The following is a 72089-nucleotide window of genomic DNA, read 5'->3' as shown; positions in this document are numbered from 1 at the left end:
CTTGTGGCTTCTTTTCCTTCTTGGGGATCTTGTGAGCCACGTAGGTCTCCTTGTAGCCAGTACGCTCGTCAAACGGGTTCTCAGACTTCACATACGCATTATCCGGTTTGTAGCTTTCACGAGGTCGTATCTGGTGTTGGGGATAATCGGACCGGGAGGTTGTCTGTCCGTCAAATTCGTCTTCTGGCGCTGTCCATGTGTCTTTTTCTCTAGCTTGACGTTCTGGTAGCTTCCAATGAGGATAGTCACCTAAAAAAAAAGTAAACGATCAGAAAACGATGTCATTTCAAATAATCCAAATTTCTAATTTAAGATTTAGCATAGTATGTCTTTTGGTGAATATTATTTCCTAGTCATTTAAAAAAAATTTTAAAAGCTAAGAGGTTGTTTAAATAGTAGTTTAATTGCCAAAAGCAGTACTGTTACCTATCTGTAATTTTATATGTACTGATCAGTGCGGAAAAAACATACAGTTAATTAAACATACAATTAGTTACAAATATATAGATACAGATATATAGATACAGATAGAGAGTTAAAGTATGTTTTGTTTAACAACACCACTAGAGCACACTGATTTATTAATCATCGGCTATTGGATGTCAGACATTTTGACAAACAGTCTTAGAGAGGAAACCCGCTACATTTTCCCCCATTATTAGCAAAGGATCTTTTATATGCACTACCAGAATAGCACATATCACAGCCTTTGATATACCAGTCGTTGTGCACTGGCTGGAACGAGAAATAGCCAAAGGTGCCCACCGACGAGGATCGATCCCAAACCGGCCACACATCAAGCGAGAGCTTTACCACTGATCTACGTCTCGCACCAGATAGGTAGATAGAGAAACCTACATAGGCTACTCATAACGATAAAGCAGCAAGGAACCTTTTATATGCATTTTCCCATAGCCAGGACAGTACATACCACAGGCTTTGAAGTACCAGTCGTGTGGTACCTATCTGTATTTACTATTAGAGCTTGAACAAAAAGAATAAAGACAGAGAAAAGAAATACAACCGAAAACGACAAGAGAATTCCCCGTATGTACTTTTGTAAGACGGTTCTCCCTCGAATTTCCCAGGATCTGTTCGCTCATTGTGTCTCTTTATAGGTCGCACTCGTTCTCCGCGCTTCCCTGAAAGACAGAGGGTGAAAAAAGTTAATAGTAAATTGGATTGTTTTAGATACCTCAAAACACTTACGAGCATAAACTTACGAGCATAAACATTCTAGTAATAATGGAGAGTACCGAATGAAGTGATGTTTATTCGTGAAATGAGAGAGAGAGAGAGAGAGAGAGAGAGAGAGAGAGAGAGAGAGAGAGAGAGAGAGAGAGAGAGAGAGAGAGAGCGAGAGAGTGTGTGTGTGTGTGAGAGAAGAGAGATAGAGACAGACAGAGAGAGAGAGAGAGAGAGAGAGAGAGAGAGAGAGAGAGAGAGAGAGAGAGAGAGAGAGAGATGTAGCTCGATGAGAGAGTGCTAGCCTGGGGGAGGGCAACCGCTCCCTGTTACCGCCTCTCGGCACATGGTGCTGCCCTGCAGATCATGATAACAATGGACTAAAATGACAAAGAAACTAGAAAAAATGTAAATAGAATAGTCCTGGCTGTTTAGTGTTCTGTAATGAGTTTTGTTTTAGGTAGGAGCTGGGTTGGAACACTTGGTATGCCACTGACCTGGATACTCCTTGGAGTAGGAGCTCGTCAGGTCATGTTCTCCTTCTGGTTTCAGGCTGGAGTCAACCGGCTTGATTGGCGCGGTTCTGCCCACCTTGTGCTGCACAAAGTCTTTCCTGAAAGAGAACAACAAACGACACGTTTATAAGTAAAATAGCATGTATACATTGACATAGATGCTGACCTCATCTGAGATTTTATAGTGCGAACATGGTCGTCTGTGGGATTTTAGGGAGGTGATGCAACATCAAGCACGGCACCTACGGCACTCCAAGTGCGCTAACATGCATTGTGTAAAGGCAATGCTTATCCAGGAAACCCCAACCGACAAAGATAGTATGTGTTTCCCACTAAAACGAAATAAATCCATTATATGTATTAGGAAGGAAATGTTTTATTTAACGATGCACTCAACACATTGTATTTACAGTTATATGGCGTCGGACATATGGTTAAAGACCACACAGATATTGAGAGAGGAAACCCGCTGTCGCCATTTCATGGGCTACTCTTTTCGATTAACAGCAAGGGATCTTTTATATGCACCATCCCATAGACAGGATAACACATACCACGGCTTTTGATATACCAGTCGTGGTGCAATTGCTGGAACGAGAAATAGCCCAATGGGCACACCGACGTGGATCGATCCCACACCGACCGCGCATAGAGCGAGCGCTGTACCACTGGGCTACGTCCCGCCCACTTCTGCTTTGAAATGCATGCGTACGATATGACTACCCTATCACGTGCATTTAGAACGTTACGGACAATAAGCTAGTTTGCGAGTGACGTCAAGAGTTCAGTTTCCTTAACACATTCAGGCGATCCACAAAGAGGTAAAATCCTGGCTCCGTATTCATAAACGTACTTAAGTCAATGTATGATACCTAAATACATACTTAAAGTACATAAATAAGTATCATACATTGACTTAAGTACGTTTATGAATACGGAGCCTGGTTTCCATAAAACATGTAGCCCGTCGCCGGCCGATGTAGACTTGACACAGATCGACGCAGACGAAACGAAATTTCAATGGGAACACAAATTCACCCTGACACGGAAGCCCTGCGACAGATCGGCAAAGATGAACACGTTTCAATGTCCATGCTTTGTTGCCGACCCATCTCTGCAGTAGCGGATCCTGGGGTGGGGGGAGTCCAGGGATTCGGACCCCCCCCCCCCCCCCTCCTTGAAAACCGACCATAACCTTTAAGGGGAAACGTGATTATATTAACTGTTCCGCGTAAAAGGAGAGATCAGTCATCACATTTGGACATCCCCTCCCCCCCCCCCCCCCCATTCAGAAATCCTGCATCCGCGCCTGCTCTGATTGTCTGCATCTGTGTTCCCGTGAGCGGAATGTAGCCCATTGGTAAAGCGCTCGCATGATGCGCGGTCGATCTTGGAACGATCCCTGTCATTGGACCACTGGGCTATTTCTCGTTCCAGCCAGCGTCCACAGCTGATGTAGCAAAGGCCGTAGTATGTATTACCCTGTCTGTTTGATTTTGCATATAAAATATCCTTTGCTGCTTATTGGAAAGAGAGTAGCCCAGTGTGTAGCGCTAACGGGTTTCTTGTCTCATTATCTGTGTTGGACATAACCATATGTTCGACGCCATATAGCCGTAATTAAAAGATGTTTGAGTGCGTCATTAAATAAAACATTCCTCTCTGTGTTCCCGTAGAAAGTTTGGTCTACGTCGACCTGTGTCAGTCCGTGCTGGGCTGCGTCTGTTACATATTTTATGAGAACCAGTGTTAACAATGGTGACGTACTTGCTGGTTGTGACGTCGTCGATGGGGCCGTCTGCGCGCACCGACTCCTGCGGCGGCTTGAAGTTCTGGCGGGGCTGGAGAGGGTGTTTCTTGTAGCGCTTCTTGTACTCCGACACCAGCTTGGAGTTGTCGTCGATGGTGACCACGTCGAGAGGTCTGAAAACCAAGTAGACAACATTTAATAAAATGTCACTTTAATGCAATTCATTATAGATCGGTCGGGACGTAGCCCAGTGGTAAATCGCACGCATGAGGCGCGGTCGGTCCAGGATCGATTCCCGTCGATGGGTCCATTGGGTTATTTTTCAAAGGCCATAGTATGTGATATCCTGTCTGTGAGATGGTGCATATAAAAGATCCCTTGTACTAATGGAAAAATGTAGCCGGTTTGCTCTCTATGGCTGTATTAAAATTACCATACGTATGACATCCAATAGGCGATGATTAATAAACCAATGTGCTCTAGTGGTGTCATTAAACAAATCAAACATGAGTATTATAGACTTTTTAAAACAAAATAAACTGGTTTTTGAAAGGTATTTGTGAACGTGAGTAAAATACAAAAAATTGCTTTGTTTAACGACACTACTAGAGCGCACCGATTTATTTATCATCGCCTAATGGATGTCAAACATTTGGTAATTTTGAAATATAGTATTAGAAAGGAAACCCGCTACATGTTTCCATTAGTAGCAAGGGATCCCTTATATGCATCATTACATAGACAGGATAGCAGATGCCACGGCCTTTGATATACCAGTCGTGGGGCAGTAGCTGGAGCGATTAAAATACAAAGTTATAGCAAAACCCAGAACACTGTGTAAAGTGGTATACACCGTTTCTATATACATGCACATGTATGTATTACAAAACTAAAGTTTAAAACAAGTAGCTGGGGTAATAAATAGAATGACAAACTCGGTGCCAGTTATTATCAAATTTATGTCCCTCGTGATATACATTTAATAATAACGGGTAACTCGTTTATTATCCTCGCATGCACTCGAATGACGTCATGTCCCTAGTTCCTAGCCAGCGTTCTGTCAATTCCACAAAATTCAACTAACTTTCCAGATGAAGTAAGCTGTGTTATTTAATTAAACTTTTATTAATCATAATATAGAAAGGTGATATGTAATAAATACAGAACCACATACTAATTGCGTTCCCATGTTATTGATTGCACTCATTTATAGTTCGCACGACTTATACTACACCACTTGGCCGGAGAAAATATACTGGTAAGTAGTTCTGTATATTTATGTAACCATTTAGATGTAGACCACCAACATTAAAGCTATAGTCTCGAGTATATATATATTTTTTTAATTAGTTAACCATTTAGATGTAGACCACCAACATTAAAGCTATAGTCTCGAGTATATATATATATTTTTAATTAGTTAACCATTTAGATGTAGACCACCAACATTAAAGCTATAGTCTCGAGTATATATATATTTTTAATTAGTTAACCATTTAGATGTAGACCACCAACATTAAAACTATAGTCTCGAGTATATATATATTTTTAATTAGTTAACCATTTAGATGTAGACCACCAACATTAAAACTATAGTCTCGAGTATATATATATTTTTAATTAGTTAACCATTTAGATGTAGACCACCAACATTAAAGCTATAGTCTCGAGTATATATATATTTTTAATTAGTTAACCATTTAGATGTAGACCACCAACATTAAAGCTATAGTCTCGAGTATATATATATTTTTAATTAGTTAACCATTTAGATGTAGACCACCAACATTAAAACTATAGTCTCGAGTATATATATATTTTTAATTAGTTAACCATTTAGATGTAGACCACCAACATTAAAACTATAGTCTCGAGTATATATATATTTTTAATTAGTTAACCATTTAGATGTAGACCACCAACATTAAAACTAAAGTCTCGAGTATATTTTTATTATCTAACCATTTAGATGTATACCACCAGCATTAAAGCTATAGTCTCGAGTATATATTTTTTTAAATTATTTAACCATTTAGATATATAACATCAACATTAAAGCTACAGTCTCGAGTATATATTGTTTTTTTATTAGTTAACCATTTAGATGTATACCATCAACATTAAAGCTATAGTCTCGAGTATATTTTTATTATCTAACCATTTAGATGTATAACATCAACATTAAAGCTACAGTATCGAGTATATTTTTTATTATTTAACCATTTAGATGTATACCACCAACATTAAAGCTACAGTATCGAGTATATTTTTATTATTTAACCATTTAGATGTATACCATCAACATTAAAGCTACAGTCTCGAGTATATTTTTATTATCTAACCATTTAGATGTATACCACCAACATTAAAGCTACAGTCTCGAGTATATTTTTATTATCTAACCATTTAGATGTATAACATCAGCATTAAAGCTATAGTCTCGAGTATATATATATTTTTAATTATTTAACCATTTAGATGTAGACCACCAACACTAAAGCTAAAGTCTCGAGTATATTTTTATTGGTTAAACATTTAGAATTTACCATCAGCATAAAAGTTGAAGTATGTAGAATATTTTTATTACTTAACCATTTAGAATGGATCATCAACATTAAAACTACAGTATCGAGTACATTTTTATTAATTAACCGTTTAGAATAGACTATCAACTTTAAAGGTGAAGTATGTGGAATATTTTTATTATTTAACTATTTAAAATAGACCATCAACATTGATTTTTCTCACCGTCGAACGCCATTCTTCGACAAATGTTTCTCCTTTCCTGCTTCTCGTTTTTATAATCCTCTATTATAAAAGCGAGAAGCAGGCTGTTATTCCATTGCGTTGTGTTACAAGGTATTTAGAAAATCGAGACAATGCTTGGATATGATCATTGTCAAGCACCAAAAGGTGAATAGCAGAGAGCTTTTAAAATTGCTTTTAGAAATACAACCTTTTAATAGATAAAAATAAAAACTCAATATTTTGTTTTACCCAGTCCATTTAATTGTAAATAATAACAACAACAATAATAACCCCTCCAAACAATAATATACTCTTCAAAAGAAGAAACGCAAAACCACATTGTCGTAACATTTGGCGAATTGATTTAATTATTGAATGGTGAGTCCGATAATTACCAAATGTTGCAGGATTGTTCACAATTCACTCTAGTCCATTGTGAGTAAGTGATAGGACACACCACCAAGGTCAAGGTCATCTGGAGTCAATACCGGGTGTGGCCTCCGCGTGTGTTGACAACTGCCTGGCACCGCCTGCCCATTGAAGCAACCAGAGTACGGATGACGTCCCGAGGGATGGTGGCCCACTCGGCCTGCAAGGCTGCTGCCAGCTCGGGCAGGGTCTGGGGCTGTGGTTGTCGCTGTCGGAGGCGTCGGTCCAACTCGTCCCATAGATGCTCAATTGGGTTCAAATCCGGTGATATCGATGGCCAAGGAAGGACATTAATGTTGTTGTTCTGTAGGAAAGCCGTTGTGAGACGTGCTGTGTGAGGCCTGGCGTTGTCATGTTGGAACAATGCGTTGGCGTTGGCCATAACTGGAACGATGTGTGGCCGGAGGATCTGGTCAATGTAGCCCTGTGCATTCAGGTTGCCCTGCACGTGGACCAGGTCAGTTCTGCCAGTGTGTGAGATGGCTGCCCACACCATGACACTACCCCCGCCGAATCTGTCCACTTCCTGCACGCAGTTTGCCGCATAACGTTCACCACGACGCCTATACACGTGACATCTTCCATCATGACGTCAGAGCAGAAATCGGGACTCGTCACTGAACCACACCTGTCTCCATCGCAGTTGAGGCCATTCTCGATGAATCTGGCACCACTGCAGTCAGAGTCGACGGTGTTGTGGTGTTAAGATGACACCTCGAACTGGACGTCTGGCACGAATTCCTACCTCACGTAGGCGGTTCCGTACGGTCTGGTCGGATATCCTGCGCAAACCTGGTATTGCTGCGGCTGTGGAGGTGGCAGTAGTCAATCGTTCCCGAAGGTGGCGTACCCGGATGTAGCGGTCCTGCCCGGGGGTAGTGACCCGTGGTCGACCGGATCTAGGGAGGTCACGTGTTGATCCATGTTGCTGGTAACGGTCCCACAGTCTGGAGATGGTGCTTGGGGACACATGGAATGCCCTGGCAACGGCCGTTCTGGATTCGCCTGCGTCTAGTCGGCCGATGGCATTGTTTCTCTGCGGTTCACTGAGACGTGGCATGTCCTGGATTGTCAACTGTCGGCCAGATACAGAGGCCAGGCAAGCGAACACCCTGCACTTTTATACTGTCGGTGTTCATGTTGCACGTGCAGACAACGCACGTGCAGTGGTGACATGGTTTGCACGTGGCTGCGTTTTTGCGAATATTCACATTTTGGAACTTTATTGTACAGTAGCTGCGTTTTATCGAATGTAACCGTGGGAATGTGTTTGGGACATGCAATGACCTTATATTCACAAAGCATGAACCGGTAGGAAACATAAAATCGGAGTTATAACCCATTTGTACCCTTTTGCGTTTCTTTTTTTGAAGAGTATATTATAATATGCACTGCTTTGACATGCTAATAAGTGACCCAAGTGGGTGTAACTGGAAAATGTTAACAATGTCCCCGGTGAAGATCGATAGGGCGTTAGGCACTCTGGAGACAGTGGCGCAATAATAATTGTATCTTCTTCCTTGTTTGTTTCTCCTTTGTTCTAGTATTTATCGCCACATCAATCGTGCTATGACAACGACAATTGTGGCATGAGTATTTATTCGCAACGTTTTATTTACGAAAACAGACCAATACAGCAACAAAAAACTATTCGATAGTGATGGAATAGCTACATGCATAATACATGGCGATTTGTTGGTTTTATTTATAGTCTTGTCTAGTCAAAGAGTTTCGTGTTTTCGCTCAGTTATGTTGAACAATTTAACACTGAACACGTGATGGCGTTTCCAGAAATGATTATATGGGAGAACAGTTTTTTATATGTTGTTTTGTGTTGTTTTATAAATAATAAACCCCCCACAAAAAACCCCCAAACAAAACAAAAATCAAGAAAAAAGAGAGTGAGACAGGGTGAAACACACACACACACACACAGAGAGAGAGAGAGAGAGAGAGAGAGAGAGAGAGAGAGAGAGAGAGAGAGAGAGAGAGAGAGAGAGAGAGAGAGAGAGAGAGAGAGAGAGACAGAGAGAGAGAGAGAGAGACAGACAGACAGACAGACAGATATAGGTCTTACTTATAGTTTCCAGAAATTATTATATGGGAGAACAGTGCTTTCTATGTTGTTTTGTGTTGTTTTATAAATAATAAACAAAACCCAAATAAACAAACAAACAAACAAAACAAAAATCAAGAAAAAGAGAGAGAGAGACAGGGTAAAACAGAGAGAGAGAGAGAGAGAGAGAGAGAGAGAGAGAGAGAGAGAGAGAGAGAGAGAGAGAGAGAGAGAGAGAGAGAGAGAGACAGAGTCAGTCAGCAGGAAACAACTGTTTTACTATAACCCCCATCCTCTGTGTGATCCATTTAAGAGTGTTAATTCACTTTACTTGTTAAAGGTAAAGATTGTACATTGAATTGCATACAAACAATAAATAATAAGAATAATAATAATACATTCCGTTAATTTCATTTCCTATCATGTAATAAATTAATATTACTGCAAAATCTAGTAAGGGTGACCAACAGGTTAATATGTGACATCACAGTATATTTCTCTCCAGGGACTTTTGAGGAAGCCCCCATTTACGCCGAGTGGTAGCATATTTCAATTATGCAAAGATTATAATTATGTGGGATCGACAATTGTTTTGTTATTTATCACAATAATCACAATTAAATTTACTTATGAAATGTAAAGATTACACATTGAATTAAAAACCAGCATGTTTCGTTGTTTATTTACGCTTATGTTTGCGGCTAATTAACGTTTGTGTTTGCGGCTAATTAACGTTAAAGCATGTTCATCTGGGCCCGTGCTTATAAAACTTAAAGTCTAGACTTTTAATAAAGTCCAGACTTTAACGTAATGCTATTTGAATGGCGTTGCCGTCACGTTAAAGTCTAGACTTTAAGGTTTATAAGCACGGGGCCTGGTCATATAACTCGGCGATATGTATTCTCTGGTTAATGCACAGAGATTAGTAAAGGAGCAGGTGCGGATCCAGGGGGAGGGTGCTAGAAGTGCGCCCCTCCTCATTTGATGATCAAATTATCACGAAAGTCATCCACATAATACATTATACTGTACCCTGGATACCGTAGGTGCCGGTTTTTTTTACCTTACACCCCTCCTAGACAGTGGGTGGTGATTTGTAAGGCCGAATTTACTAAGTCCGTTTTTGACTTACACACGTGTAACTACATACAGTTATACAGAAAACGACTTCATCATTTCGGCCCTTACTGTACGTGTACGCAGTTTCTTGATCAATACGAACAGCGATTGAGTAAGAACTGATATCGATATAGCTGGTTTTCTTCCGGTTCAAAAAGGTGAAGGAAGGAAGGAAATGTTTTATTCATGGGCTACAAATTTTGATTAGCAGCAAGGGATCTTTAATATGCACCATCCCACAGACAGGGTAGTACATACCACGGCCTTTGATATACCAGTCGTGGTGCACTGGCTGGAATGAGAAATAGCCCAGTGGGCCCACCGATGGGGATCGATCCCACACCGACCGCGCATCGAGCGAGCGCCTTACCACTGGGTTACGTCCCGCCCATGTGCAGCAAGGAAGGAAATGTTTTATTTAACGACGCACTCAACACATTTTATTTACGGTTATATGGCGTCGGACATATGGTTACGGACCACACAGATATTGAGAAAGGAAACCAGCTGTCGCCACTTCATGGGCTACTCTTTTCGATTAGCAGCAAGGGATCTTTTATATGCACCATCCCACAGACAGCATAGCACATACCACGGCCGTTGATATACCAGTCGTGGTGCACTGGCTGGAGCGAGAAATGGCAACAGACAGAGAGATCAGAAAAAAAGTCAGAAAATCATGTTTTATTAACGAAGAGTTACGATCGACAACGCGACTCGCTGAGGAAGGAAGGAAATGTTTTATTTAACGACGCACTCAACACATTTTATTTACGGTTATATGGCATCGGACATATGGTTACGGACCACACAGATATTGAGAAAGGAAACCAGCTGTCGCCACTTCATGGGCTACTCTTTTCGATTAGCAGCAAGGGATCTTTTATATGCACCATCCCACAGACAGCATAGCACATACCACGGCCGTTGATATACCAGTCGTGGTGCACTGGCTGGAGCGAGAAATGGCAACAGACAGAGAGATCAGAAAAAAAGTCAGAAAATCATGTTTTATTAACGAAGAGTTACGATCGACAACGCGACTCGCTGAGGAAGGAAGGAAGGAAATGTTTTATTTAACGACGCACTCAACACATTTTATTTACGGTTATATGGCGTCGGACATATGGTTACGGACCACACAGATATTGAGAAAGGAAACCAGCTGTCGCCACTTCATGGGCTACTCTTTTCGATTAGCAGCAAGGGATCTTTTATATGCACCATCCCACAGACAGCATAGCACATACCACGGCCGTTGATATACCAGTCGTGGTGCACTGGCTGGAGCGAGAAATGGCAACAGACAGAGAGATCAGAAAAAAAGTCAGAAAATCATGTTTTATTAACGAAGAGTTACGATCGACAACGCGACTCGCTGAGGAAGGAAGGAAGGAAATGTTTTATTTAACGACGCACTCAACACATTTTATTTACGGTTATATGGCGTCGGACATATGGTTACGGACCACACAGATATTGAGAAAGGAAACCAGCTGTCGCCACTTCATGGGCTACTCTTTTCGATTAGCAGCAAGGGATCTTTTATATGCACCATCCCACAGACAGCATAGCACATACCACGGCCGTTGATATACCAGTCGTGGTGCACTGGCTGGAGCGAGAAATGGCAACAGACAGAGAGATCAGAAAAAAAGTCAGAAAATCATGTTTTATTAACGAAGAGTTACGATCGACAACGCGACTCGCTGAGGAAGGAAGGAAATGTTTTATTTAACGACGCACTCAACACATTTTATTTACGGTTATATGGCGTCGGAACTCGTTGAAGAGGGACACGATCAAGCAAACTGAAATAATGAGGTCAGTTTATTGGCTGAAAAACGATTACAATGTCATGTAATTTGTATTGTTTACCGCCCGATCCTAAAGTCTTCCAGGGAATATGGACTCTGTTCCGAGAATGCGAACTGTTAATAATTCAGTGTCTACGTGACACTGGTCGCAGTAACACACGTCTCAGTGGTTTGAGGCGGGTAGTTAATTACAGGTAAACCGGGATGGTGCGGAACTCATTACGTGGCCATGGGGACAGAGGAACATTTACAGTTGAGTGTGTGCCATTTAACAATACCACAGTCCCACTAGAGCACATTCATTTGATAATCATCGGTTATTAGATATCGACAATTTGGCCATTTCAACATGTAGTTTTATAGAAAACGTTTCTATGCACGGTTCCACGGAAAGGGCAGCACATAATCACAACATTTGATATACCAGTCGTGGAGATTTCATCCCACGACCTAAGCAAGTCGGGATACATTCTACCGATTGAACTAAATCCAGACCCCTAGAGAGTGACACAGATTTTGTTTGTTTAATGACATAACTAGAGCACATTGATTTATTAATCATTGACTATTGGATGTCAAACATACGGTCATTTTTACACAATAGAGAGGAAACCTACTACATTTTTTTTCATTAGTAGTAAGGGATCTTTTAAATGCACCATCCCACAGACATGTTAGCACATACCACGGCCTTTGATATACCAATCGTGGTGCATTGACTGGAACGAGAAATAGCCTAATGGGCCCACCAACGGGGATCGATCCTAGACCGACCGCGCATAAAGCCAGCGCTATACCACTGGGCTACATCCCGCCCCAAAGAGAGTGACAAAAGCCTGCTTCAGACGGGATCTTTTGTGTACTCTTTTTAACAGACAGGGCAACACATACCACGGCCTTTGACATGTATACAAGTCGAGAAGCGGTGCTTGGGACGAGAGAAAACATCAAAAATATCTACCGAGGGCGACCGACCCTGCGACCTATCACAGAAGTGTGTTTGTTTTAGTTTAACGACACCACTAAAGCACATTGAATAATTAATCACCGGCTATTGGATGTCAAACAATTGGTAATTCTGATTCATAGTCATCAGAGGAAACCCGCTACATTTGTTCCTAATGCAGAAAGCGATCTTCTATATGCACTTCCCCACAGACAGGAAAGCACACACCACGGCCTTTGACCAGTTGTGGTGCACTGGTAATAACGAGAAACAAAATACAATCAGTTGAATGGATCCACCGAGGTGGTTCGATCCTGCGACGTAAGCACCTCAAGCGAGCACTTAACCGATTGAGCTAAATCCTGCCCCCCCCCCCCCCCCCCCCCCACACACACACAAGAGACGAGTGCTCTACCATTGAGCAACAGTGCACCTCGTGTATCAAGTGGTTGAGTGGTGTTTGTTTACAGGACACTTCTTGTTTTACCTTATCGTATCATCGTATGTGTATGCTGGGTACTTCATACACAACATCAAGTACTTGTCTTATCACTGGCTCAGTATAATATCGTGGGTGTTCCAGTAAAGGCCGTAATAGCACGGGGATATACAATGGTCGACCGTTTATAATTTTATAAAATAATCGATCATTATTAAGGTTATAAGACAATTCCAACTGACACTTTATGCTCGCAGCGCTTAATCTACTTCGCATCTAGCCCGTAGGAAGTGTGAGCAAAACCAAAGTCATTGTACCAATCAAAATACTAGAACACATTGATTTATTAATCATCGGCTTTTGGATGTCAAATGTTTGGCAATTCTGACACTTAGTCTTAGAGAGGAAACTTGCTACCTTTTCCCATTAGTAGCAAGGAATCTTTTATGTGCACCATCCCACAAACATGATAGCACGTACCATATCCTTTGATATACCAGTCGTTGTGTACTGCTGGTGTGTACGTAACACTTCCAGCAGATTCAGGCATTCGGGATTCACAGTCAAAGGTCATTTGGACGTGTCCGAAATGATGTTGGAAATGAGTAATTTTGCATGCATGCATGCATAATTTAAACTCAGCAATTTATTTATGTTTAAATTTAATTATTCATTATTAAGTATGCATGCATTTTAAGTAGGTGTAGTTGTTAAATGAAGAAACATAAATTCAGAAATAAATAATATATATATAATTAAAGCAACCATTTAGTAAATTAATTTTAAATTGGTTTCTAAATTTCAAAATTGGTGTACCTTAAAGCTTACTTATCTTACATCGCGTGTAGGTCTCTACTGCCTGGATGTTTATGTATACCGGAATGATCCGAAACACAGTCAGGTTTTGTGACTCGGATTAAACACGTTATACCGGCAGCTTTACAACACGCACCGTAACAGGATACCCACATGTAATACCTTGTTTATAATTAATTAACACTTCTAGGTCAGTTCCAAATAATCATACGTTTAAGCCGTCGTTAGGAATATAATACATGTATGTGCATATGGATTTTACTAGTTTCGGTAATCAACACTAATTCCAGTTTATAAGGGCTGTTTTCAATGTTCGCGATTTTTGACGTCGCGCAGGCTCGGTTAAGAAAACGCTGCTTATAATAAACAAGAATCGATTGGTGATGCGTCTTTTGTTTTTTGTATATGGCTAAACGGGCGGATAGGAGGGATTAAGGTTGTGGTAGCATATTTTATGCTGTAGGGGTCTTACTATTTTAACCACGGGTTGATTTGTTATACCTGCTGGTGCACATGTTAGGTTGAAAAGGTAATATAGAATACAGCTCGACTATTTTCCTTAATGTTTAACAGATTTAGGTGATTTTGGATTTATTGAAAACATATTTTGTTGCAAAAAGAATAGGTATAAGTTTGCCAGCTTACTTAGCCTTCTCATATATAAAATGAATCGCGACAATTATATAGCATACATATATGTACATGTAAGTACAAAGGTATTTCAGTAATAACAATCACACCGAGGAAAGGAGAATATTGTATAGATGTATGTACTTCATCACCGTTAGTGGCTGGTTGTGTGTTATTTCCAGGCCCGTAGGAACGATATCTGAAGTGGAGGGGACAATCTGTAGTGAAGGGGCCACAATATCTAGTGGAGGACGGGCTAGATTTTCATCTTTATTTATGTAGAGTAGGACCTGATTTTAATTAATTCTTTGAGTGGTATATTTCAACATTTCATTTCATTTCAACTTATCTTCGTGCTTATATCAAATTAAGGTTCAAGCACGCTGTCATGGGCACACACACATCAGTTATCTGGTCTGTCTGTCCAGGACAGTAGGTTAGTTGTTAGTGGTTAGTGAGAGAGAAGAGGGCGTAGTGGTCTTACACCTACCCATTGAGTCGTGAATAATCGCTCTAGCTGGGAGCTGGTCCCGGGCTGCGAACCCAGTACCTACCAGCCTTATGTTCGATGGCTTAACCACGACACCACCGAGGCCGGTTGTTTCAACAACACACCCTCACCGCACCTGTTCGTCTCTTGTGAGTTATTTCTTCAACAGCCCTTTACCTGTGTTTCTAGTTTCGTGCCTATTTCAATTACTTTTCGCAAGGTTCTAAGATTTTAACTGTAACTCGAGTCAGGTGGCAATAAACGTGGTTTCTGGCACCATTCCAAAAGACTTAATATCCAGCCGTATATCAACAGAGTGCTGACAATGTTATTCATTTGCGATGGCATACAAAGATAATTTAATAAACTCGGATACCCCGGGCAGGTTAGAACAAACTACTCGCTGTGTACTTTGACATCAGGTGTATACTGGTAGAAATCATTAACAGTTCTGGTGTTCATTTATTTGGTTTTATTGATATGCTTGACATGAGCACAAAGACTTTTTTCTTATCAGCGTGAATGTTTATTTAAAGATGCAATCTCGGGTATATTAGTTTTAATATTTATGTATTTAGAATATATAATAAACCTTTATTCCCTGACGCGCTGTTCTTCGATTTAACTTAGATTTTCTTTACAATATGAGTCACAGCCAAGCGCTATTTTAGCTACTCGTTGCATAACACACATTTATACAATTGAATAACTTGTAGCTTATTCGGTTGAGCGCTCGCCTGAAGTGCTTGCGTCGCAAGATCGAACCACCTCGGTGGATCCATTCAATTGATTGTTTTCTCATTTCTACCAAAAAAAGAAGAAAGAAATGTTTTATTTAACGACGCATTCAACACATTTTATTTACGGTTATATGGCGTCAGACATATGGTTAAGGACCACACAGATTTTGAGAGGAAACCCGCTGTCGCCACTTCATGGGCTACTCTTTCCGATTAGCAGCAAGGGATCTTTTATTTGCACTTCCCACAGGCAGGATAGCACAAACCATGGCCTTTGTTGAACCAGTTATGGATCACTGGTCGGTGCAAGTGGTTTACACCCACCCATTGAGCCTTGCGGAGCACTCACTCAGGGTTTGGAGTCGGTATCTGGATTAAAAATCCCATGCCTCGACTGGGATCCGAACCCAGTACCTACCAGCCTGTAGACCGATGGCCTAACCACGACGCCACCGAGGCCGGTCACAACTGGTCAAATGCCGTGGTATGTGTGTTCCTGACTGTCGGAAAGCGCATTTAAAAGATCCCTCTGATGAACACGAGTCATAATTACCAAATATTTGACAGCGAGCCGATGATTAATTAATCAATGCCCCCTCCCCCCCCCCCCCCCCCCCCCCAGTGTTGCCCTGAAACCTTTTTGCTTTGTATTTCCATTATTCTACCTCAAAATTAGTTGTAATCTATGACAAAATGCGTAGTCCTCGTTTGTAACTCCATATAGCTGTTTGGTAGTAATGCTAATATGAATAAATGTTGTCATATAGATTCGGGCATTTTCGTTTAATTCTGGCAAAAGCCAGCCTATTTCCCCTACAAAAATGGAAACACGTACACCTATGTCCACTAGAATACGTGCAGTTATTTTAAAAATCAGTTAATGTATTGTTTTTTCTTCTCATATTAACGTTTTTCACAACTACAAATCTGATTTGTTCGTTTTAAGTGGGGTTCGGTGTATACTATACGCAATAAAATATGTTGCAATCAATCAATCAGTTTATCAATCACTCAATCAGTTTATCAATCAATCAATCAGTTTATCATAAATAAATAAATAAATAAATAAATAAATAAATATAAATAAATAAATAAATAAATAAAATAAATATACAAATAAATAAATAAATAAATAAATAAATGTAAGTAAATGATAGACTTCATGTATTTGACGTATTTCCGGATATAATTTATAAAAAACTATATATTATACCTTAATCCGTTGTTCAGAATTGCTGAACATAGACATGTTTTTCATTATTCTGTAGCCCATGTACTTATATTATATTTTTATTATTGCCTAAAATAAATATTTAATTCTTAAAACGTCAGTGTACTTTTTTTAAAGCTGGAATCATGCACTGGAATACAGTAATACGCCCACAGAAAACGTGTTGTTTTGTTTTTATTTGTTTTTTAATTATGTTTTTACTGTTATTATTAATATATCTATTATTATTGTTGTTACATTTTTCTATTTGCAATTTAATCTGATTAAAATTAGTTCTACTGGTCTACCCATGTAATAGTGGAGTTAATTTTAATTAGATTGTAGGCACATTAATATGTTATCCAATCCAATCCAATCCAATAATTAATTTAAAGCACAACAGCACACATAATAGCAGCAGCAGTAACATCCATTGCAATACCAAATAAATACATGAAAATAGAAATAATAAATAAATAAATAAATAAATAAACAAACAAATAAATAAATAGATTTTAATATACCATCTCATACAAAATCGCGCACCAGCGCCCATTCCTTAAAATAGTTTTCGCCCAAAGGTTACAGCGGTCATCCATAGCACGCGCGATGCCGCAAACCCGTTACAAACGACAACATGCACGCTGTCACAACATCACGCGACGTCACTGACACACACACACACACACACACACACACACATCGTACATATACAACACCAACATTATACTCACTGTCTCGACATGTTGTCGAAGAGCGGCTAGACCGGTGTACAAACGATGTTGTCGCTACAGATATGTCCTAACATTGCCGTCCTATTGTTACCAGTCTACTGTCGGCGGATCGTTGTCAAGCACGCTCAGTTTTGTTTGCTTTTGACGCCCTAGCGACGAACGGTATGGTTGGGCTAAAGAGAAAAGCGGCTTAAAATATTATCCGATAAAAAATAAAGTTATCCATACAAGACTGGCAGGAAACATCGGTTTGTTGTGGATAATATTTGATAATGATCGATGGACCGATAACATATGGTGAGTGAATGACTGAAAGAATAAGTGACAGAGTGATTGCTTGAAGGAAGGAAGGAATGGTTGAAAGAATAAGTGAGTGAGTGAGATAGTGACGAAGATACTAATTAAATGAATGAATAAATAAACGAGTAAATGAATGAATGAAAGCATGAGAAAATATAAAGAAAGGAAAACATGACGGAACAGTGAAATGAGTGGTGAATATTGAATGATGTACATTTCTTACAACCTTCCTTGAAAACCTGGTAGGAAGGTACTAACAAGAATGAAAACAGCTGTAATGTAAGGTAATGATGATAATGATGATAATGATGATGATGATGATGGTAATGACGATGATAGCGTTGATGATGATAGCGCTGATGATGATGATGATGATAGCGGTGATGATAATGATGATAGTGATGGTGATTATGTTGATGTTGATGGTAATGATGATGATGATGATGATGATAATTATAATAATTATGGTGATGATGCTGATGTTAGTGATGGTGTTTATGTTGATTTTGATGGTAATGATGGTGATGATGGTGATGCTGATGATGGTGATAGCGGTGATAATAATGATGCTAGCGATGGTGATTATGTTGATGGTGGTGGTGGTTATGATGATGATGATGATAATGGTGATGATGCTGATGGTGATGATAATAATTATGGTGATGATCCTGGTGATGATGACGATGACGATGATAATTCATTTTCAAACATACATCTACAAGTGCTAGGTACGTTGTTGATAATATTGTGGATCAGCCCCTTGATCACTTTTAAAAGAAAAGGGCACATTTCTATATTGTTTACTTCATCTGCCTCCTTGGGTCCTAACCCTCCATGCTAGGTATGTCCTTAACGAACCCGCGGACCCGTTCCTAACCATAATAACTCTCCTAATTCTCGTTATGTCACACAGACAGACAGACAGATTCTTTATTGACGTCTCGCCTTGTGTACCGATTACAAATATTGTTTAACAACAATAATTATATAACAACACCTCAATAAAGAGTACACAAGCCACTCCCGTGGACTATTAAACTATATACTACCAGAAATAAGTGCATGAAAAAGCCGTTATAAATCTCAGTATCACAAACACTATTGATCGAGGTTATCGAGACTTATCTCGCTTTAAGTCGCATGGGTCGTTAACTAAATCCTGGAATATATAATCATCGGGTTTATTTGTTCAATGGCGCACTGTTTACAAAGAACCGCGGGTTAAAGATTATCAGGCACTGGGATCTTGTCCAGGTATTTGCTCCTACTCAGACAGTCCACAGCTTGTTGTGAAGATGTAAGAGCACGCTTGTTTTGATTGTTTGGTTTAACAACACCACTAGAGCACACGGATTTATTAATCATCGGCTATTGGATGTCAAACATTTGGTAATTTTGACATATAGTCTTAAGAGAGGAAACACCTTACATGTTTTAATTAGTAGCAAGGGATCTTTTATATGCACCATCCCATAGACATGATAGCACATACCACGGCCTTTGATATACCAGTCTTGGTGCACTAGCTGAAGCGAGAAATAGCCCAATGGGCCCACCGTTGTGGATCGATTCCAGACCGACCTCGCATCAAGCGAGCACTTTACCACTGGGCTATGTCCTTCCATTCGTTCTGACCATGTCTCTGTTCTGATGGGCACATTATACAACGAACCCGTTAAAGGGTCTGTCCTCAGTTTGATGACTAAAATTACACGTAAGAGCTATTTTCCTGTTTATAATATCAGCATCTGTATAAACAAGGTATTTGTTGTCCTAATGTCTGTAGTTACCCATACCAGATTTTACCTTCCGACAATTTCATACGTACGAAAAATAAAATATATTACGAAGTAAAATGAACAATGGCTTCTACAAACATTAGCACACACATTGGATATACAGACACTGGTATTCTAAACAAGAAAATGTATTTAATATGTAATTTAGTATTTAAAAAGCTCTCTGTTAGTAGGAAACTTTTAACAATGGCTGCAAACTCATGACAGTCCCTTTAAAAGTAGGTTATATGACAGCGGTCTCTCTCTCTCTGTACATGTCTGTCTTTCTGTCTCTCCATCCATCGCTCTCTTTCATTTTCTCTCTGTCTCTCTGTCTGTCTGTCTCTGTCTGTCTGTCTCTGTCTCTCTGTCTCTCTGTCTCTCTCTCTCTCTCGTTTATCTCTGTCTATCAGTCTCTCTTTCTGTGTGTGTGTGTGTCTGTCATTCTCTGTCTCTCTTTCTCTGTATGTGTGTGTGTTACTTAACTATATGTTCCAAGCGATATATAACCGTAAATTAAAAATATAATAATGTTGTGAGTGCGTTGATCAATAAAACATTTCTTTCTAGAGTTTTTTCTCTCCTGTAAATTAGATATATGCACGCGCACACGTCATGTAACTAGAGAGAACAAACAAAACTAAAAAGTTCACGACAATCAATAAAGCTCGAGTTGTACTTAAAGGTTTGTCAAGCCACTTCACCCATGACAACGTACAAATATTATGTCCGCCATGAGTTCGTTCTCAGTTATGTTCGAAACAGATCTATAAGCTAGATAACTGCAATTGTCATGTTTAACAATGCAGTCAGCCTTTGTATACAAGATAAATAACAAATAGACAGTTTAAAGAGAAAAACCCCGGAGTGAATCATATACACAATAAAACTAAGTAAGAGTCAGTAGATTTATTGGGGTTAGTTTTTGTGTCAGCAAGTTAGCAGATGATTTCTAATTGTTGTCTGAGGAAACTTTGACCAGTGATGCAAGCTTTGTCAGGGCCCGTGTTTATAAAACTTAAAGTCTAGACTTTTATTAAAGTCTAGACTTTAACGTAGTGCTATTTGAATGGCGTTGCCACGACGTTAAAGTCTAGACTTTATTAAAGTCTAGACTTTAAGGTTTATAAGCACGGGGCCTGCTCTGCAAAACCAAAAACAAATGTATTTACAAATATCATATATAAAGAAAAAAGCCTAAAATATCTACCAGCTCTTAACTAGTTTTGTTTAGTATACATTAAATTGAATAATCAGTATTATTATCAGTATTTTGTTTGGGTTTTCTTTTAAGGTTTATTACTTTACAGAAAATCCAGACATCATCTTACGCAGACTCTGACATAAAAAAAAGAGAGTGTTTATAAATTTTGCGACTTGATATACGGCGCGAACAATGCGAAATTTATACGCACGCATCTTTTTCCCGGTTTACAATATATATACCAAATAAAAACAAACTCCCAGGAAAAAAAGAAACACTAACATACGCGTACATAAAGACCGGTAGTTTAAAAGTTAAAGTTTGTTTTGTTTAACGACACTGCTAGATCATATTGAGTTATTAACCATGAGCTATTGCATGTCAAACATTTGGTAAAAGTTTGTTTTGTTTAACAACACCACTAGAACATACTGAATTATCAATCATCAGCATTGTATGTCAAACATTTGGTAATTTTTGACGTATAATCTTAGAGAAAAAACCCACTACTTTTTTATATTAGGAAGGAAGGAAATGTTTTATTTAACAACGCACTCAACACATTTGTTTACGGTTATATGGCGTCAGACATGGTTAAGGACCACATAGCTATTGAGACATGAAACCCGCTGTCGCCACTTCGTGGGCTACTCTGTTCGATTTGCAGCAAGGGATATTTTATATGCACCATCCCACAGAAAGGGTAGCACATACCACGACCTTTGATAGACCAGTCGTGGTGCACTGGCTGGAACGAGAAATAGCTCAATTGGTCCACTGACGGGGATCGATCCTAGACCGACCGCGCATCAAGCGAGCGCTTTACTACTGGGCTATGTCACGCCCCTTTTTTATATTAATACCAAGGAATCTTTTGTATGCACCACCCCACAGACCGGATAGCATATACCACAGCCATTGATATACCAGTCGTTGTGCAGTGGCTGGAACGAGAAATAGCCCAATGAGCCCACCAACGGAGATCGATCTCAGACCGACGGCGCATCATGCGGGCTATTTACCACTGCCTGTGCTATACGTCTCGTCCCAACCATTTGGTAATTCTGACATATTATAGTCTTAAGCTAGATTCATACTTCACCGCAGACTCTTGTCGGCGAGTAGCTGACTCGCCCAGGGCCCCGTTCCACGAAGCGGTCTTAGCCCTAAGATCAACTTAAGTGCATAGGGTAGCTATGCGCTTAAGGTAATCTTAGGACTAAGATCGCTTCGTGGAACGGGGCCCTGTACTCCTTCTATTTATACCTAATTTTAATTTCTTAGTGAATTCAGTATGGTTTTAACACAGTTCATATTAAATTTTAGCGCGCGTTCGTTCAACGCTTTTCAGTTTACCCAATAAAACATTTAAGTTCAATTTCACATGAGGTCGCCAATCAAAGTATGAACTGACCTTTAGAGATTAACCCCGCTACATTTTTCCATTAGTATTACACCCCTTCCCCCCTCCACCCCTTTTTCTTGCAGGTACATTAAAAGCGAGGTGCCACGCTTTTTGTTGGTGTACTCCCTGGGTGTGTTGAAACGCTGCTTATACCAGTTTTATTAGTGAACGTTAACATTATCGGTAATGGAACCATAAAGCATTTAGATCGATACCCAGATTTGAGCTTTCGAAAAACTGTTACTTTTGTTAGTTGCAACGATGCTTTTAACACGAGTACAATGTTCTTAACAGACTGAGTCACTGAAGCTAAAGGTTGGAGTACACCAAATATAATCCTATAGGTGACCATTTTGACGTATTTGACTAAAAATATTATATCGGTATGCATTATATCAACCAAATTATGACTCATAAATATGAATACTGTAACCCCTCCCCCAACCCAAAGTACTAAGTAAAAAACGTTGTATCTTCCATGGTTCATTTTAGATACAACGTTTTTAGTTTTTTTTACAACACACCACGTTCTGTATAAAGATTTTAGTTCGTTCTTAGTGTTGCAGGTGCCATATACGTGTTCTAAGCACAAGGCTACTTGCCACACTGCCACAGTGATACTGGATGAAATAAAGTCACATACATTTATTGCCAAGATGAAACTACATTTCCTGACAACAAACTGTCATTTATTACCAATGGTAGGACTGGTAGTTTTAACTGCTCTATTAAATGTCAAATTGACTCAACCGGATAAAATTTAGTATAGTGCTGCCTAAAAGGTTTACATTTATGTCTAACACCAATCCCAGAATATTTTCATGTTTTTTGTTGTTGTTTTTTGTTTTTTGTTTGTTGTTGTTGTTGTTTGTTTGTTTGTGTGTTCTTGGTTGTTTTGTTTGGATTTTTTCTTTATGTTTTTTTTTCTTATGTTCTCAAATATATAATGGATGTTAGAAAAAAACACCTACAAAGCTGTAAAATATGTTTCTTGTTCAGTGTGTATCTGTCAGTGCAGACGTCAAGGGCGGATCCAAATTTAGAGAACAAATAGGTGGCGTGCTAAAACTGGTATATAACTGTACTTGAAAGAATGTTGTGATCGTTCCTTTACAAAATCTTGTATCACCCTTGACCAAACACCAAATTACGTTGTTATGATATTTTATATATTATGCACTGTCAGTACATACCAGTTGGTTTGATGTAATAATCGAGTGGCACTAATTAGGACAGGGGAGAGTTGGCCAACTTCGTCGTGGCAGTTGGTAGTCTGAACCTAACATTAAGTAGTTTTGTGGTTTATATGTTTCACTGGGGTTTGTTTTCTCTTTAAAATGTTATTTATCTTGAATACAAGAAGCTAAATGCATTGTTAAACACGACAATTGCAGTTATCCGTCGTAAGTCAGGGGTTGGGGACATTACAACGCAACCGTCGAGTTGGCCAACTTTCTGCTGGCAGTTGGTAGTCGGAGCCTAGCATTGTGTGCCTCCGATCGACTGACGAGGTCCAGCATATTCATAATAATCTGTCTGCGACAACCAAGAATTGACATTGTATGTATATTCACGGACCATACGTCTCCGGGGCGACCGGGCGGCAAGAAAGCCGAAAATCAATGAGAACGCGGTTCACACATCGATGAGATCACCATGTGTAATATAAATTCTAATTACAGATCGATACAGCCTCAATCACTCGGTCGTCGTGTTATTCACGTTTAGATAATGATCGATTCCTCGGGGGCGGATGAAGACTTTTCGAGGAGGGTACAACTTTACAAAATCAAATACAGTATTCACCGAGAACACTAAGAAGAAGAATGGTTACAAAATATGTTGGCGCAAAATGTGACATCAAGGGCCTAATTCACTAAACTCTCGCAACTTTGCGATCTCTCATTGTAATGCTAAAAGACTTGCTCTGTTGTCTAGCAGAGCCAAAGAGACCTTTGTGAATTAGGCCCCAGATCTTTAATCTATCAATAAAAGATAAAAATTAGTTTTGTTTAATGACACGACTAGAGCACATTGCTAAATATTAATCATCGGCTATTGGATGTCAAACATTTGGTAATTTTGACATATACTCTTAGAGGAAACTCGCTACATCTTTCCATTAGTAGCAAGGGATCTTTTACATGTATATGCACCATTTCGTAGACAGGATAGCACATGTCACGGCCTTTTATATACCAGTCGTGGTGCACTGGCTGGAACGAAAAGAATTGCCACCATCGGCGGCGGAGATGGGGGTGCAACTTTATCACAGGCAAATACACTATTCCCGAAGACACTAAGAAGAATTATAGTTGCAAAAAATGCTGGCGATAAATGAGATGAGGGGTTTTTCTTAGAGGTTTACCCGCGTGTATTTCGGTGTCGTCAGTGACATATTTTAGGAATAAAATCTGTTATACGAGGCTCTGCCTGGCGAGCATAACACGTTATTTTTATTCTTAACATATTCTGCAGCATATACTTTATAAATGCTAGCCAATTGTTAACAAATTGTTCGTTGATTTATAAGGCGAATATCCCTTGTTAATTTAATATTTGTTCATAAAAAATATATATTCGTTTGTTGACAGATAATGTGATGGTGACGTCTTATGCTTTTTGCTATGATATATATATATATATATATATATATATATATATATATATATATATATATATATGATGTTTTTCCATCATACTACCCGTAAAATGAGTTGTAATCCATATTAAAATGCGTAGTGATTTTTTCAACAATATATAGCTGTCTGGCAGTAATGTTAACAAGAAAAACTATTTTATCCAGATTCGGGCATCTTTGTTTAATTCGGGCAAACAAAATCTAGCCCCCACCCCCCTGCAGAAATTATGGGAGTCCGTACGCCTACGCTTACAATACTTTCTGTATTTTGTAGTTCAGTTATGAATATTTTCAAATCCTCTGGCTGATGTTCTGTATAATTTTGTCCCATCATCTTATGATAATAGTTATATTGCTTGCTGTATGTAAATATCCCATGTCTTAGATTAGTAACGGCCTGCGTATGAATAAAGTTCTGTTTAGTTCAGGTCACTTCAGTTTAGTTCAATTCAGTGTGCGTTGTTTTGTAACAGGACAGCTCTTACTACATTCTTTGATAAACCAGTTACAAAGCACTGATTAAACGAAACAATTTTTTTTAGGTATCCCAACACCATTTTCCGTACCGTTACTGAAGACCCTTTCTTCCTGTCTTTACATGGTGACAGTGTACATGCATTCGGGTTTAGGAAATAGGAAATGTCTTTTCAAATCTTCCTTTGATTACAAGTAGGTTGACATCTACAGTATTTAAATAACCAATTGGTTTGAAGTTACTTGTCATTTTCAGTACTAAATTATAACAACAGGGCAAATGGCCTCAGATTACTGTTATCTTCCAATTTGGTTGTCCAAAATCCGGAAATTTGTCCGCGCAAGTAATTTGCTGTTTGACTGTGATTATTTTATGGCAGACAGCTTTGACGTGGCAACTATTTCACTGAAGTTAACAGGGGAGAGCATGTAGTTTGTAAACATGTGTAACTTGTTGACATTGAAGACTTGTTTGTGGTAATTCCGGCCCATGCAAAAGTACTGTTCTTTGTGTCAGCCAGGTTTAGTGGGTGTGCATGTTTAAACAAATATCCTGGGAGAAAGAGCTGCACAACGGGGGTTGTCCTTTTCAGAGTATGTGTCCCTCAGGCAGGCAAAGGTACATGGGAAAACCCATGGGTCTGCTGACATTAATAAAAATGTTATAGCCACTAACGCTATATAGAAACATATAGCGTAATTAATGGTGGTTCTTGACCAAATGGTATGCTGCCGCTGTAGGCAAACCAAATAACGTTTGGCTAGGTCAAAGTTGGAGGTGCACGTAGGCAATTTTACTTCATCAAGTACCACTGTGTCAAGTAACCTTGTGCTTGAAACATGTATGGGGTACATGTACAAAGAAGTACTCACATTTTGTGCGGAACCAGTTATCCCGTTATCTCTGAAATGAGCAGCTTGACTCCCAATTTTTTTCTGATTAACTTCAAGGGTGAGGGGTGGTAGTATTTATATCCGTGGTGTTTATGCTGACTGATACGCTGCAGGTATGAGTTTTAGCCGCATATGTTACTATTGTCGTCTATGGGATTTGATTTGATAGTATACACCCTGTAACGGTAAAATGAGGCGGTTCTCATAAGGGTGGGTGATTAAAAACGTTCGGTGTCAAGCAGTGTTGATTTCTTCGACCGATCTCGGTTGCGACGTGGTTAAGCCATCGGACATAAAAGTTGTAGGTACAGGGTTCGTAGCCCGGTACCGGCTCTCACACAAAGCGAGTTTTAATGACTAAATGGGTAGGCGTAAGACCACTACACTCTCTTCTCTCTCATTAACCACTAACCAATTAACAGCGTGTTTGGCCCTTAATTGGATATAAGCACGAAAATAAGTTGAAATGAATAAATGAATGAATGATTTTTTGCATTGTAGTTATCAAGGTAGATTACTTTCTATAAATAGCATTCACATAGCCCTCTGGATACGGTTGTTTTAAAATGCATGCAAAAGTTAATGGTGATGTGCAACCTTTCGTTACAGTATGATAGTTATATACATGGAAGAAGAAGGAAATATTTTATTTAACGACGCATTCAACACATTTTAGTTACGGTTATATGGCGTCAGACATATGGTTAAGGACCACACAGATATTGAGAGAGGAAACCCGCTGTCACCACTTCGTGGGCTACTCTATTCGATTAGCAGCAAGAGATCTTTTATATGCACCATCCCAGGATAGAACATACCACGGCCTTTGATGTACCAGTCGTGGTGCACTGGCTGGAGCGAGAAATAGCTCAATGGGCCCACCGACGGGGATCGATCCCAAACCGACCGCGCATCAAGCGAGCGCTTTACCACTGGGCTACGTCTCGCCCCTACATACATGGATACACAGAATAACGGATCCAATGTTTTGTAGAAGATCCCAATAACTGGATTGGCCACATTTTAGCTAAGGAGGGGTGCATAATATTCAGTTTACCATGGGTGGGGTAATGCAACCACCCTGTTTTGACATACTATTTGTTTTGTTTAACGACACAGGATCACATTGATTAATTAATCATCGACTATTGAATGTCAAACATTTGGTAATTCTGACAAGTAGTCATCAGAGGAAACCCGCTACATTTTTCCTAATGCAGCAAGGGATCTTTTATATGCACATTCCCACAGACAGGAAAGCACATACCAGGACCGTTGTCCAATTGTGGTGCACTGGTTGGAACTAGAGAAAAAAAATCAGTTGAATGGATCCACCTAGGTGGTTCGATCCTGTGACGCAATCACCTCCGGCGATAACTCAACCGACTGAGCTAACTTCCTGTATTGAATTACCCCCTCCCCTAGTCACCTCCCGCCCTAACCCTTTATCTTGATATTAATAAATAAGGGGTAGGGCTGGAGGTGACTCGAGCTACCCCTACCCCAAATTACCCTCCCCCATCTGCTCAAACAATTTCACATCTGCAGGTCAAGGTTTGTTATGGTTTTAATGCAGGGCGAGAGGATTTAAGCTTGGTCACAAGACATTACAGATTAAACACTGCACAGCGCATGGGGAACAGCTGGGAGTAGCGTTACAGCTCGTTTTAGGTTGCACTATACCAATTAATTTCCGGCTGGGTCGAAGTTCGAGGTGTACCGAACTTGTGATAGAGAAGTTAACACCACAAGTCCTGTGATTGGTTATAAATGTGAGTGTGTTGGTTGTAAAAAAAATTAGTTTCATCTGGGCTAAAAATGTATGCAATTTTATTTGATGTAGTACCACCGTGTCAAGTAGCCTTGTGCTTGGAACATGTATGGGGTACCTGTAAAAAAAAGTACTAAAATTTTGTGCGAAACTAGGGGTGTTGCAGAAACATCTGGTTATACCGAAAATGAGCCATGAAAGGTACCATTTTCTGCAGTTAATACTTTGAGGTAGGGGTTGTAGTACTGATATTTATGGGTCACAGTTTGGTTGATATATTGCATATAGTGTTTTTAAACACAAACGTTAACATGGTCGCCTATGGGATTTGAATTGGTATAGTCCAACCTTTACAACCGTACGGGAAGTGACGAGCTACAATGGCGTTCCCAACCCCACCGATAGCGCCAGTGAGAAATCCTGAAATCAAGTTTACCAAGGTAAGAGATTGATTATTTTACAACACAGGAATAACAAACATGGCGCACAATCCAGTGTGGCTAAACAGCTGGCTGTCAAAACGGACGTAGCTGATACTAGTACGGATAGTTATAAATAGAAATGTACGCCTTTCAATACATCGTCTGCAGTCATTCAGTCGCAAATCGTAATCGTTTCGACTGTGTGTGTGTGTATGTGTGTGTAGGAGGTGGGTGTTAAAGGGCAATGGATAAACTTTATTGCATATAAACATTCCACATTTGGAACTGGTTGCAAAACATGTATGTTATTTACAAGATATATTTATAAAGGCATGGCACAGACAAACGGGAAGGGGGTGGGGAGTAGCCCAGTGGTAAAGCGCTCGCTTGATGCGCTATTTCTCGTTCACGCCAGTACACCACGACTGGTATATCAAAGGTCGTGGTATGTGCTATCCTGTTTGTGGGATGGTGATATAAAAGCCTTAGTTTCCTTGCTACTACTGAAAAAAAAAAATGTAGCGGGTTTTCTCTCTGAGACTATATCAAAATGACCAAATGTTTGACATCCAATAGCCGATTATTAATAAATCAATGTACTCTAGTGGTATCGTTAAACAAAACAGATTTTACAGACAAACGGGATACTAAACTAATTATTGGTTAATACATGTATGATGAAAAACAAGTTTACAGAAGCAGGATCACGGTTTTGCTTAATAAATATAAATGTTTCATACATAGACATCATTTTGTAACGTAAAGTTAAATATTCATATAGTGTAGAGCGTGGAGTAGTATATTTCACACATATTATGATGTGATGATATTCATCTTCAGTCAGACTGCACTGATTATATAATCGTTCTTCTACTGGAGTACAGGATTTGTGTATTCAATGAATGGGTGCTTAACGACGCCCCAGCAAACACACGTGCATATTCGTTTAATTTGTTAGACATGTAGTGCGGTCGAAAAGAAACTGTAAAAGACATTAAATATAAGATATAAATATAAAATAGACAAATCATTAAAAAAATAAATATAAAACATGAAATAAAGCTTTACAGAGACAGAAATATTCGGTCTAGTGTTGGCCCAACTGTTAAAATTACCATATTATGACAATATATACGAGCCTGATGAAATTGATATTTTAACACCACCATTCAGCACACAACATAACCTGGTTCTGTGCTAATTGTACCCGTACCAATTTTAAATAATGGAACGTGTTTTTTGCGAGTGTGTTTATTTATTTATTTATTTATTTATTTATTTATTAGTTTTGTTTAGTTTGGTTTTTGTTTATGAATCACCTGATGTATTATAAACCGACTAAAATCCACACTAAGCCTGCTATATACCTTGCACTCATCCAAAAGAACATAAAACAATATTGAGTTCAACTCTTTCCTGTTCCAAGGCTTGAAATAGCCGGCTGCGAAATGCAAAGAGCAAAGAAAGAAATAAATGTTTTATTTAACGACGCACTCGTCAAATTGTATTTACGGTTATATGGCGTCAGACATATGGTTAAGGACCACGCAGATATTAAGAGAGGAAACCTGCTGTCACCACTTCATGGGCTACTCTTTTCGATCCCACAGACAGGGTAGTACATAACACGGCCTTTGATATACCGGTCGTGGTGCACTGGCTGGAACGAGAAATAGCTCAATGGGCCCACCGACGGGGATCGATCCCAGACCGACCGCGCGCTATACCACTGGGCTAGGTCCCGCCCGTGTAAATGAGCAATCCATTTTCTAGATCTAGCAGATGAGATGAATTTTCACTTGCTAAAACCACACAAAACAATCGCCGGCCATTTTGTCAAGAGGCAGATGTAAAACCCACAATTGTGAGAACAATTGTGGGTACCGAACTGCAAGGTTACGTGCCCTGCTAAACAGACTACTATAAATGTATCTTGTGATTCTGCAATATTGTAATTCCATAATGCTCGAAATACATTTCGGAGGTCCAAAAATTTCGCACACTATCCCAAACTTTCCCCTCACTCTGATTCTGTCTTATTTCCAGCAGGCTATTTTTGTTACTAGAAGTATAAGCGTATGAGACGGGGAATCTTTAGGGCAATTGTCCCCCTAGTGTTGGATCAAATCCTCAAATTCGGGCAAAAACAATAGAAATATCCTGGCAAAATTAACTGGTCTGAAACCTTTTCACCGTGTATTTCTATCATTCTAACCCACAATATTAGTTGTAATCCATGCAAAAATGCGTAGTGATTCGTTTACAACCTTATATAGCCGTGTTACTATTTTTGCACTGGACCATGGACAAGGCCCACATTTTGTGGTCGTGCAGCTAGATGATGATAACAGGCTTATTTTAATAGTATGACTATACACATTCTTTGACCGAAATTTAACAACCAAAACAACACACATATCTTGTTTTTAAGGGTCATACTATGACAACGAATGGCGTTCTATATTATTATATGCATGCTGCTAACTGATATAGATGGTCATATACATTTTTACCAGACTAACATTATTATTGTAATTCATCTTGTTTTCTTTTTGTTTTTGCTGTTTTGTTTTTTGTTTAATTTTTTTGTAACGGGGGAGGGGGGGGGGGGGTGTGTGTCGAACAAAGCGTATTGTTTTGGGGGGTTACATTGTTGTTTTTCTTGCAGCTGTTTATCAACAATGAGTTTGTGGACTCTGTGAGCGGCAAGACGTTCCCGACCATTAACCCAGTAAACGGAGAGAAAATAGCAGACGTCCAGGAGGGCGACAAGGTCAGAACTCGGCGTACCGTACTTCTTTAAATAAACATACCGTACTTCTTTAAATAAACATAGCGTACTTCTTTAAATAAACATAACGTATTTCTTTAAATAAACATACCGTACTTCTCTAAATAAACATACCGTATTTCTTTAAATAAACATACCGTACTTCTTTAAATAAACATACCGTATTTCTTTAAGTGTAGGTTTGGTTTTAACTAGACCAACATACCGTACTTCATTAAGTATAAGACTGGTTTTAAATAGAGCAACATACCGTACTATATCAAGTATAAGACTGGTTTTAAATGGAGCAACATACCATACTTCATTAAGTATAAGACTGGTTTTAAATAGAGCAACATACCTTACTATATTAAGTATAAGTCTGGTTTTAAATAGAGCAACATACCAGACTTCATTAAGTATAAGTCTGGTTTTAAATAGAGCAACATACCAGACTTCATTAAGTATAAGTCTGGTTTTAAATAGACCACTGTACCGTACTTTAATAAGTATAAGTCTGGTTTTAAATAGAACACTGTACCGTACTTCATTAAGTGTAAGTCTGGTTTTAAATAGAACAACATACTGTACTTCATCTAGTGTAAGTCTGGTTTTAAATAGAACAACATACTGTACTTCATTAAGTATAAGTCTGGTTATAAATAGAACACTGTACCATACTTCATTAAGTATAAGTCTGGTTATAAATAGAACACTGTACCGTACTTAATTAAGTATAAGTCTGGTTATAAATAGAACACTGTACCATACTTCATTAAGTATAAGTCTGGTTATAAATAGAACACTGTACCGTACTTAATTAAGTATAAGTCTGGTTATAAATAGAACACTGTACCGTACTTAATTAAGTATAAGTGGTTTTAAATATAACACTGTACCGTACTTAATTAAGTATAAGTCTGGTTATAAATAAAACATTGTACCATACTTCATTAAGTATAAGTCTGGTTATAAATAGAATTACATACCGTACTTCATTAAGTATAAGTCTGGTTATAAATAGAACACTGTACCGTACTTCATTAAGTGTAAGTGTGGTTTTAAATAGAACAACATACTGTACTTCATTAAGTATAAGTCTGGTTATAAATAGAACACTGTACCATACTTCATTAAGTATAAGTCTGGTTATAAATAGAACACTGTACCGTACTTAATTAAGTATAAGTCTGGTTATAAATAGAACACTGTACCATACTTCATTAAGTATAAGTCTGGTTATAAATAGAACACTGTACCGTACTTAATTAAGTATAAGTCTGGTTATAAATAGAACACTGTACCGTACTTAATTAAGTATAAGTGGTTTTAAATATAACACTGTACCGTACTTAATTAAGTATAAGTCTGGTTATAAATAAAACATTGTACCATACTTCATTAAGTATAAGTCTGATTATAAATAGAATTACATACCGTACTTCATTAAGTATAAGTCTGGTTATAAATAGAACACTGTACCGTACTTCATTAAGTGTAAGTGTGGTTTTAAATAGAACAACATACTGTACTTCATTAAGTATAAGTCTGGTTATAAATAAAACATTGTACCATACTTCATTAAGTATTGGTCTAGTTTTAAATAGAACCACGTACCATACTTCATTAAATATAGGTCTAGTTTTAAATAGAACCACATACCATATTTAGAAAAACAAATGGTGGTCGTCTCCATAACCGTCACGTGCGTGTCTAAAAATATTTTTAAAATGTATTTCATGGTATTAAAAACGCCAAGATGACCAGAAACACGTTGGATGAATGAACGTGGATCATGTCTACAAACTCTGTAATGTAACGTCTGATTTCGATTATCGAAAACGACTCTGATAGTGAAACATACGCCGTAGTGTTTAAAAACTAGGGTCTGTCACTTTAAGATTTTCATATTTTGGTAACACTACGTTCCAGGCTGATGTCGACAAGGCAGTTGCTGCCGCCCAGAAGGCGCTGGAGTTCGGGTCTCCGTGGCAGAAGATGGACGCCAGTCAGCGGGGTCGTCTGCTCAACAAACTCGCGAACCTCATAGACAGGGACTGCGGATATTTGGCGGTATGAAGAAATAACTAAATTTCTAATATTTCGTTAAATTATTTTTCTTGTTATATGTCCTTTAAAGGTACCATCTGACGGAAGATTTTTATAACCATTTCCCCACATGTATTGTTTTTGATGCGGCGCGGACGTGGAGCGCATAAAAAAAAAACCGAGCCACGCATAACTATGGACACGCTGTCTTTCAAAACCACAGAATCAGTTTTGCGCACACGAAAAACGGTTCTTATTTGGACGGATATGTATAGGACGTTGCAAGTTAGGGGGTACATGAAAGGTGGCAGGGCTGTATGTGTGTTGACTGGAACACTGGTGCTTCAGGTGAACGTCAAAAGGGATACCCCCCACCCACCCCCACCCCCCCCCCCCCCCGCCACCCCTGCCTCTCTAATTTACCAGACAGGATCATCAAACTTGTCTCGACAATACATCTGTGGAAGGTGGTGAGTCGCATTGGTATAACTTGCCCGCCATGGTTGTCGTAAAACATTTAAATCTATAACTGTCGCAAAACTGTTGATTGAAGATTAAAAGTTACTGTGTCATGAACCATTTAAATCTACGACTGTCGCAAAAGTTGTAGATTGAAGATTTAAAATTAATGTGTCGTGAAACATTTAAATCTACAACTGTCGTGAAAGATTTAAATTTACAACTGTCGTAAAAAATTAGTTACCGTGTCGTAAAACATTTCAATTTACAACTGTTATAAAACATTTAGAGTTTCTGTGTCGTAAAACATTTACATTTACAACTGTCGTAAAACATTTGGAGTTACTGTGTCGTAAAACATTCAAATTTACAACTGTCGTAAAACATTTAACTCTGCAGAGTTTAGAGTGTGTCGACAACGGAAAACCTTACGCCGCAGCCTTCTTCGTTGACACCCAGGGAAGCAATACCCTCCGATACTACGCGGGCTGGGCCGACAAGATAACGGGACAGACAATCCCAGTGGGTAAGCGACTCTTGTGTAGGTTGCACTGTACCAAATCGTAGAGTTCCGTGTTAAAGTTCGAGGTGCGCCATCAAATATTATGAAAGAAAGAAAGAAAGAAATGTTTTATTTAACGACGCACTCAACACATTTTATTTACGGTTATATGGCGCCAGACATATGGTTAAGGACGACACAGATTTTGAGAGGAAACCCGCTGTCGCCACTACATGGGCTACTCTTCCGATTAGCAGCAAGGGATCTTTTATTTGCGTCAAATATTATGAAGTCAAAGCAGCTGTATAGCTCTGATTGGTAGTAATATGTGACACTGATTTATTTCTGCAAATATTAGATATTGCCAAATGATTAATATACTTTTACTTAGTATACAGTTGTTAGACAGTATACGCCATAGGCACAAGGAAAAATAGAATTTTCTTCAAAATAATTGTGTTGCTAGTAAAAACATTCTGAACTCATTTAAATGTCATGGGACACCCTATTATTTTGTAGGTAAATTAAATGTGTGTTTAATACACTATTTCGTTTTAATTATTCTTGTTCTAAATGCTGCACTTTGTTTTTGTATTCAATTTTCTCCTGTTGAACATTTAACCTTGTGGTTTTAGACCAAATGTTATTTGTATAATATTATTTATCAAAATACTATTAAATATAGAAAACAGCGAAATATGACACTTTATCTTTGAGCATGAGCATTTAATGACTGGATCTAGCGTTGTACAATTTTAAAGGGACAATCCTGTGTTTACAACAATTGGAAAATGTTTCCGACCAATAGAGCCTTATCCATAAGATAACATACAAATTAAATACATTTTCTTATTTAGAATATCAGTGTCTGTATTTACAAGGTGTTTGTTGTTGTCCTAATGCTTGAAGTAGCCCAAACCGGATTTGACCTTTCAATAATTTTGTACATACCAAAAAATATATATCATGAATTAAAGTAAAAACTGAGTGCTACAAGCATTAGTATACGACTGCAAACACATTCGATATACAGACACTGGTATTCTAAACAAGAAAATACATTTAGTATGAAATAGTAGTCGCCAACAAGGTTGTGTTATCGCAAACATCTTACAATGGCTGCAAACTCGGGACAGTCCCTTTAATTAAACAAATAAAATAAAATAAACTCTTTCACTATAATTTACATTGTATTTGTATTTATATGGTTTTCCATCGGTCTACAGGCTGTTAGGTACTGGGTTCGGATCCCAGTCGAGGCATGGGATTTTTAATCCAGATACCGACTCCAAACCCTGAGTGAGTGCTCCGCAAGGCTCAATGGGTAGGTGTAAACCACTTGCACCGACCAGTGATCCATAACTGGTTCAACAAAGGCCATGGTTTGTGCTATCCTGCCTGTGGGAAGCGCAAATAAAAGATCCCTTGCTGCCTGTCGAAAAAAGAGTAGCCTATGTGGCGACAGCGGGTTTCCTCTTCAAAACAGTGTAAAAATGACCATATGTTTGACGTCCAATAGCCGATGATAAGATAAAAAATCAATGTGCTCTAGTGGCGTCGTTAAATAATACAAACTTTACTTTTTTTTATATGGTTTTGCACGTCTGTTAACTGATATTCTGCTGTCTCTAAGCCGAATGTAAAACATACAATTATAAATGTTGACTGTAAACTGTATTTTTTTCAGATGGGAATTATTTATGTTACACGAAACACGAACCAGTGGGAGTGTGCGGTTCCATTATACCAGTGAGTTGTCTTCCCTTTTTATTCCTCTTATTTTGTCCAGAGCGTGATGTGCTTACTGAATCAACCCATTGTTGATTTCCCATTCGAATCAGTCATTAAAAACATTTGGTAATTCAAAAACATACACTTCAGTGGAAACACAATACTGTTTTCTACTAGCAGCAAAGGATCTTGTATATGCTATTATCCACACACAGGACAGCACAGTACATACCACAGACTTTGCTGATATACAAGTCGTGGTTGAGTTAAAATCTTGAATACTGTTTCAAACGTCAAACTTTCAAAGCCATGTCTTCATTAATTGTCTTAGAACTGTGTCTTTTGTCAAATCTTTATTGATTCTTCTGTTCTGTTCTGTTCTGTTCTGTTCCACATCATTTAATTCATCCCTCTAACCCCCAGGTGATTTATGTTACTCCGTACGCAGATTAATTGTCTTGTACAATACCAGTGTTACATGAATCAGTTGCAATTAATATGATTTTTATTATATGAATGTTATGAAACCAGTGCTCGAAATTAACGACGGCGCCGACTGTAATAGTTGCGATATGAATTACTGTGGAAGTGTCTTTGTCGCTGGATAAACTTTATTGTAATCGGTTGAGGGGATACTACTAGTATTTGCTTTTAAAGTTATGTTTTCTTGTTTGCAAGGGTCGGAACATAGCTCAGTGGTACAGCGCTCGCCTGATGCGCGATCGATCTAGGATCGATCCCCGTCGGTGGGCCCATTGGGCTATTTCTCGTTCCAGCCAGTGCTCCTCAAACTGATGTAACATAGGCCGGGGTATGTACTACCCTGTCTGTGGGATGGTGCATATAAAAGATCCCTTGCTGCTAATCGAAAAGAGTGTCGACAGTAGGTTTCCTCTTTCAATATCTGTGTGGTCCTTAACCATATGTTCGACTCCTTATAACCGTAAATAAAGTGTGTTGAGTGCGTCATTAAATAAAATATTTCCTTCCTTCTTTTTTTTGTGTGCAAAAGTCAATGGGTTAAAATTGCTATTGGCAGACTCAAAACTGCCATAGGTGAGTATTCTGCCAATGGGGGTGGGTGGGGGGGGGGGGGGTAAAGTTGCTATATATAATATATGTTAACGTTGGAGCGCTGTTGTGATATAGTTCAGTGTAATGTTTTCAGTGGAACTTTCCAATCCCGATGTTGTTGTGGAAGATTGCTCCAGCTCTGGCGTGTGGCAATTCTGTGATCGTGAAGCCCGCCGAGCAAACCCCGCTCACCGCTCTGTACATAGCATCTCTCGTTAAAGAGGTAAGTCAAATGGCTAACTCTCGACCATCTAAGTCAAATCAGTCAAATAGCTCCAAATTCATTTCGATGAACCGTTCCAAATTATGCGACGCTGGTTGGGCAGCTCGGGCGACGACTTCTGTAGCGCTAAAGACGTCTAGACAATGTCACACCATTTGCGAAATTAACCACGCCAATAGTCACCTTTTTGAAATAGTTGGATCGAAAGGTAGTCATATTTATTGAAGAAATAAGAGATATATATGTAGAATATCACTGATAAATGATATGGTGATAAAATAAGGAAGCGAAACTTACGTTTAGTATGTTTAGACTTTCATGTTTGTATATTACGTTTCAACATTGTTTCACTAACGATTCAAGCGGTAGAGAGTGATACAAGACAGAACTTACCTAACCCACGATGCCATCACAAATAACTCAGACTAGGTTCAGGAATTGTGCATCCATATGTGTTTTTGCTGTTTCTTTTAAATGCTAGAACACTGAGATGTGTGCCCAGGACAGCTTGGTTGAACTTTAATGGGATATAAGCACGAAAATAAAGTTGAACTGAACTGAACTAGAACATGTCTTAATGATGCTACTTTCAATTTACCTACCGGCCTCGGTGGCGCAGTGGTTAAGCCATCGGTCTCCAGGCTGGTGGGTACTGGGTTCGGATCCCAGTCGAAGCATGGGATTTTTAATCCAGATACCGACTCCAAACCCTGAGTGAGTGCTCCGCATGGAAAACATTCTTTGTGATCGGATTTAATTTCTGTACACATGTAACCCCTACTGACGTCAAACATCAGTGGTTCCAATTCTAGCCACATGTAAAGCGCCCCTATTATGGGAAGGGTCTATATAGAAATATAATTAAGTAGAACAAACGCAAAACAATTTATTGCAATTTATTAAATTTTTATTTACACAAACAAGAAAATCAGTTCATTTTCACTTTTGGATTATCAAAGCTAAATACAGTTTTGGTTGGTTGGCTCTTATTTATTCTTTAACACTCGGATATTATGTTCAATTAAAAAAAAAAAAAAAAAAAAATTACAATACTTACGATAAAATTTAATAACAAAACACAAGTGACTGAATAATTTGATTTATAAAACAACAATAACCGGGGCCGAAACGACTAGTGTTATGGGGCCGAAACGTCTAGGGCCGAATGTGTAGCGGGGCCGAAACGTCTCGAAAGCATTAGATACATATTATTCGAATCCGGGTCGTTTCGCCCTAAAACCATTTTGAACTCTGCGCTGTTTCGCCCTTAGTCATATTCACCCAGGGTTGGTTCGCAAATCATTGCCAGTCTGTGCAGCCTTCAGAAGTCCACAAAACAACCAGATCAGGGACCGTCCCCGTAGCGGCCGACCACCCGTAACAACCCCTCGCCAAGACGACTGGATCCGAACTACGCATACACGAAACAGGTTCCAGCCAGCAACCCTCACAGCCCGAACCATCCCTTTCTCCAGCGTTTAGTGGCCTCAATGAGACGACGGTGCCAGGTCTGTATCAATGCTCAAGGTGGACATACTCTCTACTGACTGTGTGAACTTCGCTCTGGACCCCCTCTAGTAATGTGGCTCATTTGCATATGGCAGGTGCGCCCCTTTCATGGACTATTGCTCGTTTCCATACCTTCGGACATTTCTTTTTCCGTGTTATAACGTTTCATACACGGCAGAAACTATCTTTGTCTTTTGTGTGTCACAATAACTTTTGCCTTTTACTATATAAGATAAGATAACATCTAAGAATCATCTTAGTATACTCAAATCGTAACCCAGTTTTGAACACACACATCCTGATAACCCTACACACACACATCCTGATAACCCTACACACAGACACACACACACACACACACACACACACACACACACATCCTGATAACCCTACACACACACACACGCACACACACCCTGATAACCCTACACACACACACCCTGATAACCCTACACACACACCCTGATACCCCCCCCCCCACACACACACACACTGATAACCCTAGACACACACACACACACACACACACACACACACTAATAACCCTACACACACACACACACATACTGATAACCCTAGACACACACACACACACACACATACTGATAACCCTAGACACACACACACACACACACATACTGATAACCCTAGACACACACACACATACTCATAGCCCTAGACACACACACATACTGATAACCCTACACATACACACACACACACACACTGATAACCCTAGACACACACACACATACTGATAACCCTAGACACACACACACACACACACACATACTGATAACCCTACACACACACACACACACACACACATACTGATAACCCTAGACACACACACACACATACTGATAACCCTAGACACACACACACACATACTGATAACCCTAGACACACACACACACACACACACACACACACACATACTGATAACCCTACACACACACACACATACTGATAACCCTACACACACACACACATACTGATAACCCTAGACACACACACACACATACTGATAACCCTAGACACACACACACACACACACACATACTGATAACCCTAGACACACACACACACACACACACACACATACTGATAACCCTACACACACACACACACACAAACACACACCCTGATAACCCTACACACACACTCACGCTCACACAAGCAACCCTCCAACAAATGACATAATCCGGCTGTGATATGTGGAATTTACTGTTTTGTAGGCTGGTTTTCCGCCTGGCGTGGTAAACATTATCCCAGGCTATGGGCCAACAGCCGGCGCCGCCATTTCGTCACACCCTGACATCAACAAAGTGGCTTTCACCGGGTCAGCGGAGGTCGGGCGCATCGTTATGGAAGCGGCGGCAAAGTCGAATCTGAAACGCGTCACCCTCGAACTGGGCGGAAAGAGTCCCAGCGTCATATTTGCGGACACCAACCGTATGTAAACATTATGCGTCATGCGTCATATAACAACAGGGCTGTACCTAGCTAGGAATTACGCCCCTCTTCATAAAAATACCACACCTACATCACAAAAAACAACAACAAACCACCACCAAATCAAATCAAATCAAAACACAGAACAGTACAATAGGAACACAACAACAAACCACAAACCACAAGAAATGAAGTAAATTTGTTTTATAAAAACATAAAATAAAATAAATGGCACTAAATGAGGGAGGAGTAAGGTTGCCAACCCGACTTCCCTCTCACTAACAACACGCCGCTACGCCCTGTTCTGGACAGATAGTAAGGTTGTCAACCCGACTTCCCTCTCACTAACAACACTCCGTTACGCCCTGTTCTGGACAGATAGTAAGGTTGCCAACCCGACTTCTCTCTCACCAACAACACACCGCTACGCCCTGTTCTGGACAGATAGTAAGGTTGCCAACCCGACTTCCCTCTCACCAACAACACACCGCTACGCCCTGTTCTGGACAGATAGTAAGGTTGTCAACCCGACTTCCCTCTCACTAACAACACGCCGCTACGCCCTGTTCTGGACAGATAGTAAGGTTGCCAACCCGACTTCCCTCTCACTAACAACACGCCGCTACGCCCTGTTCTGGACAGATAGTAAGGTTGCCAACCCGACTTCTCTCTCACTAACAACACGCCGCTACGCCCTGTTCTGGACAGATAGTAAGGTTGCCAACCCGACTTCCCTCTCACTAACAACACGCCGCTACGCCCTGTTCTGGACAGATAGTAAGGTTGCCAACCCGACTTCCCTCTCACTAACAACACGCCGCTACTCCCTGTTCTGGACAGATAGTAAGGTTGCCAACCCGACTTCCCTCTCACTAACAACACGCCGTTACTCCCTGTTCTGGACAGATAGTAAGGTTGCCAACCCGACTTCTCTCTCACTAACAACACACCGTTACGCCCTGTTCTGGACAGATAATCCAGATTATTCCAACCTTAATTGGGTATGAGCACAAAAATAAATTGAAATAAAATATAATATGAAAATGTGTCTTATTTTAGTTTTGCTTAGTACTCGTTCCAGCCAGTGCACCACGACTGGTATATAAAAGGCCGAAGTATGTGCTATCCTGTCTTTGGGATGGTGCACATAAAAGATCCCTTGCTACTAATGGACAAAATGTAGCTGGTTTCCTCTCTAAGACTATATGTCAAAATTACCAAATGTTTGACATTCAATAGCCGATGATTAATAAATCAATTTGCTTTAGTACTGCTGTATTCTAGTGTATTTTACCCAGCCCCTCTCCCTGTAATTATTTTAAGTTCGGCACGTTCGTGTGCAAATGATTATAATATAAGGCAGGAAGGCACTGTTTTATTGGTGAAAGGTCATGGATTGGAACCCAAGCGGCTGGTGCTTATGAAACTTTAAGGCCCAAAACACACCAGGTCTTGGTCTGGGTCTGGGTCTAGCGAGTGTGGCACAGTCTGGTGTACTTTGACGTCTGGGTCTGTAACTGTCACGTGTTATCAATATAATAATATTAATGCGTTCATATCTTCAGATAAATTTACTTCTATAAACATAAACACTAAGTATGAGAAATCCACATTGATTAATATAGTATACCTTTCCTGTTGGTTATTAAGAAAAAATTAATGAGTAAGGCTCGAACATTGTGCAGTGTAAAAATATAGCGTATGTTTTATGACGTCTAGCAAAGCACCGAACCTGGATCTGGGTCTGGGCCCGGCAACCTTCTTGTGATATACATATATTGCATTTATTTATTATTTATTTGTTTGTTTGTTTATTTTGTGAAATTGGGTCCAGATGTGTAGTTAACGTCATCAGAGATGAGGTGTGTTTTGTCACATTCGATTCATTGAGTTTTATTTTGGACTGGCACCATACTCGCCAGACCCAGACCCAGATCCAGATCCAGATCCGGTGTCTTGGGCCTAAGACTCTAAACTCTAAAATACAGATCAGCAGAATCAGACTTCTAACAATAGGAAGAAGACAAAACCATTATACCTACAAAGGGTTTGGGTTGATCTCTCACCATGCTTTTCTTTACTACAGTAGCAGTAAAGGATATTTTAGATGCATTTTCCCACATAACATATAGGAGAGCACATACTTTCATATATATATAATAGTCGTGGGAAACTGGCTGAGATAGAGAGAAAAAACTATGATCAGTTAATGGATCCGCTGAAGAGGTTCGATCTTACTTTCAAAACACCTCAAGCCAATTCAGCTAGATCTGGTCCCTTGGTCGAACAGAAATGAGGGCACCAATATACTTTGGAAAGGCACCAAGGCAAACGTTTCCTTCAAAAAGAGGAGCTCAAAGACCAACTTTCTGGCAAGTTTTCTAAAACAAAAACGATTTCACGTTGGTGCCTTGGGCTTTCTAGTATACCAATGATACTAGTTCTTACATATACAACATGAATCTGTGGGAAGGTACGGTGGCAAACAAAGTAGGTCACCACGGCAAGTAAGAAGGGCAACCACCGCATTTGCTGTCGTTGTCCTGGGATGCTTTCAGCCAGACCTATCCAATCCAGTATTTATTTACATGCTCATATACCACTAGGGTTTCAAGCATGTCTGTTCTGGGCCCGGTCTCTGGATAGCCAGTGATCTGGTCCGGGACAGAAATATATGGGACAATTTTGAATTTTAAGACCAAAATAATAATGGGCTATTAAAAATTTGTGCGCAGTCCTAAAGCTATAAATTATATCTACTTCATTCTACTTATAATTTAGGCGCATTTTAGAACGGGCAGTCTAAATTTAAACATAGTATTTTTAACTTTAGCCCTTGCTGGTTGGGGAGGTGGAGGTTGGTAGCAAAGGTTAGGGCTCCCATCACAGGAATTATTTAGTAGCTGAAAAGAGGGGCAGCACTCATATTGGTAACCTTAGTGTGGCCGGCCGAAGGTCGGCCAAGGGGAGGGGGTAGCCCCCCGAACACCCACCTAACTCTCCCTACGGCCGAAACCGCCTACGCCTAAGCGTCCTAACCCCTAACTTCCGGTGGTATACCCCACCCCCCACCCCCACCCAACACGCCCCCAGCCGGTCAAACCGCGGTGCCCTCCACTCATGGTGCTCCTCATAAAAAAATTGAATCCCTAGTATCTGCCACTAGTAGAGTGGCATAGCAGTGTGCTCTGTTTAGTAGAAAAGAGGCAAGGTTTAAGAAAGTTTGCGTCTGGCCGGCCGATGATGCGGAAACGCATCCTGGTTGACCACTGGAAACCGTGGAGCCTCGCTGTCACCTACGGGAACAAAAACGTTATGTCATTCATAAAACGCTGTCACCCTTTAATTTATAAAAACCGTAGGGAGGGCACGAGGCAAGGGAAAACTGCCAGGGCTCTCCAGACGGCATGGGTGCAGCCCCATCGAATTAAAAACATTTTATTAGGTATATGGATAAAAATAATGATTTAAAAATATGACACAGATTAAAACACTGAGCATGCTTGTAAACATGTATACTAATATATTTTTAAAAACAATAACACCAAATATAAATTTGCCGTTATTTACAATATATTGTCTAGCCGGTGAGTGGGAAGTACATTACTGCCAGGTAATACACCCCCACCCCACCCCCCCCCCCCCCCCCCCCCCCCCCCCCCCCCCCCCCCCCCCCCCCCCCCCACACTTCTACTTACCCGAAGCTGACACTTACATTAACATTCATACCACAACCACAAACATATAAGAGAAAATATAATATTAAAATATATGGTCTAATGACCAATTTATATACATGTTATTTTAAAATTATTTAAAAGTAGTACTTTTAACATTAGCCCAACCTGCCAGGCGCGAGCGGCGGGCGAGTTCAGGAGCGCACTAACCTGAATAATTAGTGCAACAATAAGTTAGTAAGATTAATACTATATTAATAAAATTATCACCACTACTGATCTAAGTTATAAATAAATATCTTGTTAAATTACAACCTATCCGTCACCGCAAGAGGATAGTACACAACTGCGGTGACTTCAGGTATATTAAAATAGACTATATATTGGGCCCATCATCCGCCATAGAAGGATAGTACACAACGTATGGCGAGAGACGGACCCAACACGCATTAACCCCGCGTGGACGAAGTCCATATGAAATTATTATAAATCAGTAAATGGTATTTACAACCAATTCAATGTCATATAAGAAGTCCGGTGGGTACCTAAGTAATAATTGTCCCTATGAACAATATATATATATATATATATATATATATATATATATATATATATATATATATATATATATTAGTTAATGACCTTAATTAACCATAAAAAAACAGTTACAGACCAACAACAACTATAGTTAAAAACGACAACCGTACAGTGGTTAGTAAGAAAAAGAAAACTCATATAACAATATTGGTTTCAAAGACAAAAAAAAAAAGTTTGTTTTATTTAACGACGCCACTGGAGCACATTGATTTTTTATCTTATCATCGGCTATTGGACGTCAAACATATGGTCATTCTGACACTGTGTTTTAGAGGAAACCCGCTGTCGCCACATAGGCTTCTCTTTTTACGACAGGCAGCAAGGAATCTTTTATTTGCGCTTCCCACAGACAGGATAGCACAAACCATAGCCTTTGTTGAACCAGTTATGGATCACTGGTCGGTGCAAGTGGTTTACACCTACCCATTGAGCCTTGCGGAGCACTCACTCAGGGTTTGGAGTCGGTATCTGGATTAAAAATCCCATGCCTCGACTGGGATCCGAACCCAGTACCTACCAGCCTGTAGACCGATGGCCTGCCACGACGCCACCGAGGCCGGTAGGTTTCAAAGACAAAGGCAATCAGGAGCCTGTCAATTACTTGTTTGTGTTCAGCAGGTGGATTTAAGTTTTTCAGCTAGACCTACCAGAAAAACATCCGCTAGACTGGTTTATGCGCTTCACGTTCAACAAAATGGCCACGTCGGGAACCAATCAAATAGTTCGCGAACGTAGCAAAACGTTCGCTGACTGGCTGGTACACCTCGACTCGTCTGTTTGGTTTTTCAGTGGATGTAGCCGTGGAGCAGGCGCACCAGGCTCTGTTCTTCAACAACGGACAGGTGTGCGCCGCGGGGTCAAGGACGTATGTCCAGGAACCGATCTACGACGAGTTCGTCAAGCGCAGTGCGGAGAGAGCGAAACACAAGAAGGTCGGAGATCCCTTCGAACACAGCAGCGAGCTTGGACCCGTGGTAAGTATTGCCCTGCAATGGAGGAGAGATGGCGAAACACAAGAAGGTCGGAGATCCCTTCGAACATATCAGTGAGCTGGGACCCGTGGTAAGTACTGCCCTGTACAGGAAACAGCAGCGAGCTGGGACACGTGGTAAGTACTGCCCTACATCGGAGGAGAGAGGGCAAAACACAAGAAGGTCGGAGATCCCTTCGAACACAGCAGCGAGCTGGGACCTGTGGTAAGTAGTGCCCTGTACATGAAAACACAGCAGTCAGCTGGGACCTGTGGTAAGTACTGCCCTGCACGAGAGAACACAGCAGTGAGTTGAAACCCGTGGTAAGTACTGCCCTGTATGAGAGAACACAGCAGCGAGCTGGGACCCGTGGTAAGTAGTGCCCTGCATGGGACTAGAGAAGTGGTGAAGGAGGTTTCTATTTTTCTTTAATACCATTATTACCGGCCTGTATGACATCTTTTCCACTCGAAGAATATAACTTTTACGCTTTTTTGTTCTGCTTTATATAAATAAAAAATAATCTACCAAACATCTGAGCGTTCTCATCCTATACTTTGCTATTTTGTTGTCCAGACGCAAGAAATCACAACGACGAAACCATTTTCCGTAATCAAAACCGTATCTATGCGTAAGGCGAGGGCCGTACCCTGATCAAAATCCGGGGGGGGGGGGCGCACTACTTTTTTATAAACAAATGAAACACTGTACAAATTAAACCCTGGGATGTGTATGCTATTTTCTGGAGTAAAACAAAAAAGTGAGATTTTCAGGACCCCAGGAGGGTACGTCCCTGAAGGCAGAGTCGAAACGGTATTTTGGCAAATTTGTTACTACAAACCCAGATCTAGTTTTAACGTAGGTATACAATGAATTTGTTTGTTTTCATTGGGAAAACACAGTAGTATTTCCGCGAGTAGAGTACATGTTATGGCTTCCGTTCTCTACAACATTTCTGCAGTCGCCTCTGATAATTATTCATAGATAATTCCCACCAGTGCCGGATTTATAAAGGGGCAAAGGGGACAGTTGCCTCGAGGCCCCCTACCAGATGGGCCTCCCAGACTAAGAACTTTAATAATTATAACATTAGTTGTTTTTTTTGTGTTTTTTTGTCATGTCATTTTATTTCTATGTTTAGGGGCCCCCGAATCTGAAATGCCCTGGACTAAGGTCTAAATCCGGCCCTGATCCCCACTACAAGTTAGCCGTTGCTATAGTAACAGATAATTGGTATTTCTAGGTGGACGAAGATCAGTTTCACAAGGTACTCAGTTTGATTGACAGCGGAATCAAAGAAGGCGCCAAACTGCAGTGCGGCGGAAAACGACTCGGCGAGAAAGGTTACTTCATCCAACCCACCGTCTTTAGTGACGTCACTGAAGACATGCGCATCGGCAAAGAAGAGGTCAGTTTGGTATTAGGCTCGAAGCAAAACGGAGATTTGTTTAGCAATGTCCCAGCACATTATTTAATAAATGGCTGTTAATTTAGGTATCTGATATTAAATATATTGAACAAGACGTTGTAGCTCAGTGGTTAAGCTCGCGTATAATGCGTGGTTGGTCCGGGGTCGATCCCCGTCGGCGATAGAGTTATTTCTCATTCTAACCAATGCACCACGACCTGTATATCATAGGTCGTGGTATGTGCTATCCTGCCTGTGGGATGATGCATATAAAAGATTCCTTGCTATTGATGGAAAAATGTAGCGGGTTTCCTCTCCAAGACTATATGTCAAAATTACTATATGTTTGACATCCAATAGTCGATGATTAATAATTCAATATGCTCTAGTGGTTTTGTTAAACAAAATAAATTTTAACTTTTTTATATTGAACAGAAAAAAAAGCACAAACATTTATTACATATGTGGCCGAATTTACAAAAGAGGATTATTGAGTGTTTGTGTTAAATGTGTTTAAGTCTTAAATCTGAATCTCAACGACAAAACCTTTTTTAAGAAATCGTATCGCTGTACAAGGCAATGACAAAAATATATTTTCAGTTTTACTGATCCCATGGAGTGCGGATAAAATAAGACTCTTTTTTTTTGTCTCTATGTGCTACTTTATTTTGTAGATTTTTGGTCCTGTGCAGCAGATAATAAAATTCAAGACACTCGAAGAAGCCATAGAACGAGCCAACAAGACAGATTATGGTTTGGCGGCGGCCATATTTACCGAGAACATCAATACAATGCTGGCATTCACCAGCAGAGTTAAAGCAGGAACAATCTGGTAAAAAACAAATGTTGTTTACTACAGTCCCCTATGGGTCCAGATAAAATGTTGTAGATATAATGTACCATTTACATCCACATAATAACAAAAATTGAAAAACAAAAATTCATATAAAAATAGGGTCAGCTGCGATGTTTTCTAGGTAGAGTGGGGTTTCTGAAAACACACAATTTGTTTAGGTTTTTACTTATTTTGAGTATCTCATTAGGTCTGTATATATATTTATCTTGAAGGGTGTGAGGTAGTGAGGGGATGGGGGGTAAAGTGATAGTTGCCACCAAGTTTCTCCTTTTTATTTGAAAGTTAAAGTGCATTTTTGTATAGCTGAATAAGACTATATTTCTGTGACCAAATTCATTTCTTACTCTCCCACTAGTTATCAATAGGGCAAGTTAAGAGTTTGTCAAAGGCACAACCGACCTCCCAATGGGAGCTAGATATGTAGAGGTTGGGGTTCAGGGACATGCTTTGTGGAAATATGTTTAATGAAGATGCCCATGCAGAGACATGTATTTTCATACATTGAATCTAAAAGCTCTCTTTGTACAGGGTAAATGATTACAACATTGTACGCGACCAAGCCCCGTTTGGCGGTTTCAAACAGTCCGGATTCGGTAGAGAGCTGTAAGTATAATGTAGTCAATGCCGAATTTACCATGTAACTTGAATTTGTAGTATGTAAATAGTCATCGTGTTCATTCATATGGTCGTCTTAATGGGTTTTATGTTGCTCTGTTGTGATTGTGTGTTTTGGTGCGTAATGTGCACATGCCCGTTTATTAATTAAAGGGACAGACCCTAGTTCTTAAACACCAAGGCATATTATTTTTAAGGGTATTTCAACATCACAGACTCCTGTTTTGTTTCACTCCGTTGTATCCAAATTTGTTACAGGTTTGTAAATTAGCCAAACATAGTTTCCATTTTTACGAGTTGAAACTAGGGTCTAGGTAAAAAAAAATATGCCTTAGTGTTTAAAAACTAGTGTTTGCCCCTTGTATTTACCCCCCCCCCCCCCTAACTATTTGTATAACTGAGAAGGAAATAATATATAAGTTCAACACAAATACATAATTAATAAAGAATGTTTATTGAATATATACATTTTTATTTTTCTTCTAATAAATATTCCTGATAATGTTGGGGGTTTTATGTGTTACTGCTGTTTGTGTTCTTGCAATAAATTGGCATAGGGTGCTAGTGGTTGTATCATTTTCTTTCTCTTTTTTGTTGTTACAGAGGATCATATGCTCTACATGAGTACACAGAAGTTAAAACTGTAAGTTTGTTCCCCACAAATTTCACTGGCGTTTAGTATTATACTAGTTTAGTTAAAGCCTGTGATATTAGTTATATAAAACTACATGTATAAATATATACAGAATTGTTGGATAATTTTCTGGTAATAAGTATATAGAATTGTTGAATAGCTTTATGATACTAATTATAGAGATAGCTTTCTGATATTCATGGTATAGAATTGTTGAATAGTATTCCGATAATAATTATAGAGATAGATTTCTGATATTAATTGTATAGAATTGTTGAATAGTTTTCTGATAATAATTATATATATAGCTTTCTTATAATAACTATTCAGAATGTTGGATAGCTTTCTGATAATAATTTTACAGAATTGCAATGTGAATTTGTTTTCATCACATGTATTTATTGTATGTTTGTCCGTTCATTCATTCATTCATTCATTCATTCAGCCTGTCTGTGAGTTATACTGTCATTCATTTGAGCATTAATTTTTAAACCGAGATTTAAACAAAAATCATTAATACCATCATTATGACCATGTTTTCAACACACATGCATGTATGTGCAATAGTCTCATTGTATACTTCATTTAATGTTCATGTTGTAAAGGGAACTAACTCTGTAGGTCTGCTCATTCTGCAGGTTGTAAAGTTGCACTTCTTTACTTTACTTTACCAGGTGTTCGTGAAAACACCAGCCAAAATGTGATCGCACCAGCAGAAAAGGAAAACAACAACAACAACAAAACACAGAGAATAAAATGAAGAACAAGAACAAAAGAGAAAGAGAAAACTTTACTCAAGTTGTGGAAATGTCATAGTTACATTACAAACATTTAACATACATATATATTACCAACCTCTGTGGTGTCGTGGTTAAGCCATCGGACTACAGGCTGGTAGATACAGGGACAGTGTTTCTGCCAGCAGGGTAAAAGGGTAAAATTACGTATCCAAAAATAAATCTTTCCTTTTTTTTTGGCACCATACAGTATAACACTTTGGGGTTTTAAGTCTTCAACAAAGACTTGGAGAAACACTATGTCCTTTGTTGAAACAATACATTCTCTTGAACAAAAATAGAAAGTGGTGCACTGGCTGGAACGAGAAATAGCCCAATGGGCCCACTGACGCGGATTGATCCTAAACCGACCGCGCATCAAGCGAGCACTTGACCACTGGGCTACATCCCGCCCCCGGCTATTGGATGTCAGACGTGACGATTCTGACACAGAATCTTAAAGAAACCTTCAGCAGCAAGGAATCGTTTATATATGCACTTTCACGCAAACAACATATAAATAATAATAAATCAATGTGCTCTAGTGATGTTGTTAAACAAAACAAACTTTAATTTTTACACAGACGGGACAGCACATACCACAGCCTTTGGTATACCACTTGTGGGGCAGTGATTGGGGTGCACAAACAAAATTGAGAGTGGGTCCACTGATTGGATTCGATCCTTCGAACCAGGCACCTCAGGCGATCGCTGTTCTGACAAAGCTAGATTCCCCCCTCCCATATTATACACGAAATATCACATATAAGATAATCAATCAACGTTAACTGCACATCATAACCATAATTTGCATATTATTCAAACGAGTCCGGTGTCATTAATATCATATGTGGTAAACACAATATAAATATGTGTTATTGCTATGCCGCGAGATTAATGTGGTTTTCTGTGACGACAGCTGACGTGCGTGCGTGGCAGCGTGTGTCGACCTACCTTACAGAAATAAAGGCATGATATTAAAGCCACTGTCCTGAATTTTCTGTCATTGTAATATGTTCCAGATCAATGAAGCCGTTTTAACTATTAAATTGCATGTATATCATAAATTCATTTTCTTTTTTAGAATATCAGTGTATGTATGTATATCAGGCCCGGTGCTTATAAAAAAAGGTAGAGTCTAGACTCGAAACTCTAATAGAGTCTGAGATGTGAACGTCATGGCAACGCCATACAAATTGTACGCGTGTGACGTCATTAGAGATTGAGTCTGGACTCTAAAAGTTTTAAAAGCTCGGGTCCGGGTGTGTTTCGGTCGTCCTATGTTTGTAATAATCATAAACTGGATTTTTGTCCTCTCCATAATTTTGTATGTGCGAAAATAAATTGTCACCAAATAAAATAAACATTGAGTTATTATAAACAATGGGACGATCACAGAAAACGTGTTCAATGTGATGTGTTGATAAAAACAGAAACCAGAAAAACATCTTATTGAGAATGGCGGAGAACTCAAGATTAGACCCTTTAAACGATCTTGAATTAATTAATAATCCATAATGGGGGTAGAATTTAGCTCAGTCGGTTGACTGCTCGCTTGAGGTGCTTGTGTCGCAGGATCGAACCACCTCGGTGGATCTATTCAGCTGATTGGATTTTTTCTCATTACAACCAGTGCACCACAACTGGACAAAGGCCGTGGTATGTGCTTCCCTGACTGTGGGAAAGTGCATATAAAAGATCCCTTTCTGCATTAGGAAAACTAGCGGGTTTCCTCTGATGACTACGAATCGGAATTACCTATTGTTTTACATCCAATAGTCGATGATTAATTAATTAATGTGTTCTAGTGATGTCGTTAACCAAAACAAACAACCAATAACAATCCATAACATTTGATAAACTTGTCCATATGATTGAACGTAATCCATGCAAACGATATGTCATACCTTCCTGTACGAACCGTTAGCATCAAAGAGCAGGCATGTGTTCGTTCGTACGAAATTGGTGGAAAGCTAAGTAAAGTCAGTTTTAGGTACTCCAAACTTTACAACTAGAAACACATTGAATATATAGACACTGATATTCTATACAGGACATGGATAATACGACATAAGTGGTCGTTGGATGTCGTTTATCTTACAACGAGAAACACATTGAATATATAGACACTGATATTCTATACAGGAAATGGATAATACGACATATGTGGTCGTTGGATGTCGTTTATCTTACAATGAGTTTTTTTAAAACACGTATCTAACGAGCCAATGTGAGGTCGATACCTTTTTAAATAACGAGTTGTAAGATATATGGTATTTTAAAATTTCAAATGTAGTATACTATTTCTTACATGTCCTCAAAATCTAGGTTTAGAATTGATTTAAAATGTGTTTAGTGTGTACTGTTAGTAGATAAATGTACTATATTAGTCTCTAACAACTATGTCTACTTACTATTGTTTTGTTCTCGAGTGTTTTTTCTTGCTTGTCTACAAAGCATTGTTTGTTAGTTTATACTTTGATACGTTAAGACTTGGTGGAAATAAAGAAAGCTGTTTGGTATTGAATTATTATTCTTGTCATTTCACCGTCAGCGGGACGTTAAACATTAACGTTTGTTTCGTTTAACGACACCAGTAGAGCACATTGCATTATCAGCGGGATGTAGTCCAGTGGTGGAGTGCTCGCCTCAAGTCCGCCTCAAGTCCGATGGACCGATACAGAATCGATCGTTGGCGATGACTCAGGATTTTTGTTCTGTCCAAACCACTGCTGTATGACTGGTATGTACTGTCCTGTCTATGGGACAGATGCACTTAAAATATATCTTGTTTTATCAATAGGAGTAGCCTATGTGTCAAAATATCCATATGTTAGACAACAAATAGCATTAGTTTAAAATGTGCTTTGGTGTCATTAAACATTGGTTTCCATTCTAAACTAAGTGTCAGAATAATCAAAACCTCAGACATCAAACAACTCTACTTTATAATGTGCTGAGGTGTCATTCAATAAACCTTTCTTTCCTCTTTAGAACAAGCGTTGAAATAATCCTATGTTAGACACCAAATAGCCGTAGTTTAAATTGGGCTGAGGTGTTAAACAAACATTCCTTTCCTTTCTCTCACTAACTAGACCAAGCGTTGAAATAATCCTATGTTAGACACCAAATAGCCGTAGTTTAAATTAGGCTGAGGTGTCGTTAAACAAACATTCCTTTCCTTTTTCTCACTAACTAGACCAAGTGATGAAATAACCATATGTTAGACACCAAATAGCCGTAGTTTAAATTGGGCTGAGGTGTCGTTAAACAAACATTCCTTTCCTTTCTCTCACTAACTAGACCAAGTGATGAAATAACCATATGTTAGACACCAAATAACCGTAGTTTAAATTAGGCTGAGGTGTCGTTAAACAAACATTCCTTTCCTTTCTTTATTTGATGGTTTGTTTGTTTGTTTTGTTTAACGACACCCCTGGAGCACATTAATTAGTCATCAGAGGAAGCCCGCTACATTTGTTTCTAATGCAGCAAGGGATCGTTTATATGCACTTTCACACAGACAGGAAAACACATACCACGGCTTTTGTCCAGTTGTGGTGCACTGGATGGAACGAGAAAAAAAATCAGTCAGCTGAATGGATCCACCAGGGTGGTTCGATCCTGCGGCGCAAGCACATGAAGCGAGCACTCAATCGACAGCTAAATCCCGCCCACTTATTTGATGGGTACAACTGTGGGTGGTCTCTAAAGAGTATGACCCCAGGTAGTGAAATTAATATATCAGGTGTCGTGTACCTACAGGTGAAACTAATATAGAACGCCTCACAACAAAAGCATGGAGCATACAACTGCGTCAGATCATTTTAAAGTGGGTGGGAAAGGAAAGAAAAGTTTCTTTAAAGCGACACCCACGAGAATGTTTGCTGTTGACTTTCTTTTTGTGGGGCGAGTCGTAGTCCAGTGGTAAAGTGTTCGCCTGATGCGCAGATCGATCCCCGTCGGTGGACCATTTGGGCTATTTCTCGTTCCAGCCAGTACATCACGACTTGTTTATCAAAGACCGTGGAATGTGCTATCCTCTCTGTGGGACGTTGCATATAAAATATGTATTGCTACTAATGAAAAAATGTCACAGGTTTCCTCTCTGAGACTATATGTGAAAATGACCAAATGTTTGACATCCAATAGCTGATGATTAATAAATCAGTGTGCTCTAGTGGTGTAGGGGCTGGATGTAGCCCAGTGGTAAAGCGTCCGCTTGATGCGCGGTCGGTCTAGGATCGATCCCCGTCTGTGGACCAATTGGGCTATTTATCGTTCCAGCCAGTGTTCCACAACTGGTGTAACAAAGGCCGTGGTATGTGTTATCCTGTCTGTGGGATGGTGCATATAAAAGTTGTTGCTAATCGAAAACAGTAGCCCATGAAGTGGCGAGAGCGGGTTTCCTCTCTCAAAATCTGTGTGGTCCTTAACCATATGTCTGACGCCATATAACCGTAAATACAATGTGTTGAGTGCGTCGTTAAATACAACATTTCCTTTCCTTTCTAGTGTCGTTAAACAAAGCAACATTTAAAAAAAATTTTATTTTTTTTTTTTTTTTTTTTTTTTTTTTTTTTATGTTTTTGTAAATAATATGTAATTCCATGGTACCAGTCACGACCTTGTTAAAACATCCCTTTGGCACCGCTTTATGCAGAAATGTCAATTTTGATTACGGTAACGGTTTTTGTCATTTGAATTTGCAGATGATTGTAACTACAATATCCGAAAATAAAATATACTGCCTCATAATGAAGGGAATAATTACAATTTACCTATTGGTCATTCGCAAACATTACGAGACGATCGGCACAATTACTGTGTATTCACATGAGACGAAAATTTCAACAATTTACAACCTTTACAACTGATCTGCGATCATTTTATTTATTGCCCAGGAACCCTTTTCTGCGAGTATTTATAGTTGTGGATAGAAAAACAAGAAAAAAGACAGATATACACATAGACGCATGGACATCCTTTTATATCACCATTACGGCCACGTTTACAGCTACAAACGAATCACTTTGCAATTTTACATGGGTTACAACCAAAAGTGTGGGAAGAATGATGGAAATACATAGTAAAAAAAAAAGGTTTTAAGCCAGCTCATTTTGCCCGAATGTCTCTATCGTTTTTGCCCGAATTTAAAGATTTACTTCAGCACTGGGAGGGGGAGCAGCGGTGGGGGGGGGGGGGGAGAGGTGTGGACACGCAGACAGACAGGAGAGCAAATGGTTTATTTAACGACGCACTCAACATATTTTATTTACGGTTATATGTCGTCGGAAGAGATAGACAGATACATGGGCAGACAAACAGACGAACAGACTAGCGAAGAGGCAGGCGACCAAATATACATGTACAATACATACGTATAACCAGACATTTAGACATGCATGCAGGGAGATATTTAGATTTTCGTGTTTAGTATTATCAGCACGAATCTAATATATTATTTCATACAATACTCGTGAGCCACTGGATGCCACGGGACGGTGGTTTTAACGACGCAGTAGTTGTATATCTCTTTCATTTCTACACCAGCTGTTCGTGTATACCAGCCATGAGTTCACCCACACAGAGAAGAAAACCGTCAGCTAGACCGAATAGCCATGTCGGGAACCAATTAAAATAGTTCGCGAACGTTAGTGAAACGTTTGCTGCTTGCTGAATTTTGGGTAGGTTTTGGAATTTGACCCAAAAGCAATAACGGATGTAAGAATGTTTTGAAGGGCTCGTTGTGGGGTATGTTTGGGAACATTACTATGATTGCTATGTGTTAGTATATATATACTACTCAAAAGAATTTAAGGGTCAGATGATATTTTCGACATTATTTTCTGAATGTCAATTATATTAGCTAGACCATAATGTCACGCATGGTATTGTTCCATTTTGACGAAAGTGGGTCTAAGCAACCCATAAATGAATTAAAATCCACTGTCATTGACACTGTCGACTAGTTCTAATGGCGAAAACATGCTTACATTTGCACGTAAATTAGGGCGAAAGCGAAAGGTCTGCTAAGTGCCCATAACTTGCTTTTTCACAAAGCGCTTCATTTGCACGCTTTGCATGTGTATTCCATGTTCCCAATGCTGAATTTCCGTATAATTGGAGCTTGCGTTCGTGTACGGTGCACACTCCAAATTCGACAATGGTACGACGTCAACTGACTATCGAAGATCGAGGAAGGGCTATTGCTTGGCTTCAGGATGGCAATACGCAAAGAAATGTTGCTCTGAGACTTGGTGTCAGTCAGAGTGTCGTTGGCCGACTGTGGCAACGGTACCAAGCAACGAATTCTGTTCGAAATCGTCCACGTTCGGGAAGACCCCGAAGCACTACAAATAGAGAGGACCGCTACATCACCAATATGGCTCTAGGTCAATGCACAAACACTGCACGCCGATTACGTGACAATCTGCGGACTGCGACTGGAACTCGAGTGTCTGATCAAAACATACGCAATCGTCTGAGAGCCAATAATCTACGCTGCCGTCGCCAGGCTGTTCGACCACCACTCCTACCACGTCACAGAACGGCCAGACGTCACTGGTGCACACTTCATCTGCGGTGGCAACGTGTTCAGTGGGGTCGAGTGATGTTCACTGATGAGTCCAGGTTTAGTCTCCAGTTCAACGACGGTCGGGTTCGTGTCTACAGACGTCCTGGGGAGCGCTTCGCTGATGTTAACGTTAGACAACGTCACCGGTTCGGTGGTGGCAGCGTCATGGTGTGGGGCGGCATCTCTATCCACCACAGGACCCCCCTCTATGTGGTGGATGGCAATCTGAATGGAATCCGCTATCTGAATGAGATTATCCGGCCGTTGGTTCTCCCAGGCCTTCAGCAGATTGGCGGCGGGGCAGTTCTGCAGGATGACAATGCCAGACCCCACCGCGCCAGGGTGGTAACGGACTTTCTCAGACAACAAGGTATCGCCAGGATGGATTGGCCAGCATATTCGCCTGACTTGGCCCCAATAGAGAACGCTTGGGACGAATTAGGCAGGAGAGTTCGGGATAACCATGCCCCTCCGGCCAACCTTCATGATCTGGGTCAACTTCTTATGGCAGAGTGGCAGGCCATTCCCCAAGAGTTCTTCAGACGTCTGATCAACAGCATGAGGCAACGATGTGTCGAGTGTATTCGCGCCAGGGGTGGATTCACACACTATTAAACGAATGCTCTAATGTGTAAAATCCATGTTTGACAACCTTCAACTTTGACAGCATGTCATGTGACTTTCTTGTATACAGTGACGTTTATTTGTGGTTTTTTGTAAATATGGAACAATAAATTAAAATTTTGGTGTAGTTTACATCATCAATCTAATACACTCTGAAACTTATTTGGTTATAAATTTTTGACCCTTAAATTCTTTTGAGTAGTATATATTTTGTCTACAAAGCTGTTGGTGTTTCTAAAAGCGACTTTAAAAAAAATGTTTTGTCGTATCTGCTCAACTGTTTTGATTTTATTGAGCATCCACCCACGCACAGGATAACACATACCACGGCTTTTGATATACCAGTCGTGGTGCACTGGCTGGAGCGAGAAATAGCCCCAATGGGCCCACCGACGGGAATCAATCTCAAACCGACCGCGCATCACGCGAACGCTTTACCACTGGGCTACGTCCCGCCCCAAAATACTGTGGATCCAGGCTACTGTTTATCCAACCCCTACTCCCATCCCCTAAGCTCTGTTCTCGATCCACCACTGGTTATATCATTCCATCTTTACAAAAACTGCATAATACAAGCTTTGTACCTAACTGTAATCGGGGATTGGTACCTATGTCCTACAACTTGGCGCGCGTGGCTATCTGTTTAGATCACGTAGTTTTGTCAGGAACTATTGTAAGTTACAGATATAAATCGTGTCAGGCTCGGAATACCTCGAGTTCAACAAGCTGTGGGCAGGGATAGCTAGAGTTACAAAAACATTTCCTTCGTCCACATTCTCGAGTTGTCAAAGTGCGATACTCTAAACGGTCCCATGCTGGTATTGATGGAAGGCCGGTCGTACTGTTCATACCACGGAGCACACTGCAGGGAGTGTAAGACTTAGAGTGCACGCACATAGTTGAGATCACACTTAACGAGTAAACACTATAGGAACTACACAACGACAAATACAGAATTTCTTTTGGAAGGTGTCATACCCCACATGTTCATTTACGTTCTCTGTCTGTATCGGTTGGTTGGTCGGTCGGTCTGTCAATATATCTGTCTGTGTGTCTTTGTCTCTCTACGTCTGTCGATCTGTCGGTCTCTGTCTGTTTGATCTCGCCCCGTGGTCAATCTTTTACTCTCTCTCTTTCTCTTTCACCTATTTTTCTTTTTCTATTTTTCTGTTTTACTCTCTTCCACTTTCACCCATCTCTCTCTCTCTCTCTCTCTCTCTCTCTCTCTCTCTCTCTCTCTCTCTCTCTCTCTCTCTCTCTCTCTCATCCTCTTTCTCTTTCATCTCTCTCTTTTTTTTCTCTCTATCCATCTACCCCCTCCCTTCCTCCCTCAGTCTCACTCCCCCCCCCCCCCCCCCCCCCCCCCCGGTCCTGTATTTCATTTGATGTCTTCATTATACAGTCATTTTGCTATTTATCATGCATTTGTGGCAGATGAGTCGCCACGATGAGTCTTTGATTAACTCCGGCTGAGGAATTCTCAGAAGACAATTACAGAAAAATATTGCGGAAGATAATTGGAAAATTGGGAACATTTTGGCCGACACATTAAGAGAAACTAAATCCATTGGTGATCAAATGGATAAGGCTTGTTAGCCCGCCCGGCGGCCCAGTGGTCTCACGCCGAAAAACTGAAAGTCCTCTTAGTCACCCAGACAAAACCATGTTAACCAGGAACACGTCTCTAAAACAAGACGGAATTTTGCATATGCGATGAATCAACATGAGAAGGAAATTGTTAGAGAGAGAGAGAGAGAGAGAGAGAGAGAGAGAGAGAGAGAGAGAGAGAGAGAGAGAGAGAGAGGAGAGAAGAGAGAGAGAGAGAGAGAGAGAGAGAGAGAGAGAGAGAGAGAGAGAAACGCTACCGCGATATATGCTAATCCTAACGATAGAGCAGCAAGTATATGCACTTTCAATTAGATATGTCAGCATATACCAGGGCTTTCGATGTATCAGTCGTATGGCCTTGGCTGGGACAGGATAAAACTCCCGAGAACACAGAGGAATATTCACATACAGGACAGCACATACCGCAGCCTTTAATACACCAGTCGCTGGAACGAGAAATAGCCCAATGGGTCTATCTTAGACCGACAGAGCATCAGGCGAGCGCTTTACCACTGGGCTACGTCCCGCCCCCACATAATATTGAAAGCCATAAAGAAATGTCAGTCCGGTTTTTTGGCTCTGGGGAAGTGGTAGCTCTGTGGTTAGAGTTCCAGCGTTAAGGTCGATCACCCTCCACTCTTCACCATCAGCAAAACTAATGCGAGCTGAAGATCACTCATGAAATGGTGCTAGGCGAGCAATCACAAAACGTTTCCAATAAAATGTATTAAGTTATATAATTATTTTTCTTTACACACCCACTGGTGAGAACACCATACTTTATTTTTGGTAACACATACCAATAACACACGTATGTTTCATAACAACTTAAAGACATACGATTGGCTGTTCCAAGGTGATGACCCGGTGTCGACAGCCATACTATCCACTGAAAAAAAGAAAAAAAAACGACGATCCAAATTGATTGATCTGTAACGTATAGGTTAATCTGAAATTGATTAGTTTGTGACGCGTAAGTTAGCTACAAGTACATGGGCAATAAATTAGTTTTAATAGTTGGAAAAGATGTGTAAATGTGTTTAAAACTAGGGGCCAATTTCACAAAACAGTTATACCGGGCACACGTTTACGTGTATTTGGCATCTATTTCATGCAAAACATTACATCACTACAGAAGATGGAGCATTTTAAGGACAAACCAAAATAAACTATTTGTATTTTTAACTATATTTGGTGTATTATAACAGTAATAAGAACTGGGTTTTAGTCGTAGATGTACATTTACGTGCGAAACTAGGCTTACGACGTGTTGTGAAATTGGGCACTGGTTTTTACGGACGTAAGAAATAGAATACTACATTATATTTTGTGTCTGTTATATGCCATGTATCCTACAATTCGGTGGTTCGATCCTGCGACGCAAGCACCTCAAGCGAGCACTCGACCAACTGATTTATATCCCGCCCCAAATTTTATTTTAAGGCGATCTATTTGCCGTTCTCCTAAAACTTACCAGACAATGGGGATTGGGGTGGGGGCAGTGTTATCACTCCCCTTTCCTAAGAGGGAGTCCTTGGATTTTCCTTTTTTCCTGTCGGTGAGGCACAGTTAGTGTATCAAAAGTTGTGGTATGTGCTGTATTGCCCGTAGTGAAATGCATATACAAAAGTCGTTGCTGCTATGAAAAAGAGTAGTCTCTGTGAGGGCAGCTGGTTTCCTCTCTCGAATATGAACATCTATTTTAAAAAGGCGATCAGATTCAGACATGCATACCCCGAACAGCATGTGACCCTTTGGTTTCTCTGGAGACTGACATTCGCACTAAAGTAAATTACTATACTAAGACAATTTATTTTAGCAATTTGGTACTACTGTAGAGAATTTTTAAACTAATAAGCTACATTCAACGACGTGACAGTTACGCGTTATAATTTGTATTGAAAATATCCTGTTATTTAAACTGACAAATGATGCATTAATTAAATACAGTGCAGTGTCTGATTTCACTTTGATGTTTCTTTAATTTAAGCACAGAGAGAGAGAGAGAGAGAGAGAGAGAGAGAGAGAGAGAGAGAGAGAGAGAGAGAGAGAGAGAGAGAGAGAGAGAGAGAGAGAGAGAGATATCAATAATTACTGTAAACTTCCGACAAATCGTTCCACACTATTCAGAAACCTGACTACAGAAAACCTACTGTTCTATTTTTAGTCTATTATATTACACATAATATGTGCACATTTCAAGTACGCTGTGGAATGTGCGACACTGTTACAGTTGCGCTTCACCATACATGCCGAGTACACCCACTCTCGTCTATTGTTGCACAACAATGAGATCACAGTGTTTAGACGTCTCAATAACGGCACAGTGCTCGAGATATGCCGGTTGATACGGAAATGCACCTTGTAGAAACCGAGACTGATTTGTAGACATTGTATATCAGATTTATTTTATCATAATTACAAGGAGGAATTAATTAAATACAATATTGAGTTTGTAGCCATTGTAGCAAATTTTCAGCTAATAAATTTAATATAGTATATAGCGCTTTTATTATTAAAGTTACAATAATAATCAGACGTATGTGTAAGGGGAGGGTTTCGGGGTCGACACCCCCCCCCCCCTCCCCCCAACACACCATTTTCCTGGGAAGAATGTTTCGACCCCTTATAAACTTCGCTAACAATACTAGAATAGTAAAATTATTGAAAAAAAAGTAAAGTAAAGTTTGTTTTATTTAACGACGCCACTAGAGCACATTGATTTTTTATCTTATCATCGGCTATTGGACGTCAAACATATGGTCATTCTGACACTGTTTTTAGAGGAAACCCGCTGTCACCACATAGGCTTCTCTTTTACGACAGGCAGCAAGGGATCTTTTATTTGCGCTTCCCACAGGCAGGATAAAACAAACCATGGCCTTTGTTGAACCAGTTATGGATCACTGGTCGGTGTAAGTGGTTTACACCTACCCATTGAGCCTTGCGGAGCACTCACTCAGGATTTGGAGTCAGTATCTGGATTAAAAATCCCATGCCTCGACTGGGATTCGAACCCAGTACCTACCAGCCTGTAGACCGATGGCCTAACCACTACGCCACCGAGGCCGGTAATTATTGAAAATGCATCTGAATTATATTTACATGAACGTTGCATTACTTATTATATGAATATCTGTATTTTCAATGCACTTCTGTTCATCCCGATGTTTATGTTAACGTATTATAAATTTTAACTTAAACAGTCCAACCGCTAAACCAAAAGTGACATAACTGGTCTAAAGGAATCCAAAATGTATTTATTGATATCAAGATTTCAATCTTAACGGTTTTTGTTTGTTTTGTTTTGTTTTATTTTATTTTATAGTCAGGAGAGTCCAGTTAAAATCTGTTCTTACATACACGTTGGTGAGAACATCATTCGTTATTTTTGATAGCACATACTGTTCACACATATATGTATGATAACAATGTAAACAAAGACATATGACTGGCTGCTCCTATGTGATGACCAGACTCCGTATTCATATATGTATTAAGTCAATGTATGATACTTATCTTCCTACTTTAAACATGTAGGTAAGTATGATACATTGACTTAAGTATATTTATTAATATGGAGCCAGGTCACCACTACAGTACAATGTAATGAAAAAAGTACAGTTGAAATCGATTACGCTGTGACGTATGGGTTAATCTGAAACTGATTCGTCTGTAAGGCGAAATGCTAGTCTTAGACTGTCAACTGTCACGACTAAGTTGGCCAACTCGACGGTTGCGTTGTAACTTCCCCAACTCCCAACTCCCAACTCACGATGGGTGTGATCAGATTAACAACTGGTTGGTTGTAGGAGTCGTATATGACGCAATTCGAACTCAAAGAGCGCTCAGATTAACAACTGGTTGGTTGTAGGAGTCGTATACGACGCAATTCGAACTGTAAGAGCGCTCAGATTAACAACTGATTGGTTGTAGGAGTCGTATACGACACAAATCGGACTGTAAGAGCGCTCAGATTAACAACTGGTTGGTTGTAGGAGTCGTATACGACGCAAATCGAATTGTAAGAGCGCTCAGATTAACAACTGATTGGTTGTAGGAGTCGTATACGACGCAATTCGAACTGTAAGAGCGCTCAGATTAACAACTGATTGGTTGTAGGAGTCGTATACGACACAAATCGGACTGTAAGAGCGCTCAGATTAACAACTGGTTGGTTGTAGGAGTCGTATACGACACAAATCAAAATGTAAGAGCGCTCAGATTAACAACTGGTTGGTTGTAGGAGTCGTATACGACGCAAATCGAGTTGTAAGAGCGCTCAGATTAACAACTGATTGGTTGTAGGAGTCGTATACGACGCAAATCGAATTGTAAGAGCGCTCAGATTAACAACTGGTTGGTTGTAGGAGTCGTATACGACGCAAATCGAATTGTAAGAGCGCTCAGATTAACAACTGATTGGTTGTAGGAGTCGTATACGACGCAATTCGAACTGTAAGAGCGCTCAGATTAACAACTGATTGGTTGTAGGAGTCGTATACGACACAAATCGGACTGTAAGAGCGCTCAGATTAACAACTGGATGGTTGTAGGAGTCGTATACGACACAAATCAAAATGTAAGAGCGCTCAGATTAACAACTGGTTGGTTGTAGGAGTCGTATACGACGCAAATCGAGTTGTAAGAGCGCTCAGATTAACAACTGATTGGTTGTAGGAGTCGTATACGACGCAAATCGAATTGTAAGAGCGCTCAGATTAACAACTGGTTGGTTGTAGGAGTCGTATACGACGTAAATCGAATTGTAAGAGCGCTCAGATTAACAACTGGTTGGTTGTAGGAGTCGTATACGACGTAAATCGAACTGTAAGAGCGCTCAGATTAACAACTGATTGGTTGTAGGAGTCGTATACGACGCAAATCGAATTGTAAGAGCGCTCAGATTAACAACTGATTGGTTTTAGTAGTCGTATACGACGCAAATAGAACTGTAAGAGCGCTCAGATTAACAACTGATTGGTTTTAGGAATCGTATACGACACAAATCGAACTGTAAGAGCGCTCAGATTAATAACTGATTGGTTGTAGGAATCGTATACGACGCAAATCGAACTGTAAGAGCGCTCAGATTAACAACTGATTGGTGGTAGAAGTCGTATACGACGTAAATTGAACTGTAAGAGCGTTCAGATTAACAACTGATTGGTTTTAGGAGTCGTATACGACGCAAATCGAACTGTAAGAGCGCTCAGATTAACAACTGATTGGTGGTAGAAGTCGTATACGACGCAAATCGAATTCTAAGTGCGCTCAGACTAGCAACTGGACAGTTGTAGAAGGAAGAAGAAAATGTTTTATTTAACGACGCACTCAACACATTTTATTTACGGTTATATGGCGTCAGCCATATGGTGAAGGACCACACAGATATATAGAGAGGAAACCCGCTGTCGCTGTCTTTTCGATTAGCAGCCAGGGTTCTTTTATATGCACCATCCCATAGACAGGGTAGTACATACCACGTCCTTTGATATACCAGTCGTGGTGCACTGGCTGAAACGAGAAATAGCCCAATGGGCACACCGATGGGGATCGATCCCAGACCAACCGCGCATCGAGAGAGCGCTTTGCCATTAGGCTACGTCCCGCCCCTTGTAGAAGAAAGAAAGAAATGTTTTATTTAACGACGCACTCAACACATTTTATATACGGTTATATGGCGTCGGACATATGGATAAGGACCACACAGATATGAGAGAGGAAACCCGCTGTCGTCACATCATGGACTACTCTTTTCGATTAGCAGCAAGGGATCTTTTATCTGCACTATCCCATAGACAGGATAGCACATACCACGGCCTTTGATGTACCAGTTGTGGTGCACTGGCTGGAGCGAGAAACAGCCAAATGGGATCGATCCCAAACCGACTGCGCATCAAGCGAGCGCTTTACCACTGGGCTATGTCTCGACCCCGGACAGTTGTAGAAGTCGTGAGAGTAGAACGTTGGTCAACTGAGTCATGACAGTTGGTAGTCTGAGCCTAGCATAAGTTAGTAGCTCGAGTACTTTGTCGTTCGGAGAGCTAGACGGACAGTTGGACGGTTACAATCGCTGTTTCAGTAAGAGATAACGCTATAACGAAAACTCGAAATTTCTGCCTACCACCGGATAGGCAAATATCCTCGCTCTAATACAACAATAATTAATCCTATGTTTCACGTGAAATACCGTTACAACGATAATTTTCCAATTTGATGGTAAGAAATAGTTTGCACATTAATCACTAGCACACATTACAGGGAGAAACCCGTCAGCATCTACGTATTTAACAGGGACATTGTTGAAAGGGCGTGCTGTCGGGTTTCTTCCTGTAGTGGTTACTATGTTAATGTGAAATATTTGTTACTGACGAAGTCGAAAATGATGAATGCAAAGGTTTTTAACGTCAAACATAAGGTTATTGTTGTCGAGAAACTATAGAAACGTGGGAGTCGTTGCCTACCCAGTGGTAGGCAGAAATTCCGTGTTTTCGTTATAGAGTTATCTCTGACTGAGACAGCGATCATAACCATCCAAATTATAAATGTCAGTCTAACTCTCGAATGGCAGTCCTCGGGCTTGTATCTAAAATAGGCTTAAGTTGAAAAAGACATTTAAATGTGTTTAAAATCTGGTTTGTGAGCTTATGTAAGAAACATAATACTACTTTCGTGTCCATTAGATACCATTTATCTTACAATTCGAGCGAAATATATCCACTGAAAGATATATGGTATCTAACAGCCACTCATGTAGTATTATTTATATGTCACATATGGATCAACACACCAAAACGCTAAAGGTCTGAACTGAATTATACAATAGACTGTGTTGAACAATATTTCCCTAAAATACTGCAAATAAAATTATTTAATTTAGAAATTTCGTTATAATAACGTAGCTAAAGTTTCTTCTTCTTTTCTTGTTTAAAGTAAGTCATTCACTTTTTTTAATCTTCTAAAATACAAAAAATAGTTTAAGATTTTGTTATATTTTGGGACCCTTTACTTTGTCTACAACTTCTCCTATATTTAGAATGATGGCGTTGTTGTGTCGCAAATCATAATCCTTGTATTCGTAATACTTTAATAATAATGTGCTCGTGACTTACATATATTATGCTTATCTGTCGCAATGCAGGGGCGGACAAAACACAAATTAAAACAAGGTTGCGAAATGTTTGGTAGATATAATTTAAAACGGTGTTTGCTAATAGATTAGAGCAGATGTTCTATGAAAGATAATCCTTGATTGTGATTAATTATAGCAGTATTGTCAACATATGGTGGGGGGCGCACCTACTTCAAACCTCTCTTCCTGTGTCCGACCTTGTCATAGAGACCCAGACTCAAAATCACGTGTCTGTCATTCTATAAATAGCTTGAATATATTAATAAATGTGTCGCGTGCTTTATTAAAATTACGTCTACAATAATTACACTTCCGTCCTTTTCCGTAGGTTTCCGCTAATATATTTAGTTACACCCGATACGATCCCATTGGATAACACACATTCCGTTCTCACCCGACAATCGACACTCGCTATCCATATATGGAAGTCATACTACGTTGGGTTTCCGTTTTATGAATGGAAGGTCGGGCTTTTCTTTACATCAGCAAATGGAGAATGACGATTTACGATGCCCCGCCCAGGAATTCAACTGGAAGCTGGGAGCATAAATTTGACGAAGCGTGGAGAATCTAGCATTAGTTGAAAGTGAAGTTCGAGAAACACAGTAATCATAACGATAATTACACGGACTATACTGTTATACCACTACTGAAACTGTTGAAAAGTTTACTGAGAACTGAGAGAATTATTAAGATTATTGAAATCAGTTAAGTATTCCTCTGAGACGACGATTTTACCTGGATCATGGCGAACATGTTTTTATTGCTGACTCTGACTGTGCTACAAGTAAGTCTTTTTTTAACAGAAGTATATGTTTAAAATATGTTTCTGTTATTTTTCTTTTTTCTCTTCTTTATTATTTGTTACTAATAGTTAACCGCATCTTGGGATTATATATTTCTTTACTGTTTTGGTTTTGGGGTTTTATTTATTGTTTTATTTCTTTCTTTTTTTAAATTATTATTATTATTAATTTATGATCAAGTATGCTGTTTCGTGATTGAGTTTGTCGGTAAACATGCGTTTGTGAATTTAACTCAACATACAATATTTTCATGATGATTTTTGTATCAGGTTTTCATAAATAAACAGGGCTGCAAAACACAAGTTCATGATCTTTTCTTTATCATATTGTAAAAGTAAACTACAGAAATCAGTGCATTTAAATTTTTTAAAATTAATATGTATTTATACATATATATATATATATATATATATATATATATATATATATATATATATATATATATATATATATATATATATATATATATATATATATATAAAATTTCGACCTTTGGTACAAAGAATGAAAGAAGAAAAACACAATTCACATCTTTTTAAAAATGTATTTTGACAATCACAAAGTTGACAAAAAATATAACTGTTTTAAAACTGTTTGTTTCTTTCTTAACTTGATGATATATAACACTTGATTATTGGTCACAAATTGAAAGTTATCTCTTTATAATTTAATACATTGCGAAGTCCACAACCGAAAGGGAAGGAAGGAAATGTTTTATTTAACGACGCACTCAACACATTTTATTTACGGTTATATGGCGTCAGACATATGGTTAAAAACCACACAGATATTGAGAAAGGAAACCCGCTGTCACCACTTCATGGGCTACTCTTTTCGATAAGCAGCAAGGGATCTTTTATATGTACCATCCCACAGACAGGGTAGCACCTACCACGGCCTTTGATATACCAGTCGTGGTGCACTGGTGGGAACGAGAAATAGCCCAATGGGCACAACCGAAAGGGGTGATCGTACCTTCGTATGGAAGTTTACTTCTCAACACCGAGTATTGCATGGGCGCCCGGTTTTATTTCAATACATCCGGCGGACTTATTGAATTTAATCCTGGCTGATCTTCTGAAAAGCTCAAAATAGTTTCAATTTGTTTGGATGCGTTTACCGACGACCATATGTTCGCCTACACGTGGTTATTACAATCAGTGGAATATTCCCATTTTTTATGTGTCACTAACCAAGAATGTTAATAGTAGGCTGTTAACAGCCGGTGGAATCTGTTCAATTGATGTGCTAAAGGTGCGTTCTGACGGCGTGATTTGTAACAACGATTTTATTTGTAATTAGTTTAAACATATTCATCACCGTCTAATAATAATTGGCTTGGGATTGGCCAATAGGCTAAATCGTATATAACATAGTTATATTGAGGCCTCTCCCAGAATTCCACAATACATTTATACAATCTACTTGACACACACATGGCGATTTAAGAATGGAAGATTTGTAAATATGTGATCGAGTTGTACTGTTAAAAACAATCCAGATCCTCCCACTTGTAGATGTTCTCTATAAGTGGGGAGGAAGTACAGAAGATCAGAATATGTCAGATTCTTGCGAACGGTCCTATTTTTAAGAAGCAAATACAATTTGTTTAATGACATTTGACTCATGGGTGCAGTCTTTATATTGCCAAAAATATCCCTTTACATCTACCTTGTGCAGTGATGCAATTTTAAAAATACTAATGCTTTTGTCATTCAATTTAATAGTAGCTACTGTTAATGGAGTAGTTACGATATTTCGTCTGGCGAACAAAGAATGAAACCGGTTGCTTTATTACTTCCAACTAGCAGTGAAGACGCTTTTTGTAATCGCTTTCGCGCAGACAGGACAGCACATGCCAAGACATTTAATACTGAAGTCGCAAAAGTTTAGTTGCAACAGAGAATTACCAACTACGTTAACAGATCGTTGTTTGAAGTCGCACGTTAGAAGAGACCTTTAAGCACAGGTGTATTTTAAATTGGTTGTGACAATTCAAGTGTGAACTATTTTGTACTGCTCTATTAATATCGTGTATCTGTATTTGTAAAGCACGAACACATTTAATATACAGCAGTGAATGTCGAGTATTGTACTAATATAAACATATACAACCGACCATTTACGTATAGAGATAGTAATCTACACACTTCTAATGAAACGTGGTTTCTCTTTTCAGATTAATAGGGCGTGTTCGTACAATATCGGTAAGTTATAGTGAACATAATTATTATATACTACTAGTTTACAGTTTTATCTCGTCACCGTTTCTTTCTTGCTTTGTCATTGTAATGAAACTCTCTACACAATATGTCAGCTGCTGAAGCGGACTCTATATGTCTGTCTCTCTACACAATATGTCAGCTGCTGAAGCGGACTCTATATTTGTCTGTCTCTCTACACAATATGTCAGCTGCTGAAGCGGACTCTATATTTGTCTGTCTCTCTACACAATATGTCAGCTGCTGAAGCGGACTCTATATTTGTCTGTCTCTCTACACAATATGTCAGCTGCTGAAGCGGACTCTATATTTGTCTGTCTCTCTACACAATATGTCAGCTGCTGAAGCGGACTCTATATTTGTCTGTCTCTCTACACAATATGTCAGCTGCTGAAGCGGACTCTATATTTGTCTGTCTCTCTACACAATATGTCAGCTGCTGAAGCGGACTCTATATTTGTCTGTCTCTCTTTGTCTCTATTGCTCTATCTCTGGCTCTCCCTTTTTCTGTCTTTGCCTCTTCTTTTTATTTCATTCCTTCTGTCGCTCTCTTTCCCTCTCGCTCCCTATCATACATTTCTCGTTAATACTTCTCTGACCCTGTCTCTCTGTCTAGTTGTCTGCTTCTGTCTGTGTGTGCGTGTGTGTGTGTGTGAGAGAGAGAGAGAGAGAGAGAGAGAGAGAGAGAGAGAGACAGAGACAGAGACAGACAGAGAGACAGACAGACAGACAGAGAGAGACAGTGACAGAGACAGAGTGTGTCTCTCTCTCTCTCTCTCTCTCTCTCTCTCTCTCTCTCTCTCTCTCTCTCTCTCTCTCTCTCTCTCTCTCTCTCTCTCTCTCTCTCTCTCTCTCTCTCTCTCTCTCTGTCGGACCAGATACATTTATTTCTTAGTATTTCCTCCACTTTTGTTTTCATTTGAAACAGTGAATACTAATAAAAACTTGCGTAACTGTTTTTAGCTGATTTAATTAATTTATTTATTTTAGATCGTCAAATAAACAAGATGAACTATATTATAGCTAATTACTAAAATATATTGTTTTGGCGATAAACTAAACTAATTTGTGCTACGTTTTATTTTTGTAACCTTACTATCCGTATACGCTTAAAATGATGTTTTAAACTCATATGGACGGACTTACAGATTGCAACTACAATGCAATGATATTTAATAGATTTAAAGGGGCAAACTTGTCGGCAACATCATCCTGATCTAACATTATAAAGTGTTGACCTCAACTGAACGCACCCAATTCCGTCGCTCATCTTGTAAAGATTCTCCATTAACTGTTTTTCAAACATTAAATAAAATTATTTTTCTGTACAATTGTTTTTCATGGACATCTAGCAAACGTTAGTGAATACTTTACGCGGGAAGCTACTATTATGCAGTTTTGATATTGAGCCTTTAACAGTTTTTAATATATCACTTTGCGTGTTGTGTTGCAGGTCGTGACCGGCTGGACGACTCATTCATGCAGAGCGACACACACGGGTGGATGGAGGAGCCGGCGCTGGAGAGCTACAACACGGTCCCAAAAGGTTAGCATCTGATCATCAAGTAGGCCTATAGTGACGTTTGGGTTTTGCTTAATGACGCCATTAGAAAACATGGCATAATTATCACTGGCTACTGGATGTTAAACACTTGATAATTCTGAAACGTAGTCTTCAGTTAAAGTTGGTTTTGTTTAACAGTACCACTAGAGCACATTGATTAATCATCCATGGGCTACTGGATGTCAAACACTTTGTAATTCTGACACGTAGTCTTAGTGGAATCCCACAAGCAAGTAAGGGATCTTTTATATGTATGTACTTCCCCAAGGACAGGGCAGCACATATGACGACCTTTGATATAACTGTCGTTGTGACGGGGAAAACCCAATGGGTTCGCCTAACGGGCTCGATCTCATGACCTAATCTGAACGACAAACCCGTTATACATAATCAGAGACGTATTTCTGTACAATGCAAAGTTGAATGGGCATTTGGCATACTAGTGGATGATTCCATGAATGTCTATCTAGTGCCTCGACTATAGAAGAACAGCCACTCCCGAGTAGATTCTTTACTGGAGATTGCATCCCTCTTGCATCGACACAAAGTTTACTAAATGAAAACTAGTTAACAGAGTAAACTAAATCCCGCCACGGCCTCCAAATCTTGCCCAGACCCTTGACCCTGTTTAAGTTAAACATTTGTTTAAAATTATATTATGTCCATTAAGCAACATCTTCTCCGTTTGAATTTCACAGGATGCGGCGGAAAACCGGCAGACGTCTACTTCGTCCTTGACACTTCCAGTGACGTCACACACGATCAATTCCAACGGCAGATCCAGTTCCTTGTGGACCTCACTCCGCTGTTCCACCTGGGTCAGGACACCACCCAGATCGGCGTCCTGGCCTACGGAAACAACGTCGTGACCGTCGCCAGACTCGGCGCGTACAAAGATTCCTCGGAGATACAGGAGTCGATCAAGGTGACCCCACGGGTTGGAGGGGCAAGAGACACCGCCCAGGTCCTCAGATACCTCCGCACCAAGGCGTTCTCTCCAGTCGTCGCCAGGCGCTCTGCGGCTCACGTGGTCGTCCTCCTGAACGCGGGCCTGTCGGGCAGCTCCAAGTTGATGAGGACGGAGGCGACGTTGTTGAAGAAGACAGGGGCGTACCTGTACACGGTCGGGGTCGGGGACAGTGGCGACAAGGGGGAGATGGAGGAGGTGGCGTCCTGGCCTGCAGCCGATTTCATCTTTCGCGCCGATGACTTCACCATTGTGGAATCTCTTGTGAACATACTGCACATTCACGAGTGTGACTGTGAGTATAGCTAGATGATAGTTCATCATCACCTATTGTCCGTCCCATCATTCTATATAAAAAAAAAAAAATTCTAAATAATTTCAGTTTGGTTTAACGTATGAAGAAAAGTAAAAATGTTTTGCAAATTAAAATGTTTTACAATTTCTTTGTGCAATTTACAAATCAATCGGCTCAGAAATAAATAACTTGAGTAAATTTCATAGAGTGAAAAACGACGTTCTCTGTGGGACTGACTATAGTCCTAGTAATTATCTCAACTCGTTCACCGCCAAGTCTCTTCAATGTACTCTTCATTCTGTGAGATTTAAAAAAATCAAAATGGTTCGTATGGTTAAAAGGGTTAATGTATACCCTTTACCAGCTTCAAATAAAAGTGCTTTTAACAGTAGTTTTAGTTTGACTTGACGTAAAATGAAAGGGACCAATGATTCAGAAATGACAGTATATAAATAAAATACCAATACTTATC

The 72089-nt window shown here is 39.7% G+C and overlaps 3 protein-coding genes across 3 annotated transcripts in view; 2 read left to right on the top strand and 1 right to left on the bottom strand.

The window, feature by feature from the left end:
• LOC121379943 overlaps positions 1–17705 on the bottom strand; it is a 21716-nt gene extending 4011 nt beyond the window's left edge. Inside the window, exons 1-5 of the mRNA XM_041508639.1 lie at positions 17625–17705; positions 3468–3623; positions 1683–1798; positions 1056–1142; positions 1–249 (exon numbers count right to left, since the gene is read on the bottom strand). The exon at positions 1–249 is cut by the window's left edge and continues 4011 nt beyond it. Of these exons, the coding sequence (XP_041364573.1) occupies positions 1–249; positions 1056–1142; positions 1683–1798; positions 3468–3623; positions 17625–17635 (619 nt within the window). The 5' untranslated portion in view covers positions 17636–17705. The remainder of the gene's footprint in view (positions 250–1055; positions 1143–1682; positions 1799–3467; positions 3624–17624) is intronic.
• Positions 17706–27868: 10163 nt separating this feature from the next.
• Positions 27869–51183, top strand: LOC121379933 (retinal dehydrogenase 2-like). Its single transcript, XM_041508627.1, has 14 exons — positions 27869–27986; positions 28441–28531; positions 31182–31286; positions 33216–33356; positions 34191–34317; positions 35981–36042; positions 37193–37321; positions 40069–40285; positions 45349–45533; positions 46774–46938; positions 47613–47770; positions 48323–48397; positions 49013–49052; positions 49718–51183. Exons 2-14 carry the CDS (start codon positions 28472–28474, stop codon positions 49745–49747), a joined length of 1494 nt encoding a protein of 497 aa, XP_041364561.1. The 5' UTR covers positions 27869–27986; positions 28441–28471; the 3' UTR covers positions 49748–51183.
• A 15143-nt stretch (positions 51184–66326) lies between these two features.
• Positions 66327–72089, top strand: part of LOC121379927 (collagen alpha-4(VI) chain-like) — a 10059-nt gene continuing 4296 nt past the window's right edge. Inside the window, exons 1-4 of the mRNA XM_041508616.1 lie at positions 66327–66550; positions 68749–68776; positions 70245–70337; positions 71054–71617. Coding sequence (XP_041364550.1) covers positions 66509–66550; positions 68749–68776; positions 70245–70337; positions 71054–71617 — 727 coding nt within the window. The 5' untranslated portion in view covers positions 66327–66508. The remainder of the gene's footprint in view (positions 66551–68748; positions 68777–70244; positions 70338–71053; positions 71618–72089) is intronic.

The sequence above is a fragment of the Gigantopelta aegis genome, chromosome 2, assembly GCF_016097555.1.
Source record: "Gigantopelta aegis isolate Gae_Host chromosome 2, Gae_host_genome, whole genome shotgun sequence".
Taxonomy (NCBI): Eukaryota; Metazoa; Mollusca; class Gastropoda; order Neomphalida; family Peltospiridae; genus Gigantopelta; species Gigantopelta aegis.
Note: the sequence above shows the minus strand (reverse complement) of the source record. Positions and strands in the feature narration are given on the sequence as shown.

Coding starts and splice junctions, on each gene's coding strand:
- LOC121379933 (XM_041508627.1), top strand. CDS start 28,472: ATGGCGTTCCCAACCCCACCGATAGCGCCAGTGAGAAATCCTGAAATC. Junction 34,318..35,980: donor GGGACAGACAATCCCAGTGG/GTAAGCGACTCT, acceptor TATTTTTTTCAG/ATGGGAATTATTTATGTTAC. Junction 48,398..49,012: donor TCCGGATTCGGTAGAGAGCT/GTAAGTATAATG, acceptor TTGTTGTTACAG/AGGATCATATGCTCTACATG.